At 39.9% G+C, this 72,089-nt stretch overlaps 2 protein-coding genes across 2 annotated transcripts; both read right to left on the reverse strand.

The window, feature by feature from the left end:
* Positions 1–6,055: 6,055 nt before the first annotated feature.
* On the reverse strand, positions 6,056–15,650 carry ovol1a (ovo-like zinc finger 1a). The gene is made up of 5 exons (XM_063461559.1): positions 15,551–15,650; positions 7,893–8,134; positions 7,552–7,737; positions 6,580–6,724; positions 6,056–6,390 (listed from the first exon to the last, which is right to left on the reverse strand). Exons 1-5 carry the CDS (start codon positions 15,648–15,650, stop codon positions 6,056–6,058), a joined length of 1,008 nt encoding a protein of 335 aa, XP_063317629.1.
* Positions 15,651–32,875: 17,225 nt separating this feature from the next.
* On the reverse strand, positions 32,876–40,939 carry LOC134616641 (N-acylneuraminate cytidylyltransferase-like). The gene is made up of 8 exons (XM_063461571.1): positions 40,416–40,939; positions 37,847–37,989; positions 37,554–37,709; positions 34,612–34,745; positions 34,403–34,497; positions 34,178–34,313; positions 33,916–34,081; positions 32,876–33,789 (listed from the first exon to the last, which is right to left on the reverse strand). The coding sequence occupies exons 1-8, from the start codon at positions 40,850–40,852 to the stop codon at positions 33,611–33,613; spliced, it is 1,446 nt and encodes a 481-aa protein (XP_063317641.1). The 5' UTR covers positions 40,853–40,939; the 3' UTR covers positions 32,876–33,610.
* Positions 40,940–72,089: the final 31,150 nt, after the last annotated feature.

Genomic DNA, 72,089 nt, shown 5'->3' on the forward strand with positions numbered 1-72,089 from the left:
ACTGTCGTACCATCAGAGATGCTTTTGAATTGTTCACTGATAACAGGTCACATGATCTGTCTCTTCTTTAGCCTGGATGATGTCATGATTCCCAGAAAAGATTTTCAGATTTTGATTAATTAGAGCACAGCAGTTTTCAGAGAATGCTGTAGTGTTTCAGCATCTTGGTTTTTGTTGTCGTTTGTTTTTCTTTTCATTACTGGAGGCCAGATGTCCGGCAAAGAGAGATGTTGCATAGGCAAAAGAAAAAGCTTATAGTGTCCTGTACAGACTGGCTAGGCCACTAAATTGTGCTGGAAAGGGTGTGCAGGATGTTAGGGTGATTAAGGATGGAGGTAGAAAGGTGCTAACGAGTGAAGGGAGTGTTCTAAGAAGGTGCAAGGAGTGCTTTACGGAGCTGATTAATGTAGAAAATGAGAGAGAGAGAGACTGCTGAGGACAGTTAGTGAATCAGCACATGGTGTCGAAGTGGGTGCAGCTACGAAGAGGTAGATGTATGAAGATGTCTAGGAGACTTTTTAACAATTCTGGAGAATGCGAGAATACCTACAGAGTGGATGAGAAATGTAATGGTACCTATTTTTACAGCACAGGGTGATGTGCTGAGCTGTAGTAACTACAGAAGGATAAAGTTGATGAGTCATACCATGAAACTGGGGGAAAGAGTTGTTAAGCAAAGCTAAGAAGAGGGTGACAATCAGTGAGCAGCAGTATGGCTTCATGCTGAGAAAGAGCACCACCGATGTGATACCTGCTTTGAAAGTGTTGATGGATATGTATAGAAAAGGTTGGAAGGAGCTTCACTGTGTCTTTGTGGATCTACAGAAAACATATGATGGGGTATCAAGAGACAAACTGTGGCACTGCATGAGGAAATCAGGAGTGGCAGAGAAGTATGTGAGGGTGGTGCAGGACATGCATGAGGACAGCAAGACAGATAGGTTCAAGGTGGGGGTGGGATTACTACTTGCTTGCAGTGGGGATGGAGCGGCTGACAGGCGAGGTAGGAGTGTCATCTGATGATGTTTGCAGAGTACATTGTGACATGCAGTGAGAGTCGGGGGCAGGTGGAAGAGAGGCTGGAGAGGTGGAGGTATAAACTGGATAGAAGGGGAATGAAAGTCAGTAGAAGCAAGACTTAATACATTCGTTTGAATGAGAGGGAGACAGGTGTAACAGCGAAGCTGGTGGAAAGGTGAAGACGCAAGCAGCAGGTCAAAGTTTGGTGTTACAGAGGAGGATGTCATGGATTGGGCGAAATGGAAGGCAGATCATCGACTGCGGTGACCTTTAAAGCCAAAAGAATATTTAAAAGGGACATTTAACTTAGATCAGTGGATTCAGCACTGAACTGTTTTCACTGACAATAGTTTTTAGAAGTCTTTCTGAGGCTTTGTAGCGATTTTCGCTGCTGAATAATGTCTGTTTGTAATTGTTTTTAATGTAGTTCCACCTGTTGGCTCAAAGGACATAACCATTTATGACTGGTTTTCAGCCTCGCACAGATTTCAACTTTGCTAAACTAAACTAACCTCTAAGCTCACACTCATGTTTGAAGAGTGCCTGGCGAACATTGAGAGGCTCTTTTTACATCCCGTCCTCTTACACAAATAACTTCTAACACCAATACAAACAGAAGTAGTAGAAACAAATTTCCTAAAACCACAATGTCAACCATGTGGAGTTACTACAAGTCAGCAGCATTAATCTTCAGGTCAACACAAATATCTTTACACTTTAATATACCTAAACAATTCAACAGTCTTAGAAAGCATATAAAAAGATAGATACAGGAAAATGTCAATAGTGCTGCTACGTGGAACATTTTTCATTAACAATGTGTGAAAAGGGAAGGTGTGAACAACTGTATGACTCTCAAACTTCTGTTTCAGTTTACTTCCAAGACCGTTATCTTGTCGTCACCTGAGTCTTTTTACACATATCCTGAGGCTGAAAGCAGTCTCCTGGAATCCTCCAACAAGACCGGACAGAGATCAGGAATCCGACCTCACCCTCCCAACCACAGCCTCTACCTCTCTCTAGCACACACACAGCCAAACACTTGGGAAAGGTAGCATAATTAGCGACTAGCAGCAACAAAACAAGGCGGTGGTGTGAAATGAAATGCTGTTGCTGAAGCATTTGCAGTGTATTGGAAAGGGTTGATCTGGGTGGACTGAAAGACAGAATAATAAAGCTATTTGAGGATTTATACAGGAAGCTCAAGAAAATCCACCAATGAGACTTAATATCGGCTTTACTGCTTCATATTTGAGCGGATATAATGATACTGACAGCCCTATGTAGAAATATGGACTTAAAGATTTAACAGTTAATTGTACCAAGAACTCAGCAGCAGTAATAGCAACTAAAGCTGTGGTCAGAAATGTACATTCAATCATCATGGGCCCGAACGTTGTGGTGATTCTGGGCTTTTAATGATTTCTTTGAACTGTTCTTTTTCCAGGGTGGAATGATTTTACACCATATAGCATCTTAAATGACTTTGAAAAACAAGAATTGGGTGCACAAGTTGCAATCTGCTTTGAATTTTCTCTAATCGACACAGGTATAAATGCAGGATCAAAACACCCCCACTTATATCTGGTTAAATGTCCCTTAGCAAGTTGTGCGTCAACCAGAAGCTTTTGATAGCCATCATCAACCCACATAGCAAAATTGGTATGGTCCGGATCTGGCTCACACAATGTGCTTACACATGGCCCACATACCGCAAAGAATGACGGCCCTTTGGTGGCCCAGATCTGGGTTGCCAGATTTGGGCCACACATAGGCCAGCACAAGGCCAGTTGCAGACATACTGGTAGTCCTGTGCTGGCCCATGTGTGGATTACCTCTAGCAAACCTGATCTGGGCCACAAAAGGGCCCTCATTCTTTGCGGTATGTGGGCCCCAGATGTCAGCCTAATGTGTACCTTAATCAAGCCATGTAATAACAACACGTGCCAGAACATAATAGTGCAAAAGCAACATAACAGAACTCTGTTCAGACAGTGAATGGACTGATTTTTATACAGCGCTTTTCTACTCTCCCGGATTACTCAAAGTGCTCTATACAACATGCCACCTTCACCCAATCACACCACGCTCTCTCTAAGCTGAGTGCTTCCTAACTACATTCATACATATTCACACTCTTGACATACAGACTGGAGGAGCCAGGGATCAAACCACTAACCTTCTGATCAGTAGGTTACCCGCTCTACCTCCTGAGCTACAGCCACCCACTGGCAAAGCCGAGCAAACTGTCACTAGGTTTTGGGTAAAGTGTACACTCACAAACCTGTCAAACCTGCATTTGAAACATTGGCTACCATAGCAGTATAGTACTGCAACATGGCATTTGGGTCTTCTAACTAAAATAGGAAAATAGGAACATAAATAGTGCCATCATTGCCAGACCTGGCCCACATCTGTTTGACATACACTCTGCCATGACACTAGTCAGTCAGAAGTCCCAGCTTGATGCCGGATCCAGGCCAGACCTGTTTTCTATGGGCTTGGGCCACATACACCAAACCACAATTGGGCTAGGTGTGGCTGCCATCACATAGACAGTGCCATCTATGCCAGGCCTGGCCCTTATCTGGATGACATACGTCTTATCATGCCAGAAGTCAGTCAGTGCCGGCTTGATACCAGATCCAGGCCAGACCTGCTTGCTTTATGGGAAGCTTCTGTCATAATACTAGCTTGATATTTGATCACTTTTCTTGGCAGAACTGGTAAGTTTCCTGGGACAGACCCAACTTTTGAAGTGAAGTCCACATATTTTCAGTAGAGTTGAGGTCGGGCTTAATATTAGCTTAAATTTATCCATTCTAAAACCAGTTTTAATCTGTGTTTGGGATCATTGTCCTGTTGGAATACCCAGCTGTGTCCAAGTTTCACCCATGTATGTACCAGTACAACTAGCACCATGCTTCACAGCTGGTACAGTGTTCTTAGGTTTACAGCTTCACCTTTACACCTATAAACATACCTGTTATTCAGCGAGGGCAAAGAGCTCCATATTTGTCTCGTCTGAACATAAAACTTTCTTCTTCTTCCAGATCTCGGCAAAGTGAACTGATGATCTCTAAATCTGCATTTGTTCAGAAACGACTCCAAGAGATTTTCCCAATGTGTGTAAATCTATAATTCTTGTTCTTAGATCCTCATTTGGTTCTTTAGACGTTCCCATTGTTATGAGCATTGGTCAGTCCAATGAGTGCTGTCCAACAAATCCTTTCTAAGCTGACAAAGAGAAACTACCAGTAGTAGTCAAACATGATTATTGGAGAGGAGTTAACACACCTTGGCCTTGTCAAGCTTAAAGACAATGTAGAACATTCGGCACTATATCTATTAAATATTTAAATGATTGTATTTATACTCTGGACCTTGTGTGGATTGGAGAAAATCCAAAATGAATTCAAGCTTCTCCCCACGATTCATGTTCCTTTAGCGTAATTAGATTACATGTACAATCCTTCCGCCCTGGAAAAAGAGCAATTCAAAGGAATCATTTAAACTGCTAAATTACCATGATGTTCAACCCTGATGGATGTAAACCATGAAGAACAGTTTTATTTTATTTAGACTGAGCAGGATTTTTAAATGGGCACTAATGTGCTCATTTCCAGCTCCATATTTTCATTTGAGAAAAGTAGCTATGAATGATTTAGTGTCCCCTCATGTCTTCATACAGTTTTACATATGCTGATAAGGATTTATGTAGGCTATAGTGGTAACATATTTTTGTGAGGTATGCTCCTGTTTTTAACAACATGATTAAATTTCTTATTTTGTCCTTGTGTTCTGTATGTAAAGCAACATACTTCTTGCCTCTGGCAGGGCCAATAAAGTTTGCTTTACTTCCTTACTTTATTTACTTCATCACAGCTGCTTTTCAATATATTTTACATATATTTCCTGTACTAAACATTTCCAAGGGCACTGCTTTCAAACTCACAGACACCTCAAGGACCTCATTACTATGTAACTATACTTTTGTCTCAGGAGTCCCTTCCTTTGGCCTTCAATTGCACCAGCAGGCAGCTACTTATAAGTCACTTAGTTAACCTCAAATCCTCGTTTAGCTCGCATCTGCAGTGTGGCTTACTGTAAAGGACAAACTGTGACCAAACAAATCCTCATATATATTAGTCCCTTTAATGGATAAATGTTTGTTTGTTTGTTTTTTTAAAAAGCACATTTTCATAGTTTCTTGCTGTACATATAAACCCACTGGTAATATTCACATGAAAACAAATATGTAAAAATATTCTATCTATGATAGTGATTCTCATGCAGATCAAAATGCCACATGTAAATGCACAGATGAGCCAAAACATTAGGACCGGTCTTCTCGTAAATCAGGTTGCTGAAATTTGGTGAAACCCCTGACACCTGCAGTCTTTGAAACAACCAGCAGGTTGCAAAACAAGCCTGACTGCACGGAAGTCTATGAAAACACAAAAACCCATTTCTCATTTTTCTGAGATCTTAGTAAACACTTTCAATTCTTCTTCAACATAGCATTTTATGTACACAGTTTAAAAAAAAAAAAAAAAAAGTGGCCATGTCCATCTTTGCTATACAGTCTATGGGAAAGGCCTGATACATGACCACCTAAACGGCACCGTGTTTTTGTGAGTACTCCTGGTCAGCAGAGGCGAGTACCAGCGGTGTGTGTTGCAACAAGTTTGATCTGCAGCAACTCCAAAACACGGTTTCCTCTATTTAAAAGTTCTGATGTTACTCTACTCTGGCACTTTACCCAAGACAAAGTAGAGTACCCCAACAGCTTTTTGTAAAAGTCAGACTTAATCTTCTTTAATGCATTATTCCACTGAGTTATTTACAGTAGATGCCCAAATCCAAACACACACACACACACAAACGTAAATATGCACACCTATACAGTGCAATCAGTAGCTTTCTTTTTCCCATGGCTATGCATCTTGGCTCAAACAGTCACCTCTGCACTCAACACAGTCCTTCATCGATCCCCCCTGAGTTAATTTCTGAGTATCTTCTGTATCTGCTCCCTTTACTGCTCGGCCGATCCGGTGGTATCATCGCTTTCAGCTCCCTGCGGAGAACCGGGAATGGATCCTCCGACTGACCCACCGTCTCTTCCTCCCACTCTTCTCGCGGCCTTGCTCTTCAGCAGGGGGCTGTCAGGGTGAAGCGAGTGGAGATGGATGAGCAGCGTATCCTGAGTTGCCGCCGTGTGGCCGCACTCCTCGCACACGTACAGCTTGTTGCGTCGCTCCTTGTAGGCGTACTTCAGGGTGATGCTGTGGATCTTCTTCATGTGGGACTCCAGAGAGCAGCGCTGGGTGAAGGCCTTGTCGCAGAAGTTGCACTTGTATGGACGGACGCCTGTGTGGATATGAAAGGAACATCATCCGTTACCTCTGTGTACGTGTGGAGGTCTGAATATGCCAAAAATAATATAATATATATTTGCATTTTTAAAAATAATTCACTTATTAGGTCATTTTTAAAATTTCAATTGTGTACATTTTGTACACTTGTTCTATGGTCTAAATACACAAAGTGAGTGGCTACCTGTATGTGTGCGCACGTGTCTTTTGAGGTCGAAGGTGTCGTTGAAGCCTTTGCCGCAGAAGCTGCACAGGTGTCTCTTTGTCTCGTTGTGACACTTGATGTGTCGGTTCAACATCCGCTGGTACTGGAAAGTCTTCTGGCAGACCTGTAAAAGAAAGCAACAACACGACGATCAGGGCGCTTCCACACTTTGCCGACCTTCAGCCACCTTTCGTTTTTCTTGTGGACAAACATTAGCCAAGTTTACAGTCCGACTTTCAAGTCAGTGTTTACCTTTGTGTGAGGCATTCTGTGCAAACTGCACTTATGTAACACATCTCTAGCCACGTCTTATATATGTATAAGACGTGGCTTATACATACATATATATATGTATACATATACATATATGTATACATATATATATATATATATATATATATATATATATATATATGTATACATATACATATATATGTATACATATATATGTATACATATATATATGTATACATATATATATGTATACATATATATACATATATATATATGTGTGTATGTATATATATATATATATATATATATGTGTGTATGTATATATATATATATATATATATATATATATATATATGTGTGTATATATATATATATATATATATATATATATATATATATATATATATATATATATATATAAGCCACATCTTATACATATATATATTTATATATATATATAAAATAACGGAATTTATAGGGTTTTTTAATGCAGTGGGTATTTCAGATAAAATTGGGTTGCATTTGGCTCATGAAGTAAAAATTTGTTTGGCAGCCCTGATTTAAACTATATTATGATTCAAACATAAAAAATAGAATAGCTATGATGGCAGTGTTTCTACACATCATTTAGTTTTACAAAAGTAATAAAGCTGAAATGTGTATTTCAGGTTCTACGATCATAATGCACAAAAAAAAAAAAAAAAAAGGGAAACGAACCTGGCACACGAACGCTCCCGTTGACCCACTTTGACTTTGACCCGTGGATCTGGTCACCATTGGGACCGGCTCTGGTGGGGGTGGGGTCGGTGCAGGAGGAAGTGCAGCTAATGGTTGCGGAGTGGGAATGAGAGGAAGAGCCAGAGCAAGGGGAGCTGGATCTGGGGGTAACTCGCCTGTAGTTACCTGAGATGGGAAAGAAAGAGATGATTCACAATGCCATCCATAAATAATAATAAATCAGTCTAAGACCTTGTACAGTAACACAAAATTCTACCTTGTAAACTCAATCAAAAATATTTTGACACGTTGTGCTGCGCTCTGTCCCTCTCAGTTCTTACCTTTATTTTGGCTCGGAAGTATGTGGAGCCGCCTTGCGGCCTCCTCTTGATCTCTGACCTCCCCTCTGGTAAACCCGCCAGGCTCTGGGGTCTGCCGAGCACCGTGCTGGAGGGCAGCTCCGGGTGAGTTTGTGCGTCAATGGTAGAGTGTTTGGTGAGGCAGAGGGGCGTGGTCATCTGAGTTGTCTCAGCAGGGCTGGCCTCCACCTCCATCGTCAGGACGGACGGAGGAAAGATGGAGACTGGAGAGAAAGAGAGAGAGGAAGTGTCATGTGTCATGTCTGAATTTCCTTCTTTGACACCTCCAAAATTTCCTGAGGGAAAAATCAGGTGATTCAGCTTCCAAATGATCCCCTGTGTTCGCATGTTACATTACTACAGGGGCCTTTTAGCAGCACTGACCTGAAATTAGCAATAAAGCCAAGGAGAAACTTCAGATTCTTCTTGGCTTCATAATTCTCCTCAGATTATCTTTTGTCGCTTTTATTGTTTCATTTCATTATTGATATGTTACTTACATTAATATTAATTGTAGCCTATTAAAGACATACAGACAGCAGTTAAATTTAATTCCACTTGCCTTTGATTGTATATTTTATTCTTTTATACAGAAAGTCTCTTAAATGTTAATAATTCGAAATGAAACTTTTTTTTAGTTTTAAATTCGTCCTTTGTTCACTCTGTCTGAAAACATTTTAAATCCTCTCCCTTTAAGCGCCTCAAAAATGGAAGATGAGAGCAGCAGGTGGAAGCCATAGCCAGGCCTGCGCTCCTGTGACATCACACAGAGCTGCAAATAGAAAACGAAACTGTCCTGAACTGTGTGTTTAGAGAGATTACTTATTAACTATTGACTATGATTAATATGAGCATCCACCAGTGTAAACAGTAAATACACAAGAGAACCAAACACCTCACATTGTGTGCTTCTACTGAACTTTTACTAAGTTATAAAGAAAAACAGGCAAATGCATTTTTGCATGGACAATAACCCAAAAAATTTTAATTTTTTTCTGCCACTGTTGCAAAACACAACTTATAAGCTTAACTAAAGGTTAAAAAGACAAGAAATGTCTTTAAAAGGGGGTCAGAGGGTGAGAGAGTCACGTATGAGGAAAATTCACTGCACTGTACAGAATTTCACAACAAGCGGTCGGCTTGCACTGCTTTATATTTGCACAATTAGCAAAGAACCACAGCTAAATAGGAGCGTGTACTTGTGTTTGTGTGTGTGTGGGTGTGCGCATGTTTTTTTCCTATTGTTTAGTACGACTTCTGCACCCTCACCACACACACACACACACAGATTACCATTACTTGTTTGACCAGACAGTCTTGCAGCACCAGCTTTTTACCTTCCTCAAACAATCCACCTCCGCAGGGGTGTGTGTGTGTGTGTGAGTGTGTGTGTGTGTGCGTGCACTGAACCAACTGCATGTATGATTTGTGCAAAACACAACAAAACGTCACCGAAAGAACCAGAGACAAGCCATTCAACTGACAGTAAAACACAGAGAGGCGTGCAGGTGTGCATGTAGGGGTGTGTGTTACTCAAAGGCAGGCGTGGCTGAGCTCAGCCGAGACAACGAATCAGTTGAATGTGCCGCCGGGGCCTCGATCAGATAAAACCCAAATGTAAATGCAAATGAAGTGAGCTATATGAAGAGAAGACATAAAGCCAGTCTGTGAAGCAGCCGGATTAACGGAACGCTGAGAGAAACAGTGACGGCTCTGTGCAACATCAACGCCACAACTGGTGAAGACATATCACTCTTCGAGCCTCTGTGGGTCTCTGGGTTGGGTTTACAGTGACGGCTCAAACAGGTCAACGGCTCAAAATAAACCCGGTGAAAGACTTGAGCATTATTTGGTTAAACAAACGCATTCAGTGCTGTAGTACTAACCTCACTGCTCTCCCTACGATTCTGATTAAAATAGATCACGCTAAGGCGCACACTGAGATCATTCCACACAGAAAGAGACTCCTCCAATCATGTATTCAAAACCAGCTCTGCAGGTTATTTGTACAAACAGCTGAATTTCAATATGTGCATTGAAAGGTGACAGTTAGATGAGAGGGCAACTTGGTGAAACTCATAGTTGAAAGTCGGATTTATTTATAGAAGAAACTTTTGTGAAACACATTGGACATCAGACCATCAGTAAGATGCCTCACTGAGCATTTTCTAGTGTTTTAAACCCTCAGTCACAAATGTCTAGAGCAAGAGTGGGGAACTCCAGACCTCAAGGGCCGGTGTCCTGCAGGTTTTAGATATCACCCCGGGTCAACACACCTGAATCAAACGATTAGTTCATTACCAGGCCTCAAGGAGAACTTCAAGACATGTTGAGGAGGTAATTTAGCCATTTAAATCAGCTGTGTTGGATCAAGGATACATCTAAAACCTGCAGGACACCGGCTTTTGAGGCCTGGAATTCCCCACCCCTGGCCTAGAGACAGGTGGGCAAGTGATCCCCAGCAACCTCAGGTCACTGTGGCAATCCCCCGACTGGTAGGAGACTGGTTGCTGGAGGTAACTGGCTCTTGCCAGATAAAAATCAGTCATAAAGACGTTGCTGCACCAACAACCTCTTTGATTGCTTTGTTCTGGACCAGTCTGGACTAGTCTGGAAACACTTGTCAACTACACGCAGAGATACCTGTAAAACTTGAAAAAGTGCAGCGCAAGCTAGAAACGAAGAGCGGTCACCTTCAGAGTAAATGCTGCGGCCTCTGTTTGCTACCAACATGTGTCAAAGGCAGAACTTTTTTACTTGAAGAGAATTTTCTTCACTTCCAGTTTGTTACAGTCTTCATAGTTTCACTATTGCTCTGTGAGCAGTTGGCAAGTGTTTGCAGACAAGTTGGCATCTTACATGCAAACTACAGGCATTCTGCTAGAGACCTTAGGGAATACAAATTTTTCCTTGGTGAACTCTAGTTGCCAGGTTGTGGCCAACTGGTGACCAGGATGTTGATAACAAGCTATTTCCCAGCAACCACTTGCAACCAGTGTGGGAATACTAATTATTCAGGACTTCCAAAGGGGTGTCAGGCTGATCTGCCAGCTTGTGTGACTGAGGGCTTAGAGGACTTTAAGAAAAAGCTGGACATAATCACTGTCTATAGCAAGTGATCAATCCAGCTGTGGAATATTCACGACTATGTCAATGAATGAAATGGTTAATGGACTGTTATTTTGATGTTTTTGGTGTATAAACAGCATTTTAAAAATGCTCCTGTTGAAAAAAATTGAACAATAAACTCTTAAAAGTTTAAAGAGTTTATATTTACAATCATTTACAAAGGTAGTAAAGCCTCAAATTTCAAAGAAAGAAGTGGCAATGATCTGAATTTATTGCTTATAGATCCTTATAAAGTCAGTAATGATTAACAAACTTATTGGCCAATCATTTTCCTATAAATGAGGCTTAATGATAAAAGTTCTTAGAGAGACTTTATGACTTGTAAAATGAGAGATCTTTCGTTTTTAAGTCACTACATGCCTGTACCATGAAATCACCTCTGTAATGCTGTATCCTCGCTTCAGTGCCTGAAAGACTCGCATCTTCAACATTAGCATTTCACATTTCATGAACAAATCTGTTAATCAAATTATCTCCATGAGGAACTTGATCTCCACATTTAGTTTCATCTACAAAGTTTAAAGCTTTTTGAATCTTTTTCTGGTGTGTGACACAAAACGTGTCCTATCTGCCACTGAGAGCCTAATCCTATGATTAAAAGCCGCCGAGATGATCAGAAATTTTCACTGTACTTTTTTACCACGTTTTCAAATCCTTCTTAATTACTCCTGAGTGCTGATAGTTTCTGTGGTGATTGCTGCTGGCTGGACATTTAATCTCATCTTGTATTGTTTGTTCACCTCTCCTGCCCCCCCTGACCAATGAATGAGGTGTGTGTATGTGTGTTTGGTAGTTAAAGGGCAATGTGGAGGGTTAAAATAACTCAAGGCTTCTACTCCATGAGCAAGTAAAGGAGGAGTGGTGCTGCTTTAAATGTTCTGTAATATTTTCCTTTTATTCATTTAACATCGCTCAGCTGGTAGAAAGAGTCAACAATCAGTAGATAACTTGATCAAACAGAGGGTGTGTGTGTGTGTGTGTGTGTGTGTGTGTGTGTGTGTGTGTGTGTGTGTGTGTGTGTGTGTGTTTGCTTAAGGCGTATTGTCTGCAGCAGCAGGCTGTCCATAGGGTCCGTTACATTTCCTTCCATCCAATAAACATTAACCTTGGAGCAGTCATTGAGCAGATAGTGGAAACTATTGGTGCAATGCAACAAACCCCCCAAACAAAACGAGACATCAGCTCCTCCTGGACTGCTCTGAGATTCTGGGGAACACGTTTAGTCGTTTTTCGCGACATCTTTCTTGTGTGTGCATACATGAGCCAGTCTGTGTAAAGGTGAAACTAACGTCTGCTAAAACTACAGAATGAAGTCAACACGACAACAACAAAACTTTAGAAAGTAATCGGCTCTGTCTCTTTCAGCACATGTAGCAACTCCTGGAACAGCACTAGGTGGTGTTTTAACTATGATCTCCACATGTTACTTTTCTGTATATAAGACATGCATGTTTCCTTTAATGTTGTATTTGCTTTTTATATTAATGTTTTAAAAATGACAACATTTAATTATTTTATGTTTGTATTTAAACTGTTGACAAGTTTTTTCTGGCGTTATTGAGCACCATCTAATTTTTCGCGATGCTCCGTCAGTGGCACAGTGACAATGACAAGTCTTTTATTTGTGTTATAATATAACCTCAAAAAGAAGAATATTATTTAGCTTTATAGATAAAAGCTAAGTTTATATACATTTGGAAAGTAATAATTAGATTATATATGACCTCTAAGTGTAACAGAAAAATAAGGCATAATGATACATAGACTTATTCAAAAACTAAACAAGTATACTATAAGCTAATTTTACGGTTTATTATTATTATTATTATTATTATTATTATTATTATAGAAAAGTGGCGTGTAGGAGAAGATGTTTTCCATTTCCGTTTTTCATTCTTTCCCCCCCTCTTTTTCAGTTTTACTTCAGTTTTCTTACTTTTTAAATTTCTTTCAAAATGTAAAACACTTAAATGACCTTTCGATATATTTTCAATAACAACTTTTATTTGAATAAGAACAGGGAGTTCTCGTCTACTGTGCTTGAAATCAACGTTGTATGTTTGATGGGTTTGATGAGTTTCATGGCGGATACTGATGAGATGCGAGTTGATTTTCTGCTGTGTCCAGTGAACCATCTGGTCCTTACATCTGGGCCCAAACATTTTTAAGCATCTATTTATGTATATTGAAGATTTGTTTCCTTTCTCTGCCACCAGTATAAGGAGGGAATAAACTTTTATTTCAAACACTGGTACCGACCTCCGCAGAAGTTCAGAATCAGCGCATAAGCAGCAAATACCTGCGCATGTTAACAGCGGTACTCAGTAGTATTTTAATTTATGTGAAAGTTAAGAAGAAAGTATACCTACTTGGCAGTGATGCTGAAACACCAGCAGTCTTTGCAAGGGCAGTTATTGTGACGTACTGTCTAAATTAGCTTTCATTTCAATAGCCACCGGGACATTAAAATTGCGAAATATTTTAATTTCTATTTAGGAATTATTTTTTCTCTGTTGCCTTTTTCACACGCAGCGGTTCTCTGTGTGTCTGGAAGATGGAGGAGGGATAATACAGACTCGAAACAAAGGTTGATTTCAGACTGATGACCCATCAGAAACAGGCCCCGGCACATGTTTGTGGATAAAAATAAACCATTGCGCGCACGCACACACACACACACACACACACACACACACACACACACACACACACACACACACACACACACACACACACACACACACACACACAGAAAAGTGTCCAAAGCCATGGCATGTGGCGTGTCACAGAATTATTCAACACGCAGATTACTGAGGACAATTATCACATCTGAGTGTGTCAGCTTGTTATTCGGTTTTTGTGCGTGCGTCTCTCACACACGCCGGGCAGGTACATCAAGTAACGGCACATACCAGAAGATTTAGCTGAGACCGTTGCTAGGCTTGGCAAAGCGTTAACAGTACGCGGCACAATTACGCACTGACGTTCAGGTTTCATCTTAAGGTTTTTCCTGGAAAACTAGCTGCTGAAACTTTCTGCGACGTTTCTTTGGCTCGTGGATGTTGAGAAATAACCTAAATAAAAACATTACACGGCAGATTCCCTTTGTGTGTAAGTGGGGAAGGGGAAGGTGGAAATAACTGCAGAGGGAAAGCTTCATTTTTGCTCTTCTCACTCCACAAAGTTGCTTGCAAAAGCTTCACATAAGACCTGAATCAAACCCCAAATGCCCGCGCGCTTTTATTTAGGTGGTTACATCCTATGTGAGTGTGAGTTTGTCCTCTTTTCCTTTTCCTTTTTTTCTTTTTATTGATCTTGTTTGGGAAAAAACAGTTTGAAGCGTATCCTGGTTCAGTTCATCCAAGTGTTCCGGTTGCAAACACCCCAAGAGGATGTAAAAGTCAATGATTAAAAGTTAACGGTGATGGGATGAGGACAGAAAAAGGACACACACACACACACACACACACACACACACACAGGGAGAGAGAGAGAGACAGAGAGAGAGGGGGAACGAAAGAGGGGGGAGGGAGAAGAGAGAAAGGAGAGCGAGAGAGACGTTTAGGGTGTAGTCCGTTACTTGTTATCTGATACCGGCGGGGTCTTACAATAAAAACTCCGCCGATGGCAACAATAGGGATTGTTTTCACGAAAACTGGGGGATGCGGAGGGGGCAGAAGGAGTCATTTGGGACCTCAACGTGTCATTTAAATGTAAAGTGACGCATTCAAAGGTCAGGAAAGCTGATGTGTTCAGTTTCTTTTAAAAAAGTAAGACCAACACGTGTAGATACAATAAAAACAAAAAACAAACAAACAAAAAGTTAAAGGTAAAACATAAAATGAAGAGATTTGAATTCAAGTGTTTATTAATTGGCCTGTGCTGAATGACTAATCAGAAGCCGATTAATAGGTCGTTATTTGTGCTTCATAAGTCAGGCCGGTGCTATGCTGTACAAGGAAGAACAATCAGGGGTTGAAGGTCGATATGAAAAAAACAGAAAAAACAAAACACCGGGCCGTTGCGATCGCTTATAGGCCACAACACTGGAGTTGGTGTAAGAACACATTAGTCCTGTCACTGTTTGCTTTTGTGACACTCTACTCAAATTGTTTATATGTGAACCATCAAAAACACGAAAAACGAGGAAGGGTTTTTAACATTTTCATGGAAATGAAATAAGTTTAACATAAAAGGTTATCTAAAGTAAGAAGAGCATAGCTCTGACACCCCACAAAACAGGAACTACTTTCTCCGAGTACGGCGGGCCGCTGCTGTTTCCCGTTATTCCGTGGCCCCGTTACAATCACCGCCGGACACCCCTTCCCCCGCCACCTGTCACACCGGTATTCCCGCTGGATTCCAAACCGCGCAAACAAACAAACAACAAAAATCCACAAATCCGTGCGTAAAGGCGCCCCAAAACGAGCCCGTACACGCTATCGCCAACATTTCTTTTTCTTTTTTTTAAACAACAACAAAAATGGCTCATCACGGCAGCGTGGACTCACCTGGGATGTAGACGTCCCCTCGTTCATGATCGGGGAGTTCACTCCAGTTCCGCTTTCCCGGCGAAACGTTCGCCTTTTTAACCAGAAAGGCCCTCGGCATGCTCAGTCAACACAAAGTCCCTTTGAGAGAAAGCGATGTGCAGGGAAAGCCGCTGCGGCGACGTAAAGTCACGTTAAAAGTGACCAAAAAAAAAAAAGCAGGAAACCGAGAGGAAAAACTGGAAGGTCGGTCCCCTCTTCTCCTTCTTCCTTCTCTTCGCACCTTTCTTCTCGTTTCGCAAGCCTCGTCCCGCTTTTTCACCTCCTTCCAGCACACCTTTCCTCTCTACCAGATTTGTTTTCGAGCTCTAAAGAAAATTATTTTCGGCGTCGGGACAGGTGAGTCCGCTCAGGTGAGCTACCAGGTCAGGTACAGACGGATATCGCCCACAGCACCCTGAAATAACGGGAGTGTGGCGTCACTAGGTGAGGGAGCGGGGCTGGGAGGGAGAAAAAAACGCAGATATTCCTGGTCGCACGCACACATACACAAGTGTCGATAGAGGTGGGTCAGAGTGCTGCACAGGTACTCATTTAAAAGCAGGAAACAGGCAGCAGCGCGCATGCGCGGGAGAAATAACGGTGACAACAAGCCGGAGAGAGCCTAGGTTAGGCCTCTACCTGCTGAACCGGTTTACCCCTCCTTTTATTCTCTGTCTCGGCCTTTCCTATCCTCTCTTTCTCCACCTCTTCTCCATTCCGCTTTAAGGTGTGGGAACGGTGAAAATGACGAGAAGAAAGAGTGAAAGATTGAGAGTGTGTGTGGAAGTGTGTGTGTGTGAAGGAGTGAAGGGCAGTTATACAAGAAACTGTAGACACAAAGAGACAGAGGCACACTTTAACTGTGCAGATGCACAAACACAGCAGTCAGAATAAAGACACTAATGGAGGAGTTCATTATTTTAACAACACTGTCACATTCACACTTATTTAGCAGATATTTGTAGAACATATAGATAAATATCTGCTAAATATGAGAGTCTAATGCTCATCTTACTATCTTTTTTGTCAGAGTACTTTAAAAGATGAAAAATCTTCACAGTCAGGAACATTTTAATGTTTCGAGACATGACAAAAAACCAGTTTATCATGAATCACTGAAACAGAAACGAACATTTGTCTGTATCTCAGGTGAAACGAAGTGAACCTATGAGAGGTATAACCATAGATTTGCTGTAACAAGTGAAAACAACAGTCAAGTTTGAGTGTGCGTGTTGCAGATGGATCTCTGAGGATGCTCAGCTGTGTGTGAAGTTTTTAGTTGATTTTAAATGTGTCCTGAGTGATTAGATCAGAGTCAGGGAGCTGAAATAGACCCCTCCCCCACCCCCCAATTCACCATTATGTCTATCAAGTGTCTCCGAGGTGTCTAAGCTGGCTACACAATTCATTACTGTTAAAGTTGATTACTCTACAAGGTCATAGGTCTCCATGTGCATTGATCTGCTGCCAGGAAGGTGCCGAATTCATTCAGATAGGCCCGGCAAAGGAAAACAAACTGCTTCAAGAACTGTAAGGACTCTTCCAGCAGTTGAGATTGGCAGGACAAAGTTATTTGTGAATTTGAATAAATGCCACCATGCTTTGCTTTGTTCACATGCAATATTTTCCAGTTTATTCCTTGTTGTAGATGTATCATCAGACCAGGTGTAGATTACACACTGACACAAACAGGACCGTGTAGGTCAGTCATGAAAGTGGATCCTTTTATGTCATCTAGTGTGTCATAATAAAGGAAAACCTACACTGCAGCTGGGAAGACTCGGTACTGTTGTATCAGAAAGACTTGTGTGTTGTGATGTTTGTTTTAGTCTTCCTCCGTGGTTTCCTCACTGCTGTACGGTTGATCAGTGTGAACGGAGAGCTCTCTACCAGCTGTTGAGTGTTTTCCTTCAATTAACTGTGTACATATTGTGTAAATGATGCTGTCACCGTAGCTAGGTGTAACTGGGAAATGGAGTCGACAGCCTGTACCAAGCGGAAAGCACAGCAATTTATTGTTGACACTAGGACACAGAAAACATATCAAATGTTTAGACTGAGAAAATATTTTCATGAAAGGTAAAAGTCTCAAAAAACCTGGGACAGGGTCTTGTTTACCGCTGTGTAACATCTCCTCTTTTTTTATAACAGCCTGTAATGGTCTGAGAACTGAGGAGAGCAGCTGCCGGGGGAGGAATTTTGCCTCAGTCTTGTCTGATAGATGAGTTTAACAGTCTTCGTTGTCATATTTTTCATTTCACGATACTCTAAATGGTGAAAAGTCTGGACACCAGGCAGGTCAGTTCACCACCTGGACTCTTCTACTACAAAGCCATGCTGCTGTAATAGATGCAGTATGTGGTTTAGTACAGTCTTGTTGAAATATTCAAGGCCTTCCCTAAAAAAGATGTAATCTGGATGAGGACATGTAAAACCTATAGATACCTTTCATCATTAACTGCGCCTTTCCAGATATGAAAGTTACTGATTCAGTAGGCACTGATATGCCTACGTACCAGCAGAGATAGGCCTTTTGAAAACGTTGCTGAAAACATCTTGATGCATACTTAATCATCCAGCTGAGACTGAAGAAGTCACTTGGATGAGTGATGAAACATTTCTTCCATTGAAAACGCTACGTCCAGATGAACACAATCAACCTGTTGGGACGTGCTGAAAACAAGCCCAGCAGTCAGTCTCCTCTTTAATCTGGTCTTCCAAAAAGAATTTCAGACTTTGACCCATCTGACCACAGAACAGTTGCTTCAATCTTTTTTTTTCTTTTTTACTGAGCTTTGTTTCAGAGATGATGGCAGCATTTTTGGATCATACTCACATATGGCATCTTCTTTGGATGATGGAGCTTTTACCTGTGTTAAAGTGTCCATGTAGTCATTTCCAGGCAGTGCTGTGAAAACCGGAATATCCCTCCAGTGTGAACATCCAATGTTGATTTGCAGCCAGATTCTTGGAAACTTCTGATGGTATTATATATGATTGGCATTTTACATTGAGTAACTCATTCCTGACATCACGCACACTGAGAAAAACAAAGACATGATGACTGATGGCGGGAGCAGCATGTAGTCCATCCTGTCTGTCAATCATAAAAATGATGCCCAGACAGTTATTATTATTAAAACACGCAAAAATATTTTGCAGTCCGAGCGGATAAACAGTAAATTCCACTGTGAACAGTCTTGATATTCAAACCTTTAAAAATGCTCTAGAATATGTAGTTTGTGGTCCTATGTTTCAGCTATTTTGTCCACTCCATTTACTGTTAATCAGCTGATGCAGGTTTACAGCTCCCTTTTAAATAACTCTTTTCTTTGGTTGCACAGGTGTGCAGACTGGTTGTGACATCATAAAAGGCTTCCTGTGCAGGCCTGATCAGATCACTCACATGATGTCTTATTTGCATAATACATTGAACACCAGGAGCTCCTGTAATGATGTTATAATTTGTGTTTCTATGTAATGAAAGAGACGTGACAGCAAACTTGCCACAGCCCCACACCTGTGTTTTATGAATCTAAAAAGTTTTTGATGTGTGTCGGAACTTTGTTTTGTGCCCCGATTGCCAAAATTTTGCAACGACTTTGGCAAAACAATTAAAAAAGAACCAAAATGACACATCATGAAGGTGCTGGATGAAGGTTAGGGACATCAGCAGTGACCTCTCGGGGTTTAAAGAGTCTCTTCTCTTCATGCTGCCTTTAAATACAACAGGAAACTCCAGTACAGCGAGATTCACCTCTTACCTGTCTGCTCTCCTCATGACTAATAGCAAGAGAAATGCTTCTCAAGACAACTAATACGCAAAGTATTTGTTAGGCTGTAACAGGAGACACGCTATAATGCCATGTAACTGCATTGTCTGTGTGTGTGGGTGGCATGTTTTCATTTGAGATCATGGCCGTTTAAATTGTTATGATCTGAGGATAATTTTAATGGATAACAAATATTTACTACGTTTAATGTCAAATAAATTTTCGCAACCAATGGACAAAACAGGTCACCTGTGGAAACACTTAGATAACAGAGAACACTTTAAAGTGGCTCAACGCAGTGGAAAACCACTGACCTGGCAACCCTGTTTATGTTTTGTGTTTTTTCCCTGTTTAATAATCATGCAGACATCAACATATCCACAGCAGCAGTGTGACAGTGACATCATGGCCGTTAATCTAGTGCAGTACATCTCGGTCCACATACAGCCCACTTTGATCTTAACTGGGCCGAAACTACAAAATTGCCCTTTCTGTCAGTGTAAAGATGTGTAACTAAACATTTAATCCCCTTCAATATAAAGAGCAGTGCAATATCAACAGTATTCCTCAGTTTTTCTACTCGATAAAGAAATGCTGCCATACTAAATGAAAGAAATCTGTCAGCACAAATAAATAAATTCATAAAATTACAGACCCGTAGTTCCCGTAGCTCACTGCCCAGAAAATGTCCTTTCCCCCCTGTGGACCCACTGTAAAAAATTGCTATAGAAGATAGTGAACAAAACAGGAACCTTTCTGTGATTTGATTGTTTTTGTTTATCTGTTCCTAATTAATTTGTTGTAGTATGAATGGTAGTGGGGGAGGTTTTTATAAAGCAGGAAATGCTGTAAAACCTTTAAAGTACAGTTAAAAGTCCAAAATCTGTGCCCTCGTTTCAAAGCTGTTCAGTTGGCCAGATTGGGGTCTTTGTCAGGCTAATTCTGGCCCCCGGGCCTTGTGTTTGACACCACTGATCTAGTACATTATCACTAATAAAGGGACAAACCTCAACCTTTAGGTATGCAAATTTGCAAGTGTGCCCCCCACCTTTCCATCCCTGCTGTGTGTTTACAGCCCCCTCCTGGTTTCTCACTGTTCCCTCATCTTTGGAGCTTAAGTAGCCTAACACACCCACCCACCCACTCAGACCCACCCTGGTCTCTTAATGGCTGCCTGAAAAAACTGAAACCTAAAGGCGATACACAGAAACACAGAAACTCTGCTGATCTGGACCCTCCATCCATCTCAGATTTAACCATTTATCCAAAGCCAATGAGTAACCGCGGTTCAGTTAAATGCATGCATGTCTTTAGACTGTGGGAGGAAGTTGGAGTACTCACAGAGAAATGGCAGGAGGAAAAGATGTAGACCTTGGAGGACATTCATGGATGTTACAGAGAACATTAAACATGAGGTGCTTTTTTTGCAGTGTTTTAAAATTTAATGGATTACTAAGTATTTCTAATCCGAATGACAGTGACTGTTATCAAGATACTTTGTTGTTGGGATTGTAAACCAGCACATTTCCTTTTCTCATGTTTTACCTTTGTGAAGGGTTTTGTCCAATAACTTTGAATGTATGGATGAGGTGTTTATTGTGTGTGTTTATTGTTGTTGTCCTTAAATATTTTTTATTACATTTGCATTTTTCTTTCTGGACCTCAGGCAGGAGTTTGAGGGTGAAGCTGCAACTTTGTGTTTTCTGTCCCTCTGTGTTGCCTTGCAGGTTCCAGATAGGCGGGGCTAACCAGTGCAACTGGGAGCACGTGCTCAGGTTTCCCTGGAGCGTTTAACCCTTTAAGACCAGTCGTAGGGGGCACACTCCGTTTTGCGTAACTATTTTTAAATCCCTGTAGAACTGAAGCCACATAAGCTAGCGCAATACATTTTTTTGCATATGAAACTGGAGGAGTTGCACTTACATCTTATGCCATCAGCTTGTCCTAGGTCATGGTTTCCTTCCACATATAGCTTTGGAAAAATTGCATAAAAAGCACTTGCAGCAACAACAACATAATATTCTAGAAACACGCTTTGCTGATCCGATCAGCTATTCATAAAACTTCCTATGCTGGAATAGACGTCAGCGCTAACCATCGCATGTCCGCCAGTACTTGCCAGAAACCGGAAATGATGTAATTTTGCGGAAAATGTATTTTTTTTTAAACCTTCAGGACCTTGTAAGCCTATACTGGTGTTTTTAGAAGTCATGTTTGACTTTATGCTTTTCTGTATCGTTTCTGGGATGCTTCGAACTCAAATTGCACTGCTGGAAATAGTTTATTTTCATGCATATGATGTTTTTCTTGCATTTTGCATTATAATATTTATTTTTGTTTTTCCTGCAGTATATAAAAATTGGTGTATCTCAAAAATAAAACTATGAAGACACTCAAAATGAATTTCCTGTGGTTGGAAACTATTTTGTGCAACTTTTTTTGTATTTACATTTTTGAGGGATAAACCTCTAACTAGAAATATATGTAAAAAAAAACATAACAATAACTATTTTCAATTTTTTTTGTAGTTTATTGCACTTTTTTGCAATTTATGTTGTTACTATGGACGTACTGCATACATATTATTAAAATGTGGGCTATAATGGTTGTATTGATGTATAGCAACTTGAAATGCTCCCAAAAATGGCATTACAGCATGTAAAAATATAAAGATAAGGTCTGGTGGATTTCTATGGTAAGGGTTAAAGAGCTGACTGCCTTTGTCTTTGCTCCAGTTACAGACTCTTTAAGTCCAAATACAAATTCTGTGCATGTCCTACATCCAGTGTTGGGGAGTAACGGAATACATGTACCGCTGTTACGTATTTAAAATACAAAATATGAGTAACTGTATTCCGTTACAGTTACCGTTTAAAAAGGTGGTATTTAGAATACAGTTACTTTGTTGAAATAAATGGATTACACGGCGGTACTTTCCTGTTTCATATTGTCGCGGGTCAGGACTGTTTGGGTTTTGTTTGACAGCTATGTTCTGTTGTTCAGCGTTACGGTTGCCATGGCGCTCTCTGCGACTGTGTGTTTCCTGGGTGAGAGAGCGCCTTTTTGTTGTTGTTGTTGTGCCAAGCTAATAGGCAGAATGCTACAGGCATAGCTCTAAAGAATGTAGCCTGATGGGCAGTGTAGTCCGTGCTGCAGGGAGAATGGACTGCCATACACGTTATGTGTCTGTGAGCGTGAGGCGGGAGAAAAAGGAAAAGTCCGAGCTGTCACTGAGCAAAAACGGGAGCTGGAAGCATGTAAATATAATAATAACCACTGCAGCCAAGAAGAGTGCCTGATGAGCCCAGTTGTAAGTAAGCTATTAAGACTCGAGTGGACTGTACGCTGTGTTCGTGTTTTCCTCTGAAACAATAAGTTCAGTTGGAGCAGCCTTTCAACGCCTCTCTCTGTCTCTCGCAAGCAAAGTTGACCCACACAACAAAGTAAAGCTATTTTTCGGCTACGAGCCCGACACGGAACCAGACGTATTAGCCAGAGGTCCCTTTACTACGGTTCGGAGCCGTGGACCTTCAGCAACAGTAATAAATCACAGCAATAGTACATTCACGTAGTTGTAAAAAGCATGATAATATATTAAGTAATCCAAAGTATTCAGAATACGTTACTGTCATTGAGTAACGTAACGGAATACGTTACAGAATACATTTTGGGGCACGTAATCTGTAATGGAATACATTTTAAAAGTAACCTTCCCAACACTGCCTACATCCACATATTAACTGTATCTGACTGACTGAAGTTAAGTGTGGAAGTGAAAAAGGTGATAATTAAAGTCTGGAATCCACAGGATCGATCTCCACAAGGGTTTTATTAGAAAATGTTTCCTGTGACACTTGTTTGGCCCACTTTGTCCTTTTTACTTCATGTTTTGCACGATACAAAGAAAAATTACACTTATCATTCAAACCCTAACACACCTTATAATGTTAAGTATGTGTTAAGGGTGTAACATCGACTAAGCTGTTTCGATTTTAAATATAGGGAATGCTTTTAATACTAAATCTGCCTGAAGTCTAAACCCCATGCACACAACTAAATGCTGTTTTTTTCCCTTTGAGATGCTCTCTCAGGCCTTTACTCCAAAGTACTGCTTGATTGTGGATCTTTCCATCATCAGGTGGTCTTCAGTATTTATTGGCTGACATCAGCCAACTGAAAAACATCTAATTTCTTTGCCTTGAGAAACTCTTGGGGTTACTTTTGCAGTTGTCTTTGTTTTATTATCCATTTGCACCGTGAAACTCTATTTTATCAGTTCTGCTGAAATTTGACTGAATCTGAACAGAGAGGATAGCCCACAATTCATCCTGCGACACAAGTGAAATAGAGGATATGCTCAAGTTCAAGACGTATGCTTCAGATCATGTTGACTTTCTCTCCTTCTCTTTACTTTTCTCTTCCCATCACACTGGTTATGAGTAAGTTGATCTTTAGATGTTTTCTGGCAGACTCTAATCTGACCTGTTCTTGAGTGTAACCAGTGGTTTGCACCTTGTTGTAAAGCCTCTGTATTTACATTCATGAATGTGTCTCTTGATTGTAGACGTTGACAGTGATATTCCTACCTCAGCGGTCCCCAACCTCCGGGCCATGAAGTGGTCGGTGAGTGGTTTGGTATCGGGCTGCGAGAGTTGAGGCTTGGGTGTGAAATTGATGGTTTTCAGGGTTTTTATCATTTTTATCATTATTTTTTTATCGTTTTTGTCATTAACTTGGTTTCCCTCTTTTCCCGTGTGTTATGAATAAATCTTCTGTTTTTGGTACTGGTACTGGTTTTATTTTGTATTTATCCGCGACACCTTAATGGTTGGTTGTATGTAATACAAGTTTAGCACAGGATCAGGATCAATTCCTGATCTCCTATCTGCGTAGTTAATCTTGAAATCACGAAGGAACAGGTTCCACCTGGCCACGACCCTGCTTGTCAGCAGTGTTTCAAGATTGTGCATGAAGATGGCTGTAATTTCTAAACATTTGCTGCAATGCTTTTGTTGTGGTGATGTAAGGAGGCAAAATTGCCAAAAATATAGGTCAAAAACCAATGGACTAAAAAACATGCTGGAAAATCATACAGCTTCAGTATAAATTAGTTGAAGGCTCAGTGATCGATTTAGTTCATTAAAAGCCTTTAAAAACCACATAAAGAATGTTATTGCAATACCTGTCATAAATAAAAGGCTGCTGAACAATAAACATTACGGGAAGTGTTTGTACTGAACTGAAAGTAACAGTAATATACTGGCACTCGACATACTGAGCTGTGAATGAGCACAGAATGCTGCTTGACTCCATCTGGGCACAGATGCAGTTAAAAAGCAAATCAGATTATCAACACCTCTGAATCGCACAGATTTAAAAGCAACATTATACTTAAGTAGTCTTTAAACCTGTGATGTCACTAAAGGTTTGGTCATTGGATGTAGAATAGGTCGTGATGTGACTGTGAAATGTAAAACCAGCTCATGAGTTCCACGTCAAAGGACTTAAACTGTGTTCCAAGAAGAGTCGCCTTTGATAGATGTAACCCTGGTTATGTTTGTTTTGGATCATTTCCAACTATGCATCAGAGGAACTACCTGAGAAACCCTTTTTTGTCACATGTCACAAGCAGAAGTAATTTTCATTTCCCGGTAGCTTACGTGTCTTTAAATGTAAGAATTTATCCAAAGCAAATATTTTAAGGCTTGTACGCACACATTTTGTTGTCATGTACAGCTCAGTCACCCTCTTTGTTTACTACCAAGTGCCATTTTCACTCTTTTTTTCTTTCCGCTGTCCACCCCTGCTGGGATGTCTTCTTCTCCTTTACCTTGCATGCCCTCACTCTGACACGCAGTAAACAAAACCTTTCCCATCCAAAAATAAACCTATGCAAAACTTATGCAGTGTCTGAACAGAGGAGGAGAAATCAGACCCAGGTATGAAGAAGAAGAAGAAAAGGAGTGGTGCAGGATAAATGAATGAGCGGTATGTCGCCCGGGCTGTTGGAGGAGTTTTAGCAGATGGGTTGGGGTGGCTTCACCTCTCTTCCTTTACTTTCATTCTTCATAACTGCCATCTACACTTTTGTAGACTACACTACACTTTTGTGCAACTTATCCCAATTTATCACCTGAAATCCCAGCGTTACTTTTCCTGGGTGCCCATTAACCTCAAACCAGCAAGACCAGATGGATCAAAGCCGACTTTTACACCAGTTGGACCTGATCAACAGCCTTGTAATTTCTCGGTCCGCCTCCCCGTGAACATTAATTCGTTGAGTTTCCCTCTCACTGCGTGTTACCACACAACAGACAGAGATTCCTTTAAGTTTTGTTCTTCTGTGTAAACTATGAGTAAAAATATTAGATTGTTTGATTTGTTATCATTTGTATCAGGACACCTCACAGTGTGCATTTCCATACACGACTGACCTGATCTGGTAGGTTTAAAGCCCTCATGTGTTAGAACTGGTTAATGTGTGAGTTCAGCAGCTCTGAGTGGTGCCACGGTGGGGCCCTGAATCATAGTTTACAGCAGCCTTACCTGCTCTGCGAGGCTGACAGCACTCATGCTGAGTGAAAATCAGAGAGCATGAAAATAAGATACAAATCAAAGTGTTAGTATGCTGATTTTCTTGCAGAAAATAGCCCGATCCCTCCCCCTTGCTTAGGTGCACCAAGCCCACGTACCAGGCATCCATCTTTATGTGAGACTGCACAGCATTTTTATTATTTATGCGTCTTACTGAGAATGTATGTCACATTTTGGCTAACATTAGGTTATACAATTGAACTCACATGAGTTGAGATGTGATCCAGAAAAATACAGATGTGCATGCTCATAGAAACCCAAAGATGATGACCGGACAACAGCAGCTGAAGTAACAGTCAACACTTGTAATACATGAATGTCAGAGGCTATTGTTTGAGGCTATGGAGAAGTTTAAGTTAAGATGACCTGGGGAGCGTAATTCTTCATACAACTGATGCCAAACTTATAACCTGCACAGGGTCTTGTCAGACGTTTTGGGGACGTGCTGTGGAGTCTTCCCCCGTGGCCTCCATGGATCGAGGGGACCCTTTGACACTTTGGGCTCTTTGTGATGTGCCTTTGCAGTCCAGTGGCTGTGAGGCCATACTGCCACACTGGGGTGTGTGCTTTGCCTCTAACAAATTGTCTCTGTTTAAGTGGGCGGTACTTTTCAAAGTGACATCCACATTATTGGCAGGAACTAAGTTTCCCAGCAGAGCTTTGTATTCTAACAAGATTTTAATCAATATGTTTTTTTTATTGTTGTGGCTGAGTAGGTGTCACAGAGTGAAAGTTAATCAGAGTGGTTATATGAATTATGGAGGGACAGCACTGGTTGTGTAATCCTAGACGTGTTACTGTGAAGGAAAGTTTCTGTGGGTTGAATGTTGAACTGCTAGCTGTTTGGAATGCGTCAATATTTCTTGCTGAGGGAATCTGCTATTCCTGTGAGTGTTTGAATCCAGTTTGACTGTTTGGATTCCTCCATCAGCTGATGCAGAAGTCATCCAAACGTCAGTGGCTGTGGATAATTAATGAATCCCAACTGCTTACTGGACATACCGCTGAACGTGTTGTCTAACCCACGTTTCAGCTCAAAACCTGCGTTCTTTTAGGACCCAAGCTTCACATTGTGTCATATTTAGAATTTGATTTGAAGAAATTTTCTCCTTTCTACATTTTCTTTTTACCCGATCTCTTTTTTTTTTTTTTTTTAATTTTGAACTTTTTTGTGATAAGTGATGAGTTTTTTACAGCTCTGTGGAGGAATAATGGTCCACTCATATTTGCAGAATTGTTACAAATGCGGAGAAGTGTAAAAACACATATTGGGTGAAGAAAAGTGAATGTAGAAGAAACATGGGAACTCCCCAGCAGCCTAGACCTATGGCAGCATAACTAAGGGAGGATTCAGGGTCTCCTGATCAAGGCCTAACTATATGCTGTCGCAAAAAAGAAAGTTTAAAGCCTAATCTTAAAAGTAGAGATGGTGTCTGACTCCCATTCTACTTTTTAATACTCTAGGAACCACAAGGTAGCAGTCTGAGTGCCAAGTGCTCTAAAGGGGTGATATGGTTTAGAGAGGTCTTTAAGATAAGATGGGGCCTCATTATTCAAGACCTTGTATGTAGAAAGAGAACGTTGATCCATCTTTTATTGTTGATCGGTTTTGAAGTGCATGACATGAACACCTTCAAGCTTGTGTATCCCACCAGAAAGCATTTGAACAATGTTGGTTTAGCGTGTTAACATATCAGAGGATGATGGGAGTTCGTGTCCTTGGTTTTTCATGTGTTTGCTCCCAAAAGGTGAGACGCTAAACTAAGACTTAAGATATCTGAACATGTCATTTGTAAGTTATCCCACTTATCTTCAGTCAGCTACAAAAAAAATATAAAATAATTGTTAATTTTTAAAAATACTCCCTCTTTTATAGGCGGTGAACTTAGATTTGATAAGAATCCAATTTCAGGCTCATCACGGCCACTAATTTTACTGACCTACTTATTTTAATTTCTTTCTTTACTTTTAATCCTCTTTAATCATCTTTGCCCGTCATATATTATTGCAGTAGGTCAGTTTGTGTACTTCATATTTATAGCCTTTGCTTTTTTTATATATAACCATAGGTAGGAGCACTGGTCAGGTGGCATACCTGTGTGTGTGAGTGTGCAGTTGTTGACAAGAAAAGCCTGCCGTGGCACAGCATATTTTTCCAAGTGTTGGGTGTAGCACCGGTGAAGTACATTTTGGTTTTTGACTGACAGATGCACAATGTTTCTCTTTAATCCTGAGAAGAAATGTAACAAAGGGCCCGCAGGAGAGCTGAAACGAAATGAAAAGAAAAAAACAACGAGTTCGACAGCTACAAGGAAGAGGCACCAGCTACTGTCAGCACTTCTTAGACGCGTCATTTTTCATATGGGATTTATGAACGTCTGTGTGGTGCTCTAGAAAAACAAACTAAAACCGACCAATGGCTAAACTTAAACTGTAAGGGAGAGGAATTTACTTTAATCCTCATATTTTTGCAGTCTCCGTGACTCAGTGAAAGAAATCTTGTGTTGTGATATTTCTATTGGGAAGTAAAAGGTCAAAAAGGTTGTCAGGCCATAAATCTTTAGATTATTAACTGATTATTAATTCATTTATTATATATCCATTCCACAATCAGTAAAGACTTGTAGTTCTTTGTATATCTGTAGTGTTTGTGTCATTTGTGTCTTTTAAATGCTTTCAAATTCCCTTTTTGTTCATTTCCTTTTTCCTTTTTCTTTTCTGCAGTGTGATGCATTGAATCAGAATCACTATGGCGTATTTATTCAAACCATTGCATTGATAAGCTTTTCCTCTGTTGTTCTTCTTTTTATTTCTGCCTCATAGAAAGAAAAAAATGAACTGCTTCAGCAATAAATTGTTCATTTTGAATATAATATAAATGTGCATGAAGGATTACCAAAGTCAGTCCAAGTCAAACACTTTACATTGTTGAGGAAATTTTGACCAAAGAGACCAAAGACCAAAATACGGACTAAAGTCTACACTAGTGGTCACTCTATTAGACTCACTGTCAACAAAGTCAACCAATCACATGAGCATCAGAACCGGGAAGAAGACAGGCTGGGATTTTCTTGCATAACTATCTCTAGGGTTTATAGCAAAAGTATCTGAATCTGAAAAAGAAAACGTGAGCATGCAGTGAGCATCTCTGAATGCTCTTCTGCATACCTCTTCTGCACCGATTAGGAGGCAATAAATCAGCAGCAACTGTGTGACGCTGTCGTGTTAATATGGACCAAAATCTCTGAGAATATTTTCCTCTGAGATGTTGTTAAAGCAATGCCATGGAAATTAGGTCAGTTCTGAAAGCCAAAATGGTCCAACCAAGTATTAGCAAGGTGTACCTAATGAAGTGGCCAGTGAGTGTATACTACAGTCTCCCAGTCTAAATCTTTAGGACTGCTCCAATAATAATCACAGTATTTCACTGGTACTCTGATAGACTTTGATAAACTAGAACATAACCAATTTCCTTCTTCTTCTCCTGTCTGTTAGAGTAGATTTCACTGTTACATCACTGTTATATTAAAAACATTTCTCTGCATAATTAGCGACTACTGTCCTACATAATATAGGATCAAGTAGTTTTCTGCTAATAACACAAGAGAGTCTGAAAACCTCAACAGTCATCACAACACTGTTTATTTTAATTACAAAAGGAAGGCTGTCTAAACAATAAAATGGAAGAAACGATTTTATTTGTGGACAGGTTGTTTCTAGATTATATGACTAACCACATACAAAAGGATACTAGCCTTTATTACTGCAGCAGCAGATGACTAAACATAATGACTTATATGTGCAAGGAAAAAGGGAAGGTCCAGAAATTCAGTCATAATCCAGGAAAACAGCAGATTTGCTCGGCAGTCAAAAGGAAAAGGTGGCGCTGTTGAGCAAAAAAAGTGAATGCACAGAAAAGTTGCTCAGTTGTGAATCACCAGCACTCATCAACATGACTTTCTTATTTCTGTGAATCTGTTGTGGGTGTTACTCCACAGCTAACCCAGATCAACAGATCCTCCGTCCGCACAGTGTTTTTACTTCCTGCCTGAGCTAAAGTCTACACTATTTTATCTTTTGACTGTTTCTAATTAATCTACATAACTACACTGTGACAGGTCAGATGATGATGTACGAAAATGAACATTTGTGATAATTCAACATTTTAGAGTCTATTCAGGAGCCAACATTAAACATGTGTTTTGTTTGTGAGTCTTTCACACCAGACCATTTATTTATATTACTCGTATTACAAAAGTGGGTTTTATGATTAATAACCAGCAGTTACATCAACTTGTATGCTTTTCCACAAGAGACAGAAAGACTGAGTTCAGTGCGGTTTCCCTGAAATTACAGCAGCCCGTTCTCACTCCTGAGGCGTAACATCCCGACGATTTGGAGAACGTGTTGCGGTGTTTACAGAAGGTCAGTAAAGGTCAACACTGCCACCTGCTGGCTAACTTGCAGACTTGCAAATTATCGCATACATCTGTACATAAAATGTAAAAGCACAGCTTTAAAGTCCATCACTGGTTGTTTTGGAAATAGAATCATCAAACTTCTTTATTTTTTTGACAGCACTTTCAACTGGTGTCAATATGCTACCATATCTATATCTCGATATAGATAATATATACACACGCACTTATATTTCAAATTAGTTTTTACTTTATGAAGATATTTATGATGTACACTGATCTTTGCTGCTCTATATCTGTGCAATATAGAAATATATGCATTTAGCTGTGCAGTTGTTTCTTACTATTATATGTATACAGACCTTTTTTTTCTTATATTCTTACATGTGTATAAGAATATAAGAAATATATTAATTATATATATATATAATTTCTTTGCCAATAAAAGTACAGTGTGTAAGAAACAGGTGGCTGCGATGGCCAAAATAAAAAAATTCTTTCCTGCTGCTTGTTTAATTTGTCGAATAAAAATGCTGCGACGTCTTAAATTCCTTTTGTACAGTTAAAATGCTGTTTAAACCCTAAATCTAATGATGGAACTATATCAACTATATCAATCAAAATCAATGACAAACAGTCAGATGTTTGCACCCCGTCAACATCAACAAGTTTATTTATTTGATGATTTAAAAAGAATCACAAAATGATCAGTTCAATAAAATTAAAATCAGAAATGATTCATGAGATTTTCCAACAAAGCAGACGCCTCTGAGAATTTAAACTGCAAACAGAAAAAAGACATTTTTAAGAAAATCAGGAGCAGTTTAGCCAAGCATAAAGCCTGTAAATGTGGGTGGAAGCAGCAAAATCCAGCTAGCGTGAAAGTCTAAACTTTACCAAGTAAAAACAAAACAACAAAAAACTTTTGGTTCTATATGAAGGCCTTTCCAGCACACACCAAGTCATTTCTGGTCTTTGGGCTAGGCTAAAGTGTAACGGGCTAGTAGATGTAGCTAGCAGTTATTAAATAGCTCCAATCTTCTCAGCAGGAAAGTAAAGCAGCATATTAAAGAACTTTGAGAACTCCAACCTTACCTTATCAAATTCAATCTTAAACACAAAAATGTGCTTAGTTTATTTTTCTAGTAATTGAAAAATAACCTAACAGAGACACGCTCACAGGTCTAGAGGAACTCAGGTCTGCAACAAAAGCTGCCTGAGCCTGTCCTGCCAATCATGGAGATGCACAGGGTCTACATTTGATTGCAAAGGGGGCCGCAGCAGTTAGCACTACAGCCTCACAACCAAAAAGTCCATGGTTCAAATTCACTCTAGGATCTTTCCTTTGGTAGTCTGCATGTTCACATATCTGTGTTCTCTCTCTAGGTACTCCTGAATACATGCATGGGTTTATGTAAGCTGGTGATTCTAAACTGGCTGTTGGTATGACTGTCTGTCTCTGATGACTTGGATAATTGGGAGAAAATGGACTGAATAACTCTGAGCCCTGCAAACCCCATTTGAGAACCAGTGCGAGGGGTGAAACATCTTCAAGAAAATTAAGTCCAGAAGCTTTTCTTTCCAAGCTCCTTAGATTTAATTATGTGTTTGATAGAAAATGTTGTCCAGCATAATATAGTAATATAGTGTAGCTCACATAGCTCCTGAGGTTAGACAAATTATTGAGGGACTACAGATATGTTCTTGTCCGTCTTGGAACTAGACGTCAGCATACATTCAAAGAAACCTTTCAAGACTGAGTGTTGAATACCTTACTATGTGACATTTGACTAATTTCACTTCCATTTTGGCACCTCATCTTCTTTTAAGATGTCTTAACAGGACTACATCATGTGTTACTATGGTGATGTTCTCTGATAAGACGTGAACGTGCTTCATAGTACAGAAACTCAGAATAACTCAGAATAATACCCAAATTCTGCTCCATAGTGATCCTTCCTGTTTATACTTCACTTTGTGTGATCATATTCAAACACAGCCTTTCTTAACATTTGATTTAATTTGTAAAATTCAAAACACTGCTGACATTCCTCTTGCTCGGCACAGGGAAAGTTTCTTGCTAAGCAATGGTAAAAAAAGAAAAGAAAAGAAAAAGGACAGCTCTGAGGTGTTACATATCAGGATGTAATAAAAAAAAAAACCTTTCTGGCCCTTACCAGATCTTAAAATTAGGTAAATGCAACCTCAGATGAACAAAAACAACATATTACAACATGACATTGTTTGTTTAATAAAACTAAACCAAAATGCAGAAACAATGTGTGAAAAACTAAATACAGTCTATGAATCAGTAGCTTGTAGAACCACATTCAGCAGGAATGACTAGAAGTATGCACATTAGCAGCCTCAAATCACTGTAGAGGAATTTTAGCTCACCGTTCTTTACACAGTTAAAGGGTTCAGAGCTGGACTTTAACTCTCTGCAACACAAGACCCAGTTTCAGTAAAGCTTTAGCTGTCAGACAGATGGCCTCACATTTGAATAGTTTGGTACACAGAGGTGGTCATGGTCGACTCAGTGACCACACCACCGTGTCTGACAGCTGATTGGTGTTTCTGCTGATGCTGTGCTTGGTTTTCTCCAAACATGGTGCTGTGCATTAGGGCTAAACATGTCCACCTTAGCTGGGTCTGTCCAAAGGACATCGTTCCAGAAGTCTTGTTCAGATACACTTTCCTCGACCTGTTTTTAGAAGACGAGACTTTCTGCTAGCAACCCTTCCAAATAAGCCATACTTGTTAAGTCTTTTTCTGTTTTTTTGTTTTTTGCAGTTTCTTTGAACACTGCACAGTCTGACCTTGGGATCTGGGAAGCATGTGTCATTGCGTTAACACACAGGTGAGAGCTCTGGACCTTAAAAACTGCCAACCCTCTGCTTTAATAGAGCTCCTCACACATGCTGATGATAAATTAATCAAATGCATTTGACTAGCAGGTGCTGCTAACCTTCTTCTGCATTTTGACTTAGCTTCTGTTAAATGGTGACAAAGTGTAGTAGGCCATGTGTTTTTGCACATCCAAGGTTGCTTTTCCCCATTTTTAACAACTGGTGAGGACCAGATGATTATTTTATTATGTCCTGATATACAAAACCTTAGAATTGAATGAGGATCTGCTTTTTTACCATTATTACAAACCCGTCTCTTGATATTTCTAATTTTAATTATTTGGATTTCTTCCATTTATCAAAATTCATCTGCCATTAAATGTTCTTACAAATTATGTGGTCCTACTAAGGTTTTGCCATTGGTTTATGCAGGAGAATGTGCTCAGCAAAATCCCACACAGCTCCTGATCCCCTAGAAAGGTGGCAGATGTACTTCGCAGCCTTTGAGGCCAACTCTGGAGCATCCCCGGGTACTGCACTCAAACCTGCCAGCTTCAGCAATTTCTCATCTGCTTGATCAAAACCTGAGAGGGGAACAGAAAAACATAGTGAGGCTAAACTGAAATGATAAATACACTTTGACTCAGCAGTAACACATTTCCAAAGCCTGCCAACTGAACTCTTAAGAAATAAAAGTGCAGTTGTTTTACCCATGAATGCCACATCTTTCCAGTCCAGACTCCTTTTCTTCATGACCTCTAGCAAATCATTCAGCGGCTTCTTTCCCACCTCCCTGACCTCGCACCCTGTCCTTTTTTTAAGTTTGTCAGCCAAAGACTGGGCCACAGTGTTATTCCTGGAGGTCAACAGCATGACCTTGTGAAACAAGACAGAGGGCAGTTTGTGAGCAATGTTATACATGATGGGTCAGTTTACTCAATTCTGTTCTGACAGCTGATGAAAAAAGCCAACCTCCACTTGTTTTTCCTGCAGCATGTGAATAGCAGATGTGTTTCTGGTATTACTAGACAGAGCGTTGATTCCTTCTGCTAAACATGCAGAAACATTGCAGAACAGCAGGCGGACTACCTTTCCGGGGTAGCCGTACCTGATTGAGGAAGCATAGATTAAATGAGGAAAAGGAGTCGATAGTTGATTAAAAGCAGACTGAGAGGCATTATATGGAGCGCTTCTCACCTGAGAACCCTCTGTTCTGCCACAGGCCAGTCGATGTCTCCATCTATGTCCACACTGAACTCCGGCAGCATCTCATAGTAGATTGACTTACCGCCCTAGAGAGGTGAAAACGCAAGGGTGACAAAAATATGCAGTTGCCTGAATGAAAGATGGTGTAGTTTCATGCACTGGCGCTTGAGGCACAATTAGGCACAGTTTTGCCCCATTACCTGCAACTGTCCCGTCTTAATGAGATCTTTTGTGGTGAAGTAAAACGAGCCATTCTCACACAGCTCTCCGGGCCAGTCCTGACGCCGCGGCCGGTTGGCTGGGTCCAGATTTAACGCCTTAGTTTTTTCATCAGCTAGGAGGAAAGAGGCTCAATTACATACAATAAAAGGATTAAAAGCATATGACTGTTTCAAAAACCAAACTTAGTGGAAACTGAGGCTATCATTGCAGCAGCTATGTAACTAAATTTGGAAAGAGGAAAAACATAAAATGAATCTAATAACCGAGTTATCAGTTGTTATCAATTTGATAGTGAGTGCTCATTCTCTGTATTTCATGTAATTTTAAAAGCCAAGGTAAAACTGTCATCACTGCGGACTAGGATCTTCATCTTGTTGACCTTTTCATTTTTCACCTTGTAATCCATTCTTTCCCCTATTGGTGAAGTGGTTCTAGCTACAACATGAGCCCAAAGCATTTCGGATCCGTTCTTGTGTACACAGCTTTTCCATGAAAATGAGAACAGCACATTGGCAGACTGAGGAAGCCTTTTGAAGTTAGACCAGGAGTTCAGATTTCTAGTGAAGAACAACAAGCAACTCTTGATTTCTTGATCTTCCAGACATCAACTAATACAAGACTTATAGTCCTGCATTGCTATAGGTCTTTGACTAGACCAGGGGTCCTCAACCTTTCTGATGATGAGTGGCATCTAAAATTTCCTCAGAAGTCAGAGTGCCATATGATTGCATTAGCAATAAATTTAATAACGCTCTATATGAACAGTTACACACTATATAGAACAACTTTATACAATTTGTTCGCAGATGTTGGCAGCTATCAGCGAATAGTTATCAGCTATTTTGAAACAAAAAAATAGACACTTTTTATCCATAACAGAAAATGGACTGTACAACAGAAAATGCAAATGCTATTTATGGTCTCCTCACAACAATGATAAGAAAAATAAACTAAGCCAATATGGCATGTCTGTTAATACAGAGACACACATGTTAATGTGATCTCTGGTCTCCCACTCAGAGACACAGGTCTCCGAGTGTCCAGCATTCAGACGGCTGCCTGAGGACACTCATGTGAGAGAAAATCTGCTCACACAGATATGTAGAGCCAAATACTGTCAATAAGGCCTCTGCAATGTTCTGAAGAACTTAAACTTGACAGGTAGTGATGTCCAGCAGGTGAAAATGCAAGCTCCATGAACACGCACAGCTATGGATTCCAGCTGTGTTCGTAGTTCTGCAAACTTTGACCCCCACAGAGTCTAGCTTTTCAGTTCAATCAGCTGCATTTCGATGTCCTCTGTGTCCAGCTAGTTATTGCGAGACAAATCCAGCTGCTCATTAAAGCTTTCTGGTTTGATCAGAAAAGAAAACATTGGTCCATACACTTTCCGTTTTTAAAAAAATCCCGTCCACACGTAAACGGCAAAAACGAAGGAAAACGCTGCCAGGAACATGCCAAAACAACAGGTGGCAATATATTCCTAACTGTGTAGAAATGTTGGCCAATCAGAAGTCTAGAAGCCTGGGTGGGAAAGAGTAAACAAAGATGGCGCATAGAAGCAGAACTGAGTCCTATGTGTGGAGGGACAGTGACTGTGTGTGTGTGTATATGTAAGCATTTAAACACTGCAGAGAGTAAAATTAACAGTAACAGTATTTTGTCCAAGTCCCCCATTGTAGAAACTCACTTCACCGAAACAATAACATGGCGCACAGTGTGACATCAAAAAAGGCGAACACCTTTGATGCTGCGCTTTCTCCGTTTTCCTCGTCCACGCGTTAACGCAAAAACTGAGTTTTCGAAAATCTCCACCCTGGCAGGAGTTTTACTGCACCTTCTCAGATTAATTCACTGCGTGTCGTGCCATCAGTTAACCCTTCGCGTGCCAGCTGTGGCACGTGTGCCCAGGGTTGCCGACCCCTGGACTAGACAGTCGGGAAGACTGTGGGAATTTAGGGAGGAAGATTGCTGATTTGTTGAGCAGTTGGTCTGAACAAGAAAGGGATCGACAGTGAGGTTCACCATAAAGAAATTATCACAAAAAACCCCCCAAAAAACAAAATTCTTTGTTTAATGCAAAGAGCTTTAACTAGAGGAACAAAACAAAAACAGCAAGTTGGTTGTTCCTCATATTTGAGGCCAAGCCCCCTAAGATAGTACACCACTTTAACATGTAAAGTTGGGCCTACACACAATACCACCATACCAACTGATGTCTAATTAATTAATTGCTGTCACTCTAATATCTAAAATTCAAAGGATGTGAGTGATCAGTTGTTTGTTCAAAAAGGAGAATACTTGTTACTAGTGTTTCAAATGGTTTGAGTTTGCATCGGTAGGATTTGTTTCATCCCAGTTAATAAGTTACTAAGGTGGAGGTCCACTGACACATTCAAATTAGTTCCAAACTGACAAAAAAAAAGATTTTTGCAGAACTGACAGACTGGGACCTGTAAAGATCTGCACATAGATTTATTTAGCAAAACAACAAATAACCCATCAACATACCAAGACTGTCTAAAAGTACTTCAAACAGGCTGTTTTAATGTCAGTTACAGATACAATATATTGTCAATATTATTCACACACTTATCCAAATAATTGAATTCAGGTATATAAAATCAAGCACCTACTACTACACCTACAGGATGCTATCTGTGCAGCAAGTCCAGTTGTGAAATTTCCTTGCTATCAAATATTCCACAGTCAGCTGTCTGTGGTATTATATCCAAGTGGAAGCAACTGTGAAAGACAGCAACTCAGCTACAAAGTGGTAGGCCACATAAAAAAAAGGCACATAGTGTGCAGATGTTGCCAATCGCTTCAGACCTCCAAACTAGCTCAAGAACAGTGTGTGCTATGAACAACTGTCTGTGAACTCAGCATGGACATAACAGTCAAACATGTGCTAACTTACATAATTCATCTACCTCCTTCCACCGAAACTGGTGTCTCCTGACCACTGAAAAGACGGAGTCATAGCCGTCCTCTGTGATCTTTTTTAAGGCTTCCCTCACATCGAACGGATGGAGGCACGGGGATGTAGCCTGGATGTTGCAAACTATATCCACCTCTGTGAAAACAAAAGGCAAAGTATTTACAACTGTGTGGCAGAAGAACGATGCTTGTGAAACAACGGTGTAAAAACAGACTCTTTGACACTTCAGCAGTTTTGTGTGATGGGGAGGGGCAGCTCTGGCGTGTACCTACCATTATGGTATTCAAGAAACTCTTGGATAGTTTCTAATGATGAAGTAGAGTCTCTGGAGACTTCAGGACTCCTCTGGTGCACCTGAGCACCCCATGCCTCAGCAACTTTCTTAATCTCGGCGTGGTCCGTTGATACCCACACACTGTGAAAGAAAAGGTCCATTATTGTTGTGTTTATTGCATTTCAAATGGGCATGTTGCAACAACAAGAAAGTTGTAGAGTACTCTCTGGTGGAAAAACTACACAATTTTATTTTGCCCGAAACGAAAGAATCTCAGGTTAAACCTCACTAAATTTCGACAACCACCAAACAGCTAAAAACGTAAATGAGAGCAGGTACACGGATTCTGCACAAAGACGTAAACACAAAGCGCGGACCGGCCTATGCATCAGAACCAGTGAGATGTTGCCTTTCTGCGTCTCTAATAAAACCTCTGTAACTTTGCTCTGCTTCACTTCAGCAGCATCAGGTAATGTTCATATGTTGATTCATGGTTTTCTTTCGTTTTTGTTCTACTGCAGAATATTTTTAAGGTTATCTGCTATAAAAAGCCAGGCCAGGAAAATCTCCTTCATGTTTTTCTGTGTTTTATTCTCAGTTACTTTGACACAAAGGCATCTGCTGTGACGCTTACACCTCTGATGAAGTTTCACAAGTGTCAGCTTTTGTTTTATAGATATAAAAACATGGATATGTATTGATAAATGATCAGAATTGCAATATTTCTCACTGTCTGAGGCAAAATTTTCCCAATTCGAATTGAATCGTATCAAATCAGGACCTTGTGAATCAGAATTGAATTGATTCTAGAAATCAGTGACGATACCCAGCCCTAGTTGAAGGGTGTTTCTCTTCTTCACGTTTCATTTTTATTAATCGGGCGTTATAAAAGCCCATACTGACAAACGGACAAATTGATAACAGTGCCAAATAATATCTATATATCTATATATATCCCTCTTGATTGTGTATATGACGAATCTATGGATGCAACACGGAGAATGGAATATGTAAACAAATCTAACCAGTAATAATAATCCGTAAAAAACAGTTAACCTGGAACACCGACTCAGAACAGACTGATACGCCATTTGTCAATAACTAAAGAGTGCCACCTATAAGGAACAGGGAAATGCGCAGTAGGGTATAATGGTCATCCCATCTGGATCTAATTTGTAGTGATGGGATTTCCGGCTCTTTTTAGAGAACCGGCTCTTTCGGCTCGGCTCACTAAAAAGAGCCGGCTCTTTCGGATCTGAACTGCTTCTTCAGGTTGTTTTGTTGCTTTAACTAATTTATTATTAACAACAATATAAAATTATGCACAAATGGAATTACTAATGTAAAAAAAAAAAAAAAAAAAAAAAAAGGGGTTTTATTTATTGTTATATATATATATATATATATATATATATATATATATATATATATATATATATATGTGTATGTATGCGCGGTGGCCCCTTGAGACAAAGCACATACAAACTCCAAAAAACACGTACAAACTCCAAAGCACGAACAAACTCCAAAACACATTTCTAGCGTTAACTGAACTTCCAAACCAGAGCTACCTAGATCACTTAAATTACACAATTGAAAGCATATGTGTATCGTTTGTGTATTTATACACAAGCATTCATATATATATTCAAATAATTTAAAAAAAAATTGTTCATTTACCTGTTACTACCACACACCAAATCCGGTCGTTGGTACTTGCTGGCTTGTGTAGGCACTAGGTAACAAAAGCGCAACACTGCACCTAGCATCCTGGAGCACTTCTGTTGTCTTTTGTACATGTTCTGGAGTTTGTATATGCTTCAGGGTTTGTACGTGCTTTGTCTCTAGGGGCCACTGTAAATATACTTTTATTTATTCACTCCACATAAAATGTAATAAATAAATCAAATAATACAAAAAAATAACTATTCACATTTCAACTTTTAACTATTTAAATTTTCAGCTTTTTCCTTTTAAACAAATTTAAAGTGAAACAACACAAAACACTGCAAACCACAGCACAATTAAATATAAATTAAAATATGAAAACAAAAATAAGATGCATATTCTCTGTCACATAGGCCTGCATGAATAAACTTTCTGAATCCTTTATCATCTGCAACTAAAAATAGTTGTGGATGATTACTATACCTTTCTAATGTGACATTGTTGTCCCTGGCTCTCTTTCTCTCTCTCTCCCTCCCGCTCTGTTCCTGTGCTACTGCCAGTGTAACTACCGCCCCTCCCCCCTCTGCCCAGCGCAAAGCACAAGGCTCGCGTGCGGAGTGAAGCGGAAAAAAAGTGCGAGAGAGGGTGAGAGAAAAAAAAAAAAAACACGGCTCGCGATAAGGAGCCGGCTCGCGACGTTCACGTCAAAGAGTCGGCTCTAAGAGCCGTTTCGTTCGCGACCGACACATCACTACTAATTTGAACTGGTAGTTCCACGCGGGACAGGGAGGAGTCTCGAGTCCAGCAGACACAGAGATATGACGTGGTGCTAAGGCCCTCTCATCGCTCCTTGCAGCTTTAATTCAGTTTGAAATCACCGCCACACATTTGCAACGTACCTATCAAACACTTCGGAGTCCACAGCAGCCCTCAGCGCCCATCCGATAAGGGGGACCCCGGCTAAGGGCTTGATGTTTTTAAGCGGAATGCCTTTGCTTCCCCCCCGTGCTAAAATGAGAGCAGCTACATGTCTCGTCTTCTGTTTCATGTTGGAAGTAGCAGCTACATGTCTCTTCTTCTGTTTCATGTTGGAAGTAGCAGCTACTTGTCTCTTCTTCTGTTTCATGTTGGAAGTAGCAGCTACATGTCTCTTCTTCTGTTTCATGTCGGAAGAAGCAGCTGCTTGTCTCTTCTTCTGTTTCATGTTGGAAGTAGCAGCTACTTGTCTCTTCTTCTGTTTCATGTTGGAAGTAGCAGCTTCTTGTCTCTTCTGTTTCTTGTTGGAAGAAACAGCTCCGTCCGCTTCGTTGTCATCGTGTCTTCGCTTAGCGGACATTAATGCGGTTCGTGTGGTTAAAAAACAGAATTTGGAGACAAAAAGGGATTCTTCTTATTTATTGGCGGTTGGCAAACAGCAAAATTGTGCATTACCGCCACCAACTGGCGTGGAGTATGAACCGAAAAGACAAAAAAATAAAAATAAAATAAAATTCTAATCCTCCCAAACAAACGAGTCTGCTTTAAAAACCAAAACATGGCCTGCTAGCTTTCACTTATTGAGTTCTTGCGAAATAAATCAACAAAGTCCAGTTTCACTTTAATATCGTCAACCTTTTTGATCAGTTGTCTTATTTCATCATCATACTTCTGACAATGCAATAAAACACGTTCTATTGTTTCCTGTTCTCTACTGCAGTCACACTTAGTGATGTGACGTTCTGTATCGAGGCTTTAATGCTTGTGTCGAGTAATGGAGGGGGCGTTTCCGCGATGCGCGTAACGAGGCTTGCTTCATTTATGGGAGGAGCTGAAAATGATGACGCCCGAAGCCTCGCTGCCCGGCTGTACCACGTGACTGGTTCAGGACGTGGTTTGAACTTTGCCGCGACCTATGACAGCCCATCAGACTTCATTCAAAATGTGGGTGTTTGATGCAGAGTTGCGGTTAGTGAGAGTTTGGAGATTTAGGAGAGTGAGGAGAGAAAGACAGGAGAGAATGGAGCCAGCTAAGAAGAGGAGGATGTCCTCCCCTGTGTGGGAACATTTTGATCTTATTCCTCCCAACAAGGTATGTACATTTCTACAGAAGATGTATTTTCATAATACTGATGGTGCAATACAATTTATGTGAAGCTGTCTTTACTTTTGTACAAGGTGAAGTGTTTGCTATGTGCCAGGGAGCTGGGATATAACAACAACACCTCATCCATGCTTAGGCACTACAGAGCTTTGCATGAGAATAAGGGGAACACCGATTGTGGAGCAAGACCAGGTGAGCCATCAAATGCCATGATAATATAGCATGCAGTAATGTTACTAAATGATATAACAATATTATACAACTGTAATAAGTTACGTGTGTGATATTTATATTTGTGCTTTGTTTTTATTGTCTTTCCTCAGGAGAACAATCTCAAATACATGAAGACCTGGTTAGCATGGTGATTGAGGACTCCCAGCCATTTAGCATTGTGGAGGAAAGAGGATTTAAAAGATTTGTTAACTCATTAAATCCTAGTTCTCCCCACTAAAAAGGTCATAAAAGCAGTGAAAATTTAGTTTTTACAGAATAAAATGTGAACAGTGTGTAGCTGTCCATACCTCAACGTTACACAAGCACAACCACTGTCCATACCCCAACCACAACTCACCTCACAGTAAACAATCATTTCCATTTTAAGCATTTCCAAATAATAATTTTCCATTCTGCCAGTATACACAGTATACTGCCATCACTACAATATACATGTTTTACACACTCCTTTTGTTGTTGACATTTACAGGCTGTGTGCAAAATGCCACACTCTTCAAATTCATGCCAACTAATATTTTTACGTCCAGTAGATGTCCTACTAGAGCAGATGAAGCTTCAAGAGGCTTTGCGCTGGGGTGAACCAATTGGACGAAAAGCTTCAGTGCTTCATGAAGCTTCATCTGCCCATCACTAGTCACACTCCCCTGTGCGGTGTTTTTCCAATTAAAAGTAATGTGCTATTCAAACCAGCGTGTCCGAATCTAAGTGGAGATATAACTGTCTCCTCTCTCCTGTTTCTTCCTGTGCTTATTTCTCCTATTTTCCTTTGGATTTTTTAAAACCATCGCCCTTTCCTCTCTTCCTCCCATTGCTTCTGACACCTCTCCTTCATTTTGCGCCGTATTATACTCTTGATCTCCGTCCTACTAACACTAACCTTCATATCCACCATCGGGTCCTTGTTACTGGATAGTGATGGGTCGGTCGCGAACGAAATGGCTCTTAGAGCCGGCTCTTTGAAGTGAACGACGCGAGCCGGCTCCTTATCGCGAGCCGTGGGTTTTGTTTTTTTGTTTTTTTTCTTTCTCTCATCCTCTCTCTCGCACTTTTTTTCTGCTTCACTCCGCACGCGAGCCTTGTGCTTTGCGCTGGGCAGAGGGGGGAGGGGCGGTAGTTACACTCTCAGTCAGTGTTGCCAACTCCTCAGTAAGGAAAAACGCTATTGGCTGTCCTAAAAGTCGCTAGAAGTTGCTAAATGACGCCATCACCTAATTTGCATAATTGGTCATGCTAATATAATTGTAACCTATGTTGTTGGAGAGAGAAATAACATCGTGGAAGAGACATAAAGTGAGTAAAAAACGTCCTAAATGCATTTAGACTTTATTTAGAACTACAAATTAAATTTCTTTTAGCAATTATTGTTTTTTTAATGTCACAATTCCAACCCTGCTCCTTTACCCGGGCTTGGACCGGCAAAAGTGACCCGAAATAGGCACTCTGGTGGAGTTACTTTGTGTGTGTGTTTATAAGTAGTTTTAAACCTTGTGATCCACAAAACAGCATAAGAGTAAAAGAGTAAAAGAAGAACTGACTGCGTTACAGCACCCGCTGCTTGTTGAGAGTAAAAGCGATACACGCTTTCACGTCTTTTTTTAGCGACTTTTTTAAGAAAAAAAGTCGCTAGGGGGTCTGAAAACTCGCTAAATATAGCGACAAAGTCGCTAAGTTGGCAACACTGCTCTCAGTAGCACAGGATCAGAGCAGGAGGGAGAGAGAGAGAAAGAGAGCCAGGGACAACAACGTCACATTAAAAAGGTATAGTAATCATCCACAACTATTTTCAGTTGCAGATGATAAAGAATTCAGAAAGTTTATTCATGCAGGCCCATATGACAGAGAATATGCATCTTCTTTTTCATTTTTTAATTTATATTTAATTGTGTTGTGGTTTGCAGTGTTTTGTGTTGTTTCATTTTAAATTTGTTTAAAAGGAAAAAGCTGAAAATTTAAATAGTTAAAAGTTGAACTGTGACTAGTTGTTTTTTGTATTATATGATTTATTTATTACATTTTATGTGGAGTGAATAAATAAAAGTATATTTACGGTGGCCCCTACAGACAAAGCAGCACGTACAAACTTCAAAACACGTACAAACCCTGAAGCACGTACATACTCTAAAACACGTAAAAACTCAGAAGCACGTAAAAACTCCAAAACACATAAAAACTCAGGCTACGTCCACACGTACCCGGGTATTTTTGAAAACGGAGATTTTTCTATGCGTTTGCACCTTTCGTCCACACGTAAACGGCGTTTTCGGTCTCTGAAAATGGAGATTTCTAAAAATGCCTGTCAGGGTGGATATTTTTGAAAACTCAGTTTTTGCATTTACGCGTGGATGAGGAAAACGGAGAAAACGCAGCGTCAAAGATGTGCGCCTTTTTCGACGTCACACTGTGCGCCACGTTTTGTTTCGGTGAAAAGAATTTCTACAATACTGTTAATTGTACTCTCTGCAGTGTTTAAATGCTTACATATACAAACACAGTTACTGTCCCTCCACACATACGACTCGGTTCTGCTTCTACGCCCCATCTTTATTTACTATTTCCCACCGAGGCTTCTAGACTTCTGATTGGCCAACATTTCTACACGTTTAGGAATATATAAGCACCTGTTGCTTTGGCATGCTCCTAGCAGCGTTTTCCTTCATTTCTGCATTTACATGTGGACGGGATTATTTTTTAAAACGAAAACGGAAAATCTCTGTTTTCAAAAATACCCGTGTACGTGAAATGTGAATAGTTATTTTTTTGTATTATTTGATTTATTTATTACATTTTATGTGGAGTGAATAAATAAAAGTATATTTACAGTGGCCCCTAGAGACAAAGCACGTACAAACCCTGAAGCATATACAAACTCCAAAACATGTACAAAAGACAACAGAAGTGCTCCAGAATGCTAGGCGCAGTGTTGAGCTTTTGTTACCTAGAGGCTACACAAGCCAGCAAGTACCAACGACCGGTGTGTGGTAGTAAGAGGTAAATGAACTTTTTTTTTTTTAATTATTTGAATATATATGAGTGCTTGTGTATAAATACACAAACAATACACATATGCTTTCAATTGTGTAATTTAAGTGATCTAGGTAGCTCTGTTTTGGAAGTTCAGTTAACGCTAGAAATGTGTTTTAGAGTTTGTACGTGCTTTTTGGAGTTTGTACGTGTCTCTAGGGGCCACTGTATATATTTATATATAAACATAAATAAAACCACTTTTTTTTACATTAGTAATTCCTTTTGTGCATAATTTTATATTATTGTAATAATAAATTAATTAAAGCAACAAAACAACCTGAAGAGCCGGTTCGGAGCCGAAAGAGCCGGCTCTTTTTAGTGAGGCGAGCCGAAAGAGCCGGTTCTCTAAAAAGAGCCGGAAATCCCATCACTATTACTGGAAACAAGAAATAAGCCCAAAGGGTTTCATACCTTCTTCTTCAATGTTTTGTTGGCGGTCAGCAAACGACGATGTGGTGCATTACCGCCACCAACTGGTATAAATCGGAATGACATTCAAAACAAACCCCTTCAAATAACAAATTAGTCCGTCTTAAAAAGCAAAATATGTCCCGATAAATTTAATTTTTTTTTTAAAATAAATCTACAAAGTGTAGTTTGATTATCATGTTACTGTGCAATCGTGGCTCAAGAGTTGGCAGTTCGTCTTGTAATCGGAAGGTTGCCGCTATACAAATACAGGCCATTTACCATTTGAGTGTGGCGGGGCGTGGCCTGCGGTGCCGTGCAGGGAAGGCGGACGTACCTGCACGGCACCGCCACACTGAGCTTTTTGGATGAGTTATCTTCTCAACCTCTTATTCCCGACAAAGCACTAAAACACATTCTATGGTCTCAACTTTTCTACCCTCCTGAGATCCGAGGAAAAATGAATCTTCATATTGAACTTTTTTTGTGATTTACTGCTTCTTTGGAGCTACCACCCAAATGCATGCGATATCAATGGAAAGCCCAGGATGTACTCTATTTCGTACATCAGAACATATTAGTCTTCTGTATGTCCATTACAGAAGACATAAATGAATAAACTGGTTCTCAGGAGGATATTGGAGTCCCATTTTCCTGTATGGCTCTTTCCTATTAAAAAGAACCTTCTGCCCAAATCAAAGTTGTGATTTAACTGTCTCCTCTCATCTCTGCTGTTTTCCTTTGGATTTTGTAAAACCATTTTCCTTTCTTTCCTTCGTACCATTGCTTTTGCCACCTTTCCTTCTGCCTTATTATGCCCTTTATCCGTTGTCCCACTGACACCGATAACCACATCCTCTGAAAGACTTTTTGTGACTTTCATTCCCTTTAACTCCACAGTGTGCTGGTACCCAAAAAAGGTCACCTTAAGCCAAATCAAGTGTTTTGTGAATTTCTATCAGGATGTCTGCTCTGCTGTCTGAATTACAGCACTGTAAACCGGTTAATGATGAACTTGACTCTAGGCATATCACTGTTCTTTATGGCCCTGTGTCTTCTCTATTGAATAGGTAAAAAGTATTGAAAGCATTTCTCCTGTGTACACTGACGCCCCAACCAGAGGCCGATCTACTGTGGTGGCATGTGGCACCCAAGTTTTGCATATGACAATATTGCTTATTAAATTAAGCTAGCATTAAGTCTTTGAGCCTAGGTACAATTAACACAGAATATGAATTCAAAAACTGCATATATTGCATTATGTTACTGTCTCCCATTTTTTTTAAATGGTTCAGCCCATAGCGTCTGAAACTGCATTATTTCTATATTTATATAAATATAGAAACATTTTTATTTCTATATTTATTTATTAATCAATATCATGGGCAATTTAGATTTCAACACAGGTTCTTGCTACACTCTGGAAAAGCCATGATGTTGAGAGTTATTAACCTAATAAATCATGAAAAAAGGAGGTCTGTTCGTGACAGTGCAGATTTTTGACATTTTTTGTAAATTTAAGCATGAAAAAAAAATATTTCTGTGTATGTGTATACTTGCTGTACTTGATGTATTTTAACCACATGTATAGTACACATTACAGAATATAACACCTGTATATATGTAAAGAAATGGCTTTGATTTTGCCACCCTAAGAAACTTTCTCCGCCACTGACCCCAAAACTGATCCTTTTCCTGCTTTGGCATGAAACCCATGTGCAACAAATGCCATTCCAGCTCGGTTTATTGGCTTTGATACATCTGTATAAATTTGGACATAACTGTAAAACTGATCAGTGCATGCAAGTTTAAAATGATACTCACTGTCCACACAGAGCTCTTTATCCCTCCTTTCTCTTCTCAGCTGGGTTTAAGCACATCTTGTGTTGGATGATCTTGTCCGTGTCCATTTCTCCTACGTCTACCTGTAACCCTGCTGGATTGTTTTAAATGATTTTTGGTATTAAAAGATTATTTTAAACTCTTCTCTGATCATTTTTTTTGTCCTACACTTACCTTCATCTGTGTTCCTAACAAACCTCCTTCCTCTCTTCTGCTTCTCCCGCTTCCCGATCCTCTCCCGCCATAAACCGTCCTGTCACCATGCCGTCGCCTATCTGCGGGTGCAATTCCTGTCTCACGCCAGCTCATGCCAACCGGCAAAGTCCGTGATCGAAAATCCCAAAGCAAACGCGATCCATGGCTTCTATTTGTAGTCGTTTTAATCTCGCACGGTTTTCCACCCGCTACCTCCTTCGTCCAAACTGTTAATACCGGCGCTGACTGACATTAAAGTCCAGGAAATATGTTAAAGTCCCTCTAGTGGTCCGCGAAGGTACTGCAGGTGGCCCGCAGTAAAGACAGAAACGGTTGCATATTTATATACATGTATTCATTTATATAAAAACATTAAAGCTGCTTTCTGATGTTACATTCCTAAATTTCTCTTACACGTTTGTTTGGGGTTCACACACTGGCTTTATTAAATCCCCTCAGTCAGTTTGCAGATCGGAGTTTTAGTTTGTATCAATTTTGCTACATCTGGCATTTTTGGTGCAATTTATTGCTTCAGAATTGAATATGGAATTAATCCACGTTTTTCAAGAAAAAAAAATCTACAAAAAATCATGCCAATTCCAAAAGTTGCCATCAAGTGTGGGATTTACTGAGGAAAAGCTCTGTCCCCACTGCTGTGCTGCATAGGTCTGAACACCTTCACCGAGATAACTGACAAGAGTGGCTACACATACCGATTATGGAATGGAGCAGTCTTTAGCTACATCCTCTCTGACATCAAGATGTCTGCCAGGAGGGAACGAGTTACTGACTGACTGATCCACACCACTAGGATGGATGCCCCTACATGTGAGAAATGTGTTCACCTGAAGCATGATTGCATACTCCCTCCCTTCGGTGGTGGTGGGGATGAATAGAATAAAAGCATTCTATTTTATACTATTTTCATCTTCATCTTTGGATGAAGATGAAGATGAAGATGCGGTAACACAAGGCCTTGGGTTGGCTAAGCATTTGACCTTGTTAGTGCCCAAGTTCAAAGCTAACTTTGAAAAAATATTTCATGAAATTGTATAGAGTAATACTACATTAATACAGTACAGTACATACGGTAATACTGCAGCTCAACGTGGCAAAGACCAAGGAATTGATTGTGGACTTCAGGAAGACCAGGAAACCCTTGACCCCTGTTTCAATCCAGGGGGTCAATGTTGACATTGTGGAGGACTATAAATACCTTGGAGTACACATTGACAATAAACTGGGCTACAAACACCACAGCACTTTACAGGAAGGGCCAGAGTCTTCTCTATTTTTTGAGGCGACTGAGGTCCTTCAACATCTGCCAGAAAATGCTCAGGATTTTCTATGAGTCTGTTGTGGCCAGTGTGATCCTCTATGCTGTTGCATGCTGGAGGAGCAGGCTGAGGGTCGCAGATGCCAACAGACTCGATAAACTGATTCATAAGGCCAGTAATGTTGTGGGGATGGAGCTGGACTCCCTCAAGGTGGTGTCGGAGAGGCAGATGTTGTCCAAGATAAAGACAATGTTGGATAACACCTCCCACCCACTCCATGACATGCTGGTCAGTCACAGGAGCACGTTCAGTGAAAGACTGAGATTACCAAAAAGCACCACTGAACGACACAGGAAATCATTCCTGCCTGTGGCCATCTCCCTGTACAACTCATCCACTTAATACACTGTTTACTGCAACAGCTACACCCTTCTTGGACATGTTCTTTTTCAGCTATTTATTAATAAGTGACTTATATATATATATATATATATGCCTGTATATATTGTGCTATTCTTAGTTAGTGTATTGTCTGTCTTTGTTAATGTTTGTTTATAATGGAGCACTGTAATGAAAAATAATTTCCCCTAGGGATCAATAAAGTATTCTGATTCTGATACATCACGGTGATGCCATAACTACCTGAAATTATCATATTTTAATTGAAACAGGCTGATGTCAACATGTTGTAATGAAAACATCACAAAACATCAAAGTTTTAGTTTAGCTCTTGCCCTTCAAGGGCAGTTGCACTCTCTGGGTGCTCTTGTTGTTATAGTTATTATGTAATATTTCCTCATAGCCATCCTTTAGGCTACATGCATTTCTCTCTAGTAGAGCATTAATTTATCCCTTTTATCACAAAGCCATCAGACACATGCTGAACAGGACTTGCAGACAACACCATTCATCCATGCCAAAAATTAAATATTGACTCAAACATCCTAGTCAAAGGCACACACCTGCAGTGCAAACAGAATTTATAAAGGCACCACTGCTGCTCTGTGTGAGAGACATAAGACCAGGGCACTGATAAAGACAAACATCCAGGAGAAAAAATGAGCAGGAAAAGTAAGAGTAGAGGAAAGAGGAGCATAAAAAATGTTTGGATCCATGTTGGTTCAGCTGGTCTGAATCCATATTAAAGAAAAAAAGCTTCAAATAAAATAACTGACCACAGATCATGTGCTGGGCTGTTTTAGAAAGCAGTTTAAAAAAAAAAAAAAAAAAAAACTTCTGAAATTTGTGTTGACTGACCTTAAGATGTAACTGTGTAGAAATGCTAGCTAGAATTGCCAGTTGTCCTCTCATAGCACCTGGACAGAGGGAAAAAAGAGAAGAACCTCTGTTTGAATCCAGTGGATACAGAAATATGCATTTATTTTGATGTTTAAAAGAGATAGCCCCATTACCTTTCATTGATCAGGATATTACATCCGATTTTTAAAAAACGTGTACCTCATCATCTCATGGAGTGTTTTTACTAATCTTTCTGGAACCAGCCCTGTAGAGACTCCAGCAGGTTTGATTTTCTACCATATCTCCAAACACACACAATCTCAGAGAGACTTTCTTATAGATTAGTAATTTACACCTCACACCTCACTTGCCACATTGTTAGGGACATCTTTTCATTTACTCGTTAACCCAAATATCTAATGAGCTAGTCACATGGCATACGTGGTCAACGCAGCCTGTTTAGATTCAAACCCGGCATCAAAATGAGGAAGAAAGGGGACTTTGAACTTGACAAGATTACTAGTGTGAGTATGTTAGGAGCAATGTTCCCTCTAAGCTGCGCACGTGCGCAATTGCGCACTGCTGGCACGGTCTCTGCGCACAGAAAATCTGCGTTGCGCACAGAAAAATCTAACCTGAATTGAAATTAAAATTAATTCGTTAACAATTCTGTTTTGCAGTGTTAGTCAGTAAGTTACTGGCTGCTCCCGTATGGGATTAGAACGATGCCACCTTATCCCATAGTCCAGCCAATAATGCCATTCACATTCGTATATACGCAGTTAATCAACATCGTCGACAGGCTATGACAGCGTCCTTATGTGCCGACACCGGTGTTTTAGCTAGCAAAGCGGCGTGGCTGATGTGGAGTGAAGCCACGTTAATGACAACGTGTACAACCATTGGAGATGTGAGCAGGACAGACGGAACAACTGACGGAAAAAGTGTGGACTTTATACCAGTTTTTAAATTGTGTTGATAGGCCACGTAAAACCAGAGTTATGATTAAAAAAAATATGCAACGTTTGGTTTTCTTCCTGAATACTATCGTTGTTTATATTTACTGCGGGAATAAACGGTAAAAACGGCGTTTTATAAGGAAAAAGTACGGTGGCCCTGAAGTGCAAACCACAAAAACAAATCACAAAATGCACAACAAATTGAAAAGCGCAACAACAAATTGAAAAGCGCAAAAACAAATTGAAAAGCGCAAAAACAAATTCACTAAACGCAAAAACAAATTGAAAAGCGCAAAAACAAATTCACTAAACGCAACAACAAATTGAAAAGCGCAAAAACAAATCACAAAACGCACAACAAATTGAAAAGCGCAACAACAAATTGAAAAGCGCAAAAACAAATTGAAAAGCGCAAAAACAAATTCACTAAACGCAAAAACAAATTGAAAAGCGCAAAAACAAATTCACTAAACGCAAAAACAAATTGAAAAGCGCAACAACAAATTGAAAAGCGCAAAAACAAATTGAAAAGCGCAAAAACAAATTCACTAAACGCAAAAACAAATTGAAAAGCGCAAACACAAATCACAAAACGCACAACAAATTGAAAAGCGCAACAACAAATTGAAAAGCGCAAAAACAAATTGAAAAGCGCAAAAACAAATTCACTAAACGCAAAAACAAATTGAAAAGCGCAACAACAAATTGAAAAGCGCAAAAACAAATTGAAAAGCGCAAAAACAAATTGAAAAGCGCAAAAACAAATTCACTAAACGCAAAAACAAATTGAAAAGCGCAACAACAAATTGAAAAGCGCAAAAACAAATTGAAAAGCGCAAAAACAAATTCACTAAACGTAAAAACAAATTGAAAAGCGCAACAACAAATTGAAAAGCGCAACAACAAATTGAAAAGCGCAAAAACAAATTCACTAAACGCAACAACAAATTGAAAAGCGCAACAACAAAAGAAGAATCACAAAAACAAATTGAGAAGCACAATTACATTAAGAAAACCGGAAAGGGTAGGTACCAGTCGGCAACAGGAGACATCACTGATTGGATGTCCGCGCTGTTCATCTTTGGAACCGGAAGTTACTCTGCCTGTAGCGCATTATTTTCAAACATGAACATTAGCGGTGACCCAAACATAGCTGTCACTATTCGAGAATATTTTTGATTCAGGACATACATACGAGGTGATACTGGATATGCTCAAGTGTAATCATGACATTTCAATTAGTATGCGTACACGGAAAACACATTTAAAAGAATCTGGACTGTACAGACGAGGCAACTATTCTCCACTTCCTGAGGTGAGGCGTGCCATTTTGTCCGAGCTTCGAGGACCAGGACAATTGTTTGGATATCGGACCATGTGGCAAGTTCTCAAACAAAAACACAAGCTGCGTGTCAAGCGTGATGTAGTTATGAGGCTGTTGAGACAACTAAATCCTCAAGGAATCGCTTTGAGAACTCGAAGGAGGTTCACAAGACGCACGTATCACTCCATGGGGCCCAATTACATATGGCATGTAGATGGCTATGATAAACTGAAACCCTGTCAGGATGTATAGATGGCTTTTCAAGAAGACTGATGTGGCTTGTGTGTGGAGCAACAAACAACAACCCGGCTGTTATAGCTCACAATTATATAAACTGTGTAAAGAGTCTTGGTGTGATACCAATGAGATTACGAACAGACTTCGGGACTGAGAATGGGACTATGGCAGCAATACAGTGTACCCTCCGTCACGCGCACACGGACTATTATGCTGGATCGTCAAGCCACAGTTACGGATCATCTACTGGGAATCAGCGCATCGAGTCATGGTGGTCTTATTTCAGAAGAGGAAGGTGGGTACATTTGTGTCTGGTAGGTGTAAGCTACAGTGAAAGCTGATCAGATTGTTGTTTTTTTACATGCATTTAAGAAAATAGAGTAGCGTCCTGCTGGACGTGTTGAAAAGTTGGATGAGATAGACGTTAACAGCCGTCACTTTATTGCAGGAACTCAAAATGGTCATTGTCAGCTGTTGTGCCGAAATAAGCATGCTTGCCTAGATTTAACGACGCCAATACAAAATGAAAAACTCAGACCAAACTCTCCACTCCTCACAATCAACACACAGAACAGAGTGAAAAGAATACAGCATTTTTAACAAGAACATTACTGCAGGGTCGCTACAATATTTATGGAAAACTAATATGCATTACTTTGTTTGACATCCATTTGTGGCATGTTTTAAATGGGACCAAAATGTAACAAACCCTATAAAATGACCAAGAACAAAGCTAAATTGATTCTTAAATATTAATTATATACCCAGGTCTCAGTTTTGGATGGACTTTTTTGGAGACCTAAGAGACTCTGGAAACTTCACTGGAAGCCACGAACGCCAATGCTTGCTGAGATTCTGCTTCACAGGGGTTCTACAGAAAGACCTGGATGAATGCAAAGACCTGTGGAACAAACACAGGATCCGGCCAAGCAGACTTGCATCGTGTCCAGGGGGGATTCCAAACAAACTCTATCTCTTGCCTCACAGGTATTTGAGTTCTTAACAAAATTAACCTTTTGCATCAAACTAAATGCAAGGTGTTGTTATTGCTTAAGTTGGTTAATATATATTCATAATTTTACACATAAGTATGATAGAGCAGTTTATAACATGTCACTGCATGCGTTGATTTATATAGTTCCATATTGTCAGCAAAAAATCCTTCACTGTTCTATTTTCATTTTGCAGATATGGTTCAAGAGACTGTGGATTTGCTGTTGAGGAGAGGGAACTGGATGTGTTTCCCGAGGAGGGGCTACTGGTTGGATTGTGTGGTGATCCAAACATTGGGGAATATTTACAACAGGCTGTACAACAAAACACACTGCAGCAGCCACAAGACTGGGAATCGGCCACAGAACTGTATTTGGCCCTGAAGGACATAGCTGGGTTTTAGATACCAACTGAACTTCAGTTTGTAATGACATTTGTCAGAGTTACTCTAACGAAGACACACACGGTGTCAAAACGTTAGTTTCTTTCTTTTTTTGCACCTAATAAAACCTTTGGACTTACTTGAGTGCTCCAGCCCTTCTGTTTTTCCTTCATTTTTTAATGTTAGTAGTGTTTCCTTTCCCTCTTGCTAAATTGAATATAATATTGTTCATAATATATAGCAACTGGCATGGATTTAAATATTAACATTTAACCACAAGGAAACATTTAAAATTTTCTTTAATAAAACCATTTACAAATAGTGTCCAGCATTTCTGTCACTTTTCCAACATACACAATATTCAGAAAAAACAACTAAATGTTTAACAATATGGAAGTTGCTTGTCACATGAATGTGTTAAGTAGTATGCCAACGGCAGCTGAACCTAACAGGGTAACTCAGTAACTGTAACTTGATGACCTTGTTGATTTAAGAACATCCAAATCCTGGAGCATTTTGAATTCCAAAGTCCATGTTGGCCTTAAAGATGCTGTATGAGTCACAGATGGGTAGCTTCAGAGTATTTGCACAGGTGTTTGCAACTGGAAAAGGCAAAACACTTAAAAACTGGATGCATGGTGGTGGTGTCATTCCTGCCGGTGGAACTGCCGTCAGCCCTGTGGCAAACATCAAATCTTCCAGACACACTGCTGTTGCCTTCTCTGAAAGAAGAAAGTAAACACTGTAGTACATTACAGAAAATTTATTTCCTCACCTCTCCTTTCATAAAACTATAAACAAATAAAAATGGTCATTCAAACCTTCACAATCAAGGAGATAATCTGCCCAAAAGCCAAGTGTTAGGACCTCCTTATGCCGCTTGTTGCTTCCTGCTGGGCTGAGATCTGGTCTGAACATGCTCTCCAGTTCTGAAGCAGTCAGGGCCTTGGCAGAGAAGCATAGGAGTGGGGCCAGCACACTGGAATTTTGTTGCAGTGCACTTAAAAAATTCAGACTTTCCAGTCCATCTTTAAATCTGCAAAGGATAGACAAATAACTAATAATTGGTTTATAGCTATAACTATTGCAGTCTTCTAAATTGTGTTTAAATGTCTTTACCTACTAGATCTTTCATTATAAATTTGGACAGATTTCAAATGCATAGAATCACTCATACACAAAAACAATTCATAGCGCTCAGAAATTAACTGTGACAGCAAAAAAAGAAGAGCTCATTGGGATTTTAGCATTTAAAAAAAAATAGTGCTTTCACACTGGAATAAACAAGTGTGTCAAACAAGGGATCACCTCTTTTTATAAATAACTGAAAAATTAATCATGTTGCATGACTATGATTATTATGGGTCATTGTGAACAATAAATGTATACTAAATTAGAGTTCTAGTGTCAAAAGGTTAATAGCGTGCGACAGTGGCTCAGGAATTAACTAGTTGTTCATCAGATCACCGATGCTACTGAATCAGTTTTTTCATATACATCTGAAGGTCTGAAAATGTCAGTGGCTGCTGTGATGAGCAACTGGCCATCCTGAATTTAAAAGGAGTAATGAGTTTACCGTTGAATGACACTTTGGTTTCTTTCAAGGATGTACCATCTGAGGTACTCCTCCACAAATGCTTGTTTCTCAAAAGGCTTGACGTTTCTGAGGCATCCAGCAGTTTGGAAGATTGTGCTGTTTTGCAAAATAAGATTATGCAAAGACTCCTCTGATTCAGCTTTCAGGACCTATAAAAAAAAAAAAAAAAAAAAAAAAAAAAAAGGTTTACTGTAAGAAAAACAAAAATATAATTTTCACTACTTTTACGATTCATTCAAACATTGGATTAAAAAAATAATCAATTTGTTATTTCACTTGTGTTGTTGGGAGTTGGAAATCCGTCCTTTCAGATTACAGAATCTACTTTCAAGATATGATCCAACCCGGATAACTTTTATCCCGACTAAATCTTTTAAACTGGCCCCAAGTGTCTTCTAAGTAAACCCATTCCCTGAGCCTAGGTAATTTTCTACCTGATGTAAAATTTTTGTGATCTCCTCATCTTGCACATCTTCTACAGTGGCGCTGAAACTCTGATTCCCTGTGATGTGGTTGACCAGGTTCTTGGAGAGGAAATGTGGTGCTGGTCCCCCATGCACAATGGATACAGCGATCATCTTTCCTGCTAAAAAGTACTCATCTTGCCTGGCAGCTGTTATACAGGGCACATAATTATCATGGTTAATTGCTATTAAATATGCTAATGAAAAAAATACGCCAATTTTTATTAAAATTTCCATTGTAATAATTACGGAGAAAACATCCACCTCTTGAATTATATACAAGATAACGGCTCTCTGGAGGTCCATCAAAGATGGGGCGATTTCGCAGACTGCCCATAAGAAGTGTGAGGAATTCACGCCTCGGGCCACCTGTATCCAAACCTTCTTCAAAGCTGCCAGCATCATCATTAAACTTGATGAACATGTCGTAGTTGTCAGAGTATGTGCTGCGTCGAAATCCTCTAACAGCTCCATCCCATACAGCTGACCTTGATATATTGAACCTGCTGACCTTCTTGTGGTCAAGTTCCAGTGCCAAATTTGCAATAATTCCATGTGCCTGCAAATTGGTGTCTCTAAAAAAAAGGGAAACTTTTTTTTTTAAAGGTATATATACTTCTCTCATGATTGCATGATGTCTTGTACAGAACAAGATGGCGGCTAATTGGATTCAAATGTTTAAATTACTAACACAGGTTCTTCTGGGGGCTCAGCAAACAGTGAATCGTTATCTAATTGCAAAGTAAAGGCGGTGGAGATTGTCTGCTGCACTGTTTTACTAATAAAATAGTTTTTTACCTGTTGTACTTCATTAGCAAGCACAAGATCGCCAGCACCCTTCCTTAGAGAACAAAGAAAAGCATTTTTGTTGTGTACTGTGAAAATATTAATTGACACTTTGAAAATATTTAAGCATCTTGATTAACTAACAAACAAGCAATACAAGTATTATGTAGTCCATGTTCCAAAAACCATATACAGAATGAATGACAAAAGTGTATATCTCATTAATACAAAGTGTAGGCAAAAAACAGTAAAAGATTACATGTTCTTCAAATATCACTTACTCATATTCTGCCGCTTTCTGTAAAGGACTGCTTTCATGTTGAAGTTCCAATGGCTGAAACAAACAAACAAACACACGCACGCGAGCACGCACACACACACACAAAATGTATTTCACATATAACTATTAACTGTTTTACTGAACTGAGGCAAATGGTGGTGGCTAAACAACAAGAAAACTCTATAAAAAATTTTAAATTGTACTTACCAGTGTATCAGCAAGATCAAACTCAGAGGGCCTTTTAATAACAATCTCTGGGTCAGAGTCAGACAAGTCTGAGTTTTCTCCAACTACAAAACATGAAAACAAATTAAGCTAAGCTAACTAAATTCATACTAATGTATGAAACTTTATTTGATCATCAATAATAGATTAATACGAAAGGCATAAAGTTAGCATTGAAAACTCATGACTCAGTAGATCCAAAAATGGCTGAATTTCATGTTTCCAGGAAGAAACATAACATATACAAGCTAATTTAGGGAGCAATGGTGGCAGAGGAGTTAAAAGCCCGCCCTGTAATCAAAAGGTTGAAGGTTTGAGCCCTGCTCAGTCTGTCACATTTGTTGTGTCCTTGGGCAAGACACTTCACCCTCCATGCCAGGTGGTGGTAGTGGGAGGGATAGGTGGCATCTGTGTACAGCAGCCTTGCTTCAATCAGTGAGTCCCAGGACAGTTGTGTCCACATTGTAGCTAATCACCAGCAGTGTGTGAATGTGTGTGGGTGAATGACTGGTTTTGTTGTGAAGTGTCTTGGGGGGGTTGTAGAACCCTAGAAGGTGCTATATCAAATACAGGCCATTCACCATTTTAATGTAGGTATGCTATTGACTTGGGTGCTTTATGCGTAATGTTATCATTTCACAATTTCAAAATTAGCATTTGTTGAAACTAAGGGAATGTGTGTCAAAATCCAAACAAACATTAGCAGCTTACCATCTTCAAAGTCACTCTTCAAGCAGATGAAAACAGTGATTCTTTGATAAGGCTTGCCAACTTCAGCCTTATAAGCCTCAAGTGTAAATGGTCTTTGTGTTCCAGGGACAGTAATGACCTCAGTGCCATCCGGATACAGAAGAAGGAAAGGTCCATCTTTTAGATCTTTGTTAAAGTCCTTCATTTTTTTAACAGCTTGATTGAGCAGACTTGTGGCAGTAGCGTCAGGGTCTGTTGTTAGGAAAATAGTTTTTCCACGGTATGGCTTCAAACCACCCTTTTTAATGGTCATCAAGCCGACATTTATCTGTAAGGAAAAAGACATGAACAATGGGCCAAGTAGATACTAATATGACTCTAAGCCAGGGCTCTAGACTGCGACCAATATGGTCGCAAATGCGACCAAATTTTTCCGTGGTGCGACTAAAAAAAACATTTGGTCGCACTGGTGCGACCAAATGTTACCAACATTTGGTCGCACCTGTTTGGGTAACAAAAAAAAATCTCTGCAACTCTCCATGTTGTCAACAGCAGACACACATTATGCCCCTATCGTGGACTAAACCAATCAGAGATAGTCAGGGGCGGGACCTCTCTGATTGGCCGTGGTCCAGTGGAAAGTGCAAGTAGAAGAGGGAGGTGAGTAGCTTTAATAAGGCGATATCAATTCATTAACGGATTCCACACAAAGACGTAAACACAGAGCGACCCGACGCATCAGAATCAGCTTTGTCTTTCTCGGCTTTCTCACCGGACGGCCCGCAGACGGACACGCTGTCGGAGCTTAGCGATTCTGATGCGTCGGGTCCGCGCTGTGTTTACGGTTTTTTGCGCTGATTCTGAGCTGCAGGTTTTGTCTCTCCAACCAAAATTCGCCGAGCCAAAAAGAAGCAGCAAACTGCGCTTCACATTTGATCAATGTCGTCATGAATTCCCTCTGACTTTTGCTGTTTTGCTTCCCCACGATAAAAATTACACTTCCTACACAGCTCCCTGAGTGTACTTCAAGAACAGTTTCCCGTCTCAAATCTCTGTTTTCTGGATTATTCATTCGCTTATTACCCACCAGTCTACCGTTGTTTACAGCGCTGTCTTTTTCTTTTTTCATGTAAATGACGTCCGACAAGAAAGCCTAATTTCTGCTGTTCAATACTGAAGAAATTTAAACTTCTTAAAATTATGCAAAATTGCAGAATATTGCAGAATATTTTTAAGGTTATCTGCTATACAACGCCAGACCAGGAAAATCTCCTTCATGTTTTTCTGTGTTTTATTCTCAGTTACTTTTACACAAAGGCATCTGCTGTGATGTTCACAATTCTGATAAAGTCTCACAAGTGTCAATACTGATAAATGATCAGAATTATAATATTTCTGACTGTCTGAGGCTAAACTGAATCGAATCAGGACTTTGAGAACCGGAATCGAATGGATTATAGAAATCAGTGATGATACCCAGCCCTAGTGAGCAGCCTAGGCCTGACAGAAGTGGATGTAGCTGTGGGTAATAAGAAAAGATGAAAAGAACTATTGATAACTTTTTTTTAAGTTAAGGCCTGATCCGTCTGAAATTCATAGCCAGTGCTCTGACACAGTGCCATCAATCTTTGAATGCTGAAAAAACAGCAGTGTATCCAGAAAACACACTTCATGCTGCAATAAATGCACTGCCCAAGTGTCCTCTCTCCCCACTGCCTTTCAGCAGCATGCAACAGCAAACAGGTCGTCAGAGGAGGCCAAGATGATGATTAAGTTTAACATTTTCTACAATATTGACAAAGCACTTTAAGCACAACATTGTTAGTTAATAATTTAGAAATGAATATTGTCTGTATGGACCTCCCCCCAAAGAAGGTGCACATGTAAAACTGCGGTGTTAAGCGAAGCGGTTGAAAAATTTGAGTGCGCCTAACTTTTGTGCCGGTACGCCTAAATTTTTTAAGTTAGGCGTACCGGTGCGCCCATGTCAAAAAGTTAGTCTAGAGCCCTGCTCTAAGCAGATCTATTCAAACTTGAATATTTATTAACTGCAAAAGAGGGATCTTCCTGACAACCTAAATGTACAATTACTCATAAACAATTGTTCTTATTCTGGATAGCTTTATTACACTGAACATTTTTTACACAACTCCCCTAAGGAATAACAAAAGAATGTCATTAGAAAATTAACCTCAACTTGTTTTCAGACAGAGCTAGCCAAACTACCTGAACCTTTCTTTTTTCCTTTTTCTTTAAGCCCTTCCTCCCTTCAGAAAACTTTTGCCTCTCTTCATTTTTCTTTTTTCTGTATTCTAAGAAGGTGCTGAAGGTTGGAGTCGGGCAGTTTGAGGTAGTCTGTGATGCTAAAGGGAAACAAAGGAAAAATGTACTACAATGTCACACATTAAAGACATTCATTCATGTGACATTCCATTTTCCACACAACACGCAAATAAGGACAACACTGAATAATCTCACTAGAAAATTTCTACCAAAGAATGACAATGTAACTGATACTATTGACCAATACAATTCTACACCACTAAGTTTTAATGTATAGACACATAATAGTGTTAGTTCCTAAAGTTAACCAAACATAATAAATGAACTAATTTATTATCGTTTCAGTTGTGGAAATGCTCAGAGGACTGTTCCACGAAGCAAGCTAATCCCAAAAGCCAGGCTCACTCTGAAAATCCAGGCTCGATTGCCCCAAATTCGGTTCCAGGAACGAGGCTAACCTGCAGTCTTTCTGCTCATTCATTATGCAATATGCTTGTGGACAAGTCTGGTCCGTGGCACCCTAGCTGCGAGGTTTGTTAACACTAGAACTGCCCTCAAACCTTCACTACTAGAAAGGTCTTGAGCAGTCATTTTGACAGCTGCGTGCATTTTCAAATGAGCCTCGATTTTCTGAGCTCGCTTAGTGGAACAGCCCTCTGGTCTGCTATGGTCTGGAAACAGCTAACACTAGGCTAATAAATCAATAAATAACAAACATTTTATTATGCTTATTAACTTACTCAATGGGAGTGAAGTGTCTCCGATGCAAGATGCGTGATAAAGCCTCTCGCCACAGCCGCTGCAAAAGTTTGGTGACTCCTCAACCAGCTTTTTCCCATAGCTAGAACAAAACATTCCGCCGTTTTTCAAACGAAATGCGCTACAGGCAGAGTAACTTCCGGTTCCAAAGACGAACAGCGCGGACATCCAATCAGTGATGTCTCCTGTTGCCGACTGGTACCTACCCTTTCCGGTTTTCTTAATGTAATTGTGCTTCTCAATTTGTTTTTGTGATTCTTCTTTTGTTGTTGCGCTTTTCAATTTGTTGTTGCGTTTAGTGAATTTGTTTTTGCGCTTTTCAATTTGTTTTTGCGCTTTTCAATTTGTTGTTGCGCTTTTCAATTTGTTTTTACGTTTAGTGAATTTGTTTTTGCGCTTTTCAATTTGTTTTGCGCTTTTCAATTTGTTTTTGCGTTTAGTGAATTTGTTGTTGCGCTTTTCAATTTGTTTTTGCGTTTCGTGAATTTGTTGTTGCGCTTAGTGAATTTGTTGTTGCGCTTTTCAATTTGTTTTTGCGCTTTTCAATTTGTTTTTGCGCTTTTCAATTTGTTTTGCGCTTTTCAATTTGTTTTTGCGTTTAGTGAATTTGTTTTTGCGCTTTTAAATTTGTTTTTGCGTTTAGTGAATTTGTTTTTGCGCTTTTCAATTTGTTGTTGCGCTTTTCAATTTGTTTTGCGCTTTTCAATTTGTTGTGCGTTTTGTGATTTGTTTTTGCGCTTTTCAATTTGTTTTTGCGCTTTTCAATTTGTTTTGCGCTTTTCAATTTGTTTTTGCGTTTAGTGAATTTGTTTTTGCGCTTTTCAATTTGTTGTTGCGCTTTTCAATTTGTTATGCGTTTTGTGATTTGTTTTTGTGGTTTGCACTTCAGGGCCACCGTAAAAAAGGCTCGAAAGCCTGTGAGCAAAAAAAAAAACAAAAAAAAACTCCACCCCCCTCTCTCTTTCCTATTCGTCCAAAAAAGTACCATGTCGACCAATCAAAAAAATGATATGGCAACGTGGCATCTAGTTGTTAAGAAACGGGGGGAAGTTTTAGGAGTGACGGCGGTGCTTTGAGATGTGAGAGATTTGAGACGTGTAGCGCAAATCTTGTGTAGTTTTGTTGTGTAGTGTAGTTTTGTTGTGTGTGCCAGAACAATGAGGCGACTGCTGAATGTTACAGGTGTTACAGGAGTGATACATCTCCTGTGGTCAGGCCTGCAGGTATCAGGCTGTTGTTCTCCTTTATCTCATAGTGGACAGAAATTATTTTTTGGAGTGGCACAAATAATTTGTGTGGCATCAAATTTGATGCAGAACAGCTGATTGTTCTGTAAATAGTTTGAAATGTTTATTTAAAAAAAAAAAAAAAAAAAAAAAAAACCCGCCTTGGCTGCATTTAAAATAAAAATAGCTGCAAAAAACTTTGTTGTTTGCCAAACTCAGTTACTCAAGACTTTTTTGACATTTTCATTGTAAGCAGGCTAAAGCAGTTAATTAAAAGTAGTCTAACATAAATGTAAATGCTGTAATTTGATTATTTTAATAAACCATGTAACTTGGATGGATTAGATGCTGGTGTGACCACAGTGCACACGTCTGATGTCGCTCACAGTGGTGCAAGGGATCGCTCAGGGAGTTTGTGTGTTCGCTCAGACACGTGAAAAATTAGAGGGAACATTGGTTAGGAGTTTACAGAGGATGGTCTGAAAAAGAGAAAATTTCCAAAATTGAGTGGCGGTTGTCTGGGAGAAAATGTCTTGTTGATGCCAGAGGTCAGAGGAGAGGAGTCAGATTGCTTTGAGCTGACAGGAAAGCAACAGTAACTTGAATAACCACTCATTACAACCAAGCCATGAAGAAGAGCGTCTCTGGTCTGGTCTACAGCAGCAGAAGACCTCACCAGGTGCCACTCCTGTGAGCTAAAAACAGGAAACTCAGGCTACGATTGATACAACCTCACCAAAGCTGGACAATAGAAGACTTTGCCTGGTCTGAGGAGTCTCAGTTTCAGCTGATACATTTGAATGGTAGGGTCAGAATTTGGCAAAAACAAAATCAAAGCATGGATCCATCCTAGCTTTTATCGATGCCTCAGGCTGGTAATGATGGTGTAATGATGTTGATAGATATTTCAGTGCACACTTCGGGTCTCTTAATACCAAGAATACACGAGAATTGGTTGCTGGCCATGTCCATCACATTTGTTCCAGTCACCCGATCTCAGTCCAATAGAGCACCTTTGGGGTGTGACGGATCAGGAGAGTACATGGATGTACAGCTGATAAATCTGCAAAAACTGTCAGCTGCTGTCATGTCAAGTGCCATAAAGAAGCTCCAACCTGGCAAGGGTGTGCCTAATAAAGTGGCTGGTAAATGACATCTATGGATGCACCTGCAGTCATCAGGCGTGTGGTAGAACTTGACCTAAGCGGCTAAAGAATGGCAGGAAACAGATGCTCTCCAGTGTAGTGAGTGATTTACTCACCTTTTTTGTGACCAAGCAATATTTACAAAAATAAATAAGAAACTCAACTCCATAGTTAACTTAGTACAAATAAACATAACTGAATTTAAATCAACAGAAATTAAGGTCACATGGCCACAGCTACACAGACCTGATCCTCTCCCTCAAGCACCTGCGTTCATCTGCTTAAGTAGTCCACTCACCCTCCTGGACTATTCCATTAGGTAGGTAAGGCAAACATTTCTATACTCAAACCTGTACTGCTACTCCTTCCTAGTAATAAAAACTATGTGGTGTAATCAATACATATCGCAACATTAAATCCATTTCTCTACAAACACTCTGCTTTATTTAATTACAAAGATTCTCCCCCTTCTTCACCTGGTCTCTTCCTGTGACCTCAGATTAACCAGGAGGCTATAAATAGAGGAAGTGAAACTACATTTCCTCCTTGCATCCGACTGGGTTGTGTGATGGGTGCAATGCTATGGAGACGGTTGAGCATGTACTCCTTAGTTGTAGGAAGTATGCAAGTCACAGGAGGGTGATGTGGGGTGAAATGAGTGGTGGAAGGGAACTTACGTTTGAACAAGTGGTTAATAAGTTAAGTCATGGTGAAGGGAAAGTGGTGGTTTTTTGTTTTTTGAGAAATACTGGTCTCATCAAGAGGATCTGAGGATTCAGGAGTGACGGAAGATTAAAAGCCAGGAGATGGCAGTAATGCAACAATTTTGGATGCAAGCTGCCGTTAAACTTGACAGAAGAAGAAGAAGACATTTCCTCCTTTTGTTCCTGGAAGACAGGTAGGTGAGGTAAGTTCAAACTACACAGATTAACAGTTGAAATAAATAACTTGTCAGAACTGATTTAAACAAAGATGTTATGTTACATAATCTGTAAAAGTGCAAAACCTAAACAAACCCGGGATAGTAGATGTTTGCCTATTGCAGACTACGATATGGCTAAATCAAAACAAGAATGTTAAACAAAAATATCAGGCTTGTCCTCACCCACTTTGTCACAAGGCGGCTGCAGAAAAAAATGAACGATAAACAGCACAATTGTCACTTTAACAGTTTCATTATTGGTTCTTCATGCAGAAACAACAAAATGTTGATGAGCTGTCATATTGAAAAATCGGGGAAGCTGGATAGAGAGACGAATAGCTGGGAACTGTAGTTTTTACCAAAAAGGACTTCAAGTGCTCTTTCGGACAATTTCCAGAAGCGGATTTATACTTAATGAGTGCCTTAAAGAATATTTGCTACTATAAGGCTTTGGATAGCTGACATTAGGCTCAGTGTTCTCAATTTTTGTGCATTTTGGGATTAAAATTAGAGTTTTAAAAAAAGGATTTGCCATTACGTCAGCCTTTGTTAAGAATTTAGTTTCTGTATTCAGCCATTGTTTCTTGTGTTTCTGGTGTCTCCAGTTTATTTTTAAAATTATTTACTGGTAACTTTCTTTGTTTCTCCTCCTTACTTGTGTTCTCCCTACTTCATCATTATCGGTTCCACCCGGCCAGAGTAGTTTCACTTAGATTGAATTCTTTGCACTTTCCAGTCAGTCCTGTGTGTGTGCAATTTTGCTCCTCCCTGTAAGTTTATCCTGTGCTCAGTTGTTTGCATGCCACTGGGATGAGTTTGTTGATTTAAAGCTCTCAATGAATTGATGATGGTTTACGTTAAGATGAGGAGACGAGAAGGAATTATTGGTTAGATCAAAAGGTTAAATCCTTGCCAGATGGCTCAAAGTTTAATGCCATTTACGCACAAGGAATGTAATAAGGCCTTTTAAGAGAACTGAAGACTTCTTTATAAGAATGACACCTTTTGTTAAAAAAAAAATGCAATAAGAATCATAAAAATAAAATGTGGATGTTTAGGGTTTTAAAAGCAAACACAATAACAGAGCAGACCAGACCAACAGACAATGAGGGTGGAGATGACAAAGAACAGAGGGAGATGCGATATAAACACAGTATGAGAGTAGGGCAGAGTGGACACACCTTGGAGCACAGCTGAACAGACTCTATCTGACAAGACAGGGATAGCAAAAGGGAACATCACAAGACAGGAAGTGACTAACACAGAAACCTTGACTAAGAGATTTGAACTTCACACACCAAACGGGGAACTCAGACAACAATGGAGACCAGACGGTCACAGGACCCGACTGTAGAGACAGACTGGGGATCACAAAAAGAGATTACACTAGAGTATAAACTGACTGCAAAAGGTTTATATAATTCATAATCAGGGAAAATGACGAAATACTAATATTACCAAGAATTAACAGAAGATAACAACTCTAAATTACAGGACCCAGGACCATGAAAGTAAACAATAAGCTGCTGCCCAATAACAATGGACACAATCTTTGTACATTTGCTAAAATACCTATTTGTAAAAAATATGGTAAAATATTCTTTAATTGATTTCGGATAATACACAAAGGTATTGCATTTGTGCATTCACAACTAAGATCATCAGTGTGTCTCAGCTTGCATAGTTCTGTTAGTTCACTTTGACTTAGCACACTGATGTGTATTTATGTGTGTGATAGGAAGATCTTTGGCACAGTCTTATTAGAGACAGATCGTCATATCCAACATCATATTCCTTTGTTGGAAGCCTCATTGTCAGCATGCTGGACAGTCACACAGGCCTCCTCAATACCAGTGTCAGTTAGAATGTGTCTTTATTGTCACTGTAATGTTTAACATGTGCAACGAAATATAGTGCAAAGATCTCAACAGTGCAAAGATCACTCACAGCAGTCATAAAAAACCTTTAAGCTACATAAGATCTAAAAACAGATAAAAAAGACAACAGCTATTCCCGACCCTTTTGTTCACAGAGCACATTCAAATAGACATTGCAGTGTTTAATGCTTGTACAGCCCTAGGAAAAAATATTTTTTCAGTCTGTTTGTCCTTTTAATTGTTCTGTACTGTCTGTCATGGCGGTAACAATTCATGTTGGAAGAGACGAGGGTGAGATGGATCCATTATAATGTTATTAGTCTTTTTGAGATAGCGGGGACTATGTAAGTCCTCCGGCGTCAGAACGGGGTGTCCAATAATTTTATTGGTAGCCCCGTTAAATAAGATTCAAATCATGCAAATAATAAGGTCTCTATGTAAGACAAAACAATCTCAGAGAGACTTGTTCTTCCTGAGGACCTCCAGGTTATAGTATCTGCTATGTCTGCTGTGATGTTTATGCCCCAGGTTAGATCCTCCTTGATGGAAAAAGTCCCTGAAACCAGAGGTCTGTGACCTTCTCCACAGAGTCCAGTGTTATTTAAAGGCTTAATGTCGTTTTTTTTTATTTTTTTTACCTGAAGTCAGTGATCAGTTCTTTTGTCTTGGATGTATTTAGGAGCAGGTTGTTATCTCTGCATTGCTGACAGATTTAAATGTGTTTAAACATTTTGCATGCTTCATTTTCATTTATAAATGCTTTTTTCATTCATCCATTCATTTTAAGAGATTTACTAACAAATAATAAATAAAAATACTTGGGAGGTGTGGCAACCCTGATTATCTGGTTGTACAGGTGGAATTGGTGACATTTACCAGACAGGTGTGTTTGTGACAAATAGATGAATACTTTAGAGATGAGTAGGTGCAGGCCAGTTACTGAATGGCACGTGCAAGTGGAGACACAAAAAAGCAGGATTTATTTCTGCCAGTTAATTAATTGTGCATCCTTGTCTTCTTTGGTAGAAGGGACTAAGACCTAAAGAGGGGAATTGAGGATATGCAGTCTATGAAATGAGAAAAGGCAACAGGAGAACTTGCACAAACAAATAGAAAGGAAAACTGACACATGGCAAAACTGGCAAGGCAGTGGCAGGGCAACACTCAAGGAACAGGGACAGTTTGGCAGTTCTGTCTTCTCGAGGTAAATGAACAAACCTGATTTGCAACTTTCATATTCAAAAATTTTCATTATATGAACTTCTAATAAAACAAGACAAAAGCGTCTGTGCTAAGAAATTGTAGTGATGACAGTTTAGCACTCATAATATCTTGAAACAAACTCCATGTGCATTTAAGCCTGTTTGGTTTTCAGTGGGCATATTTCAGATGCAGGTGGAGGTTGGACCAGGATGATTGTTCAAATGGAGATGATAGCAACACTTTCTGGTCTGTTGCAGTTGTACAAAAAAACATATCGAAGAGACTGTTGATGAATGAAGCTGGAGCAGGTATCCTCCATTATCCATCTAAGCTGATAAAAACCTTTTCAGAGTTATAATTAGTGACTTCAACATCCAGAAATGTTTCCCATGAAATTTAAGCTAATGTATTAAGAAGTGTTGTCCCCCTTGTCCCCAGACTCTGCTTCCTCCACAGAAGATGTGCCAGTGGGATTAAGGCCCTGGAAGTATTCCTTCCACCACCCAACCAGAGGTGACTGAGGCAATTAAACAACTCTTTGGTGGCAGGGTCCCTGAGGCTCGCCCCAAATTCCTGAAGGTTCTGGATGTTGTAGGGCTGTCTTGGTTGTAATGCCTCTGCAATGCTATGTGGAGATCAGGGGCATGGTGGGACCGGAGGGTGTGTTCCAACTATAGGGGGATCAGGCTCCTCAGCCTCCCTGGGAAAGTCTATGCCAGAGTGGTGGAACGGAGAGTCTGTCCATTAGTCAAGCCTTAGATACAGGAGGAACAATGCAGTTTTTGTCCTGGTCGCGTAACACCCGACCAGGTCTTTACCCTCTTGAGGATATGTAAGGGTGTATGGGAGTTTTCCTACCAACTCTACATGTGTTTTGTGGATCTAGAGAAGGCATTTGATCATGTCCCTCGGAGTGTCCTGTGAGAGGTCCTTCGGAGTATGGGGTGTCTGGCCCATTGCTATGGGCCATTCGATCCCTATACAACCATTGCAAGAGTTTGGTCTGCATAGCCGTCAATAAGTCATACTCCACCAGAAATGAGTCTGAAACAAGGTGCCCTCTGTCACAAATTCTGTTCGTAATTTTTATAGACAGAATTTCTAGGCGTAACCAAGTGGCTGAAGGCTTTCACTTGGGTGGTCTCAGAATCTCATCTCTGCTTTTTGCAGATATTGTGGTTCTTTTGGCTTCATCGGGTGTGAAGCGGTGGAAATGAAAATCAGCACCTCCAAATCTGAGGCCATCGTCCTGAGCTGGAAAAGGGTGGAGTGCCCACTTAGCTCAGGGATGGGTTCGTGCCCCAAGTGGAGGAGTTTAAGTATCTCAGGGTCTTGTTCACGAGTGACGAGAGAAGGGAACGGGAGATCAACAGACAAATTGGTGGTGCAGCTCCAGTGATGCGGATGCTGTACCAGTTCATCATGGTGAAGAGAGAGCTGAGTGTAAAAGCAAAGCTCTCAATTTACAGGTCGATCTATGTCAATACCTTAACCTATGGTCATGAGCTGTGGGTAGTGCCCAAAAGAAGGAGATTGCTGATACAAGCGGCAGAAATGAGCTTTCTCTGAAGGGTGGCTGGACTCTCCCTTATAGATAGGGTTAAAAATATGGCCATCTGGGAGTGGCTCAGGGTAGAGCTGCTGCTCCACATCGAAAGAAGCCAGTTGAGGTGGTTCGGGCATCTGAAAAGGATGACTCCTGGGCGCCTCCTAGGTTAGATTTTCTGGGCATGTTTCACCTGGAGGAGGCCACCGGGGCAGACCCAGAATACGCTGGAGAGATTATATCTCTCAGCTGGCCTGGGAACGCCTTGGTGTTCCCTCGGACAAGCTGAAGGAGGTGGCAAGGGAGTGTGAGGTCTGGGCTTCTCTGCTTAGGATGTGGAAGAAGATGGATGGATGGATGGACGGACAATGGTCAATGATAACTTTATTGTCCCCAATAGGAAACTGATTTGCAGTATGTCCCCACATCAAACAAAACAAAAACAAACACACAAAAAATGGGATGGGTGGATGGATATTAAGATGTGACATGTAATGATCAGTGATCAGACCTCAAAAGAGAGTTTGAAAATTTTCCCTCAAAGTTGTCATGGTCTTAAATTTTCTGTGTTTTGTGATTTCATTTTAGTTCGGAGGCTCAATTGTTTTTTGAGTTTTATTCCTGTTGCAACATAGATTGCATCATTTATACTTTGATGTCATTTGTCAGACTGTAGCAGCAGTCTCAGTGTACCTTGGTTGAGCATTATTTAGTCATTTTTCTGCAAATGTTTGTTTTTTTCTCTTTTTCTTGTGAGTTATCAACAATAACAGAATTATCCCTTGTTCTCACATTCTGCACTCTCTCATAGTGTCCGTAGAAGCTTTTTAAACACTGGAATGTGTTATACAAATGTGTCATTAAGAACCACTTACAAGTTCAACTAGTTTAACTGTAGCACGCCAGGCAAATTACTGTAGAGCACAGGTCTTCCAAACTGGCTAAAACAAGGTTGATTAAGCTCTTGTGTGCCATTTACTTTGTTTGACCTTGACATTGTGTACAAGTGCAACTAGGTTACTGTGCAATGTTACAACAGTTATTATTATTCTTAGTAGTAGTAGTATTGCAACCTTGGTTTCCAAAATGTGGGAAAATGTGCAAACTATAAATACAAATAGAATGCAATGATTTTTATTTACAACAGGACAGAGAAAAAAAAATCAAATTTTCAAACTGACAAAATATTCAGAACAAAATGAGGTCATTTTGAGTTTGATGGCAGCTACAAAATTTGGGACAGGACCATGTTTGCAAAAGTGTAGCATCTCTCATTCTTTTAACAGTGGTGTGTATTTATCTAGAAATTGAGGCGACCAGCTACTCGACTGTTGGGAGAGAAATGTTGTCCCCTTCATACCTGATATAGGATTCTAGCTGCTCAACAGTTCTGAGTGTTGTTTGGTATGTTTTTCATTTCATGATGCTCCAAAAGTTTTCATTTGGTGAACGGTCTGGATGGCAGGCAGGCCAGTTCAGCACATGCACTCTTCTACTATGAAGCCATTGTGTTGTAAAAGATGCAAATGGTAGCAATATCTACCCTTACAGAGGTAGCACAGCACAAATCTTCCTGGATGATACATCAATATGTGCTATTGCCAGCCATTGCTGTCTCTCTCAGCACAGTCTGAAGAGCATGGAAGATGATTCCAGGAGACATACACAGAGCTGGACAAAGCCATAGAAGGTCCTTAACCCATCAGTAGGATGGGTTGGCATTTACCGCAGAATACCGGAATTGGTAGGTCCACCACTGGAGTCCTGTGCTTTTCATAGATCACCATGAAACACACTAGCACAGGTAACAGGATCTGAGAAATCTGAGAACATTATGCTTCCAGTAACATTGTTCAGCATGACTAGTTTGGTGGTGGGTCAGTGATGGTGCAGATCTAGGAGGACAACAGTACACCATCCTAAATCTATTTAAGAGCATACACTGATGTCATCAGGCATACATACAAGCCTGTGGGGACCATAAAAAGTACTAGAGTACCATTTTAAGTTGCTGAAATTAAATTTTAGCAAAATGGAACTAACCTGCCACATTATTGTTTCACTTTGGGATTTTTTTAAATCCCTCCCGCCTCCCTCAATTTCTGTCAAATGATGTGGTAACTTTTTGGTCCTAATATTACCAAGTTCGTATCAGTATACATATCCAGTAAGACTTGTTCTTACCCATTCAGATCTGATGTGTTTTTAAAGGGTTTCTTTAATTTTGAGCACTGTATTTACCATGGATTATCACTTGATAAGGAGAAAGACAATATGTCTGTACACTATTAGCTACCATCTTCGCTGTCCTTTTAATCCAGTATAGAGCAAAAACATCCATCATATTTCTGAAATATCGAACAAGAGTAAAAATTGTTAAGGCCTCTCATTTAGTGAAGCCTTGGCAAATAGACGTGTATTCACCAATCAATCACAAAAAGTATTATAAAAACCAAAACAGAACCTTAAATGTGTGCAAGAAATAGGCGGTTGAGTTGGTCAAAATTGACCTTTGCCAGAAATTCTTTTGGCAGCGAAATTATCTGATGTTCAAAATAAAATCAGCAAGTGCCATAGTGTTGAGTTTTTGTGATGAACTAAATTATCTTTTATCAACCACATTCCTGTTAAGAAAATGACTAACGATCACAGTACGCAGATTTGTTTTTTAACTTGAATAAAATTCTATTATAGAATTTATTTTATTATATTTCATTTAAAAATAATCATAAAGTAATCACAATCCAATACAATTAAAATTCAGAGAATAATTCAAAAGACATTCAACCAAAACAAGCACCTGTGGAAAGCAATGCAAAATTAATGAAGAACAGAAATAAAAATGAAAATAATAAAAAATTTCCACACCACATGCAAAAATGGAGCATATACGCCTTAAAAAACCTTTCCAGTCGCAAACACTCTTACATTCTCATTTTTAAGAAATACACTTGCTTTCTTACCCTATTCTCCAATAATCTAGAACATGCTACATTGAGGAGAAACCTAGCTAAGCATAAAAGCTGCAAAAAGAGGAAGGTGGCAAAAGCCAGCCAGCTTCAACTCTAAACCTTACTAAGAATAGAAACCATTGGTTTTATTTAAGGCATTGCCCTTATGTGTGAAGCAGGCCAGCGAATAATTTCTAATCAGTGGGTTAGGCTAAACCATAACTGGCTGTTAGCTGTAGCTTCATATTTAGTGTGGCATTATTAAATGTTACCAGCCTTCTCACCAGGAAGCTGAATCACCATATTAAATAAAATTACATTTTATGAAGTAAGGCTGTGGTTCTCAAGTTTTGGCACAAGACGCCACAGTAGCTAAGTGACCCTGAGACAGGTGTAGCAAGAAAATAGATGAATGCAGAGGAGCT

The sequence above is a fragment of the Pelmatolapia mariae genome, linkage group LG3_W (assembly GCF_036321145.2).
Source record: "Pelmatolapia mariae isolate MD_Pm_ZW linkage group LG3_W, Pm_UMD_F_2, whole genome shotgun sequence".
Taxonomy (NCBI): Eukaryota; Metazoa; Chordata; class Actinopteri; order Cichliformes; family Cichlidae; genus Pelmatolapia; species Pelmatolapia mariae.

Coding starts and splice junctions, on each gene's coding strand:
- ovol1a (XM_063461559.1), bottom strand. CDS start 15,650: ATGCCGAGGGCCTTTCTGGTTAAAAAGGCGAACGTTTCGCCGGGAAAG. Junction 8,135..15,550: donor AGGGGACGTCTACATCCCAG/GTGAGTCCACGC, acceptor CTTTCTCTCCAG/TCTCCATCTTTCCTCCGTCC. Junction 6,725..7,551: donor CGGGAGCGTTCGTGTGCCAG/GTTCGTTTCCCT, acceptor TTTCTTTTACAG/GTCTGCCAGAAGACTTTCCA.
- LOC134616641 (XM_063461571.1), bottom strand. CDS start 40,852: ATGTCCGCTAAGCGAAGACACGATGACAACGAAGCGGACGGAGCTGTT. Junction 37,710..37,846: donor GTTTCTTGAATACCATAATG/GTAGGTACACGC, acceptor TTGTTTTCACAG/AGGTGGATATAGTTTGCAAC. Junction 34,082..34,177: donor TGCAGGAAAAACAAGTGGAG/GTTGGCTTTTTT, acceptor TTGTTTCACAAG/GTCATGCTGTTGACCTCCAG.